Genomic DNA, 71,075 nt, shown 5'->3' on the forward strand with positions numbered 1-71,075 from the left:
TTTCATATTTTTCTTTTAAAATTAATTCATTTCATCACACTTGCTATGTATTTGCTTGTTTCTTGTCTGTTGTCTGTTTTGTGTGTGTGTGTGTGTGTGTGTGTGTGTATGTGTGTGTGTGTGTGTGTGTATACATTTTCAGATTTCCTAAACCTAGCACTGTTTGCAGGTGATCTTTATGCTTTTGATTCATGAGTTGCCGCCCCAGTCCTTTAGTTTAACTCTTTTTTTTTTCCTTTGGTGAAGTAAATTGGATATATTTTTTTATTCCTTAGTTAATGGAAAAGATTTGACAACAATATTGCTGTCAATGATAGGTTGGTCAGCCATGCTGGTGTAAACCAATCCTTTAGAATTAGAGAACGCTCTCTAGTAAGGTACTTATTTTCCTACGGTCAATGACCAGAAACAGAAACTGTGTCAGTCGTACATCGCTCAGATGCTGCTTCTCAGTTTGACCACAGACAAAGAATAATGATGACATGTTACACCATAGTAAGCTCTCAAGGACTGGCCAGCGAAGAACAATAAAATAGGGGTTGTGAAGACGATATCACAGAGATGATCGCGGGAGGGGGGGGGGGGGGGGGGGGGGGGGGGAGGGGGTTGCGGCGGCGGCATGGTCAGTAAATTGGATCAAGAAACCCGCAAAATACTTCAGACACAAACTGTTTATCATTTACCTGCAAACCCTAACACATTCTTACAACAACAACAACAACATAACAATGTGCAATAAATCACGTTGTCAAACAAACAAGATCGAAAAGAGAAAGAAGCAAAACCCACCTCGTCGAGTCAAGAATCTTAGAATGTCGTCTGCTTCAATTCGATCATGTTGGTTCATTTCGGAGTGTTGTTACTTCCTTCTACTGTTCGCTGCTGCTGGTTCATCTTTCTCTGATATTTCTTGCCACTATGCCGAACATTTCCAATGTTAGGGTTGTTCTCCGCAGCTCAAAACTTTGAAAAATGCTGCTGAATCGGTGAAAAAGTCATGGATTTGTTGACACCGGGGGACTGATAAGTTGTCTACTGCGCTTGCGCCAAATGCCTTTGACCTACATATATTTGCATATATTAATTCCGGGGTTTCGGTTGGAACGGATTCTCTCTCTTTGTGCCTATGTCAACGGAAATTCCCCAACGGTGATGACGTCATCTTGAAGAACGGAAATTTCCACACAGTTTGAACAGCGAAGGGTCATGTCATGTGCGCACATTTACCAGCACGGAGTATCCAAAGTAGACCATTTTTTCGATTTTTTTGATAAAACACAGACAAAAACAACAAAACATCGGTTTGAAAATGGTTTTATTTACATGAATACATGTCTAAAATGACAAAAGCAGATTATTGAATGCATTCCAGGATGTTCAAAGGTGTGAAAAATGCAACAACCCCAAAAAGGTGTATGAGACCAAAAATAACTCATTTTGCCTGCCCGGTCTCGCCTTAATCAAATATTTTAGTAATAAATTTTCATTTGATTAATATACTTACCCAACTCACATCGTTTATTCCCTCCCGCCTCCCCGCTGTGGGGGGTATGGGGGTCTAAAAAAGTAGTGAGTTGGGCTTCGTGTAGAATGACAAGATGGCGGCATATGCGCGCGCATATGGAAGGCAGCCTCCCTTACGGGCTGGCCTGGATACCCTTACGGGTCTCGGTCACTCTTTTTTAGAGGCGTCTTCCTTGTTGCTAAGGGGACGCGTACAGCGGTATCAGCACTGAACTAGGGTTAATTGCTATATGTGAGTTGGGTAAGTATTAATCAAATGAAAATTTATTACTAAAATTTTTAATTTAATGGCAAACTTGGAGCTCAGATGACACCAGATTGCACCATCTGGGTTCTTTGGAGAAAATTTTTTTCCGGGGGAGCATGCCCCCGGACCCCCCTAGTAAGACTAGGCGCTTCGCGCCGTCGACTTTGATATTACTTACAAGTTTTCAGCCTTTTTTATATTTTTCAATTCCCATGCCTGATTGTAAATAGCTGTCAGCTATTGCAAGAACGGGTAAATTATGGTACATTATTAGGCAAAAAAAAAAAATAGGTGTGGTTACGGTAACATAGCCAAAAAAAATAGGGTAGGAAGGTAGGCAATCACTTTTTCTTTTTTTTTACTTTTTTTTCTAATGTGTACAAATTAAACTTACTTGACAGGGAAATAAATGTGCGACTCGGGCGATTTTGCTTTCATTGCGTTTTCTGCACTCGTTTTTTTTTTTTTTTTTTTGACAAATGTAATAAAAAGTTATAGGGTCGGCCCCTAAAAATAGGGTAGGTCGGGTTACCGTAACCACACCTATTTTTTTTTTAGGCCTTATCATTGTTTTTTTTTTGTGGTTTTTTTTGTATTTGCCAAGCACATCATTGTGGGGCTTTTAATCAGTAACATGCATCCGTCAACAATGTATCATCATTCATCCTTCAACATGTATCATAAATGGTAAGTATAAATATGTATACAACATTAAGACATAACAGACAGACGAGAGAGAGAGAGAGAGAGGGAGAGAGAGGGAGAGAGAGAGAGAGAGAGAGAGAGAGAGAGAGAGAGAGAGAGAGAGAGAGGCGGGGGGGTGGGGGTGGGTAATGATGGTGGTGGTATCCTTTATAATGTATACTTAATATCAAACGTTCCATGAACAAACTTCACCTCGTCTCGACTTATACAGTACTCACAATCTTCTAATGTACATTTCATTTTCCAATATACTATTCAAATCGTATCTATCACCATACTTATATTTACTAATACACATTTTTGCAATCAAAATAATGTGATTAATTACCTTATTATGTTGGCATATTTTATTAGGTTGATAACCAAACAAGACATCGTGTTCTGAGAGGTGCACATTTAATCCTGTATTTCTAAAAATATAATGGACAACATTTTCCCAAAAGCACGTCAACTTCTCACACTGCCAAAAAAAATGTTCAACATAATCAATGTGTTTACAAAATGTACATAATTTTGTTTCTCTAATTTTCATTTTATTTAATAATATATTCGTGGGATAAATATTATGTAAAATTTTCCATTGTAACAATCTCAATCTTTCTTCTTTTGTACATTCGCTTGCTAACAACCAATAATTGTGATCTAGTTTAACCTGATATTTATGTAACCAAAATGTAACAGCGCAAGGCTCGCTCGCTTTAGACTGGACTATCAGCATGCGAAATTTTCTCGCGGAAGGGTTAGTGATCACAGGGTTCCGCGTGTCAAGGTCATTATTGTGTTCGCCTGCTCGCGGGCTGGCTGTGTTTTTGCGAAGGGCAAGCGCTCGCACAGCGGTCTTCATTGCACCGTACTCAAAAAATCTGGAAGGACTGTATCCTATCTTTGTGCACAGCTGGTTAAAAGGAATCATATCTCCGTTATCCCAAATATCTTTCACCGTATCTAAGTGTGCTTCTATCCATTTTTTAAAATATAAGCTTTTATTTTTATACATCACATTTATATTGTTCCATAAACATTGATCACCAAAGCGATCTTCTCTCTCATAAATCAATGCTTTATTATGGATCCATTTTAAGAGAACTTCTTTCCAAAAGTTTGATCGAATGCATTCAATACCTTGAAACTGTTTCAGTGGTGTTGTGGCTTTAAAACAAAGTAAATTTCTTCCCAATACCTGATAAAGACTTTTAAATGGAATCGTTGTCCACGGTTCATATTTTCGTTGTTGAAGTTTTGCTGCCCATGTGAGTAAAAAAGAAGTCTGCATATCGTGGACGTTTATCATGTTAATACCACCTTCTTCCACCACATTACACAATACATTTCGTTTAACTTTTTCAAAGGCTTTTGTATTTGAGTACTTCCTTTTCCATAGAAATCTGAACAAAATAGTATTCAACTTATCGAGAACTTTAACAGGGGCAAGAAGCGCCTGCATAGCGTAAACAAATTGTGAGACTAAGAAGGACTTAATAATACACAATTTGCCGCTTATACTTAAATTCCTTCTTGACCATCTGTGAAAAATATATCGAAGAAGGTGAAAAGAATACAAAATATTTTTTAAATATGGAAAAAGTGAAAGCTAATTTAACATTTATGGACAGATTAATTGATGAAAATGGCTCTCAGATAACGACGCAAAAAGGTATTTTACAGGAACAAGTGAGATTTTACAATAACGTGTTTCATAAAAATGGGAATTTTGTTGAGGAGGATGCTGAAAGTAAAGTTCTTAATTTAAATATTCCTCAGTTAAATGACGAACAAAAATATGTTTTGGAACCTTATTTTACCGTGTTAGAAATCGGCAGGGTGCTGTATTTATTTTAAAAAAATGGTTCGTCACCAGGTTTAGACGGATTGACTACAAGTTTCATGAAATTTGTTTGGCCTAAAGTAAAAAGTATGGTGGTTAATTCCCTTCAAAATGTATTTAGAGTCGGTGAATTGTCAGATACTCAGAAAAGAGCAGTTATCACGTTGATTCAAAAGGGTAAAGATTTGCCGAGAGGTAGCCTTAAGAATTGGAGACCTATATCTGTAACCAATACAGATTATAAAATGCTGGCAAAATGTTTATCGCAGCGCTTATCTGGTGTTATTTCTGACCTCGTGTCAGAAGATCAGACAGGATTTATTAAGGGAAGAAAGGCAAGTAACTTGATTAGATTAATCGATGATGTCATTAATTACGCAAATGAAAGAAATCAACCCGGTATATTACTTGCCCTTGACTACGCCCGAGCCTACGATTCCATCTCAAAAGACTATGTGGTCTGGTCCTTTAAAAAATTATTATCATTGTTATTATTATTATTATTCAGGAGACTGGTGAGGGAGAGGACGAGGGTGTGACGGAGGAAAGCAGGGAGGGAACTCTGGCCGACCAGGTGTTTGAGAGTGTGTGCACCAAGCTGAGAGAGCTGTACCCCACACAGTGCATGGACCACCAGTGGTTACAGGTTGGTGTACCAACAATCAAAGGTGTTTGGTTATGCTCACAGAGGATGTGAGCAAGTGTTTCTGGTTGTGATGAATCAGGTGTTATAATAGGTAGGAAGGTCTTTCTTTCTTTATTTGGTGTTTAACGTCGTTTTTCAACCGTTCAAGGTAGGAAGGTCTTCAAATTGAGGACATTTTACTGACAGTTTGAACAGAAAACCTGAAAAAGCAAGGACTTGGGGGGGGGGGGGGGGTGAATGTGTCCTGTCCACTGTATTTGCAATGTCGGCTCCCAAAAATGCAGACTTTCTTTTGTTCCCTTGGCCTGTGAGATTGACTAGAATATCGCTGTCATGATAAAGTAGGGACACTGTTCACAGGTGTCGAGGGTGTCCTTTCATGTAGAGGTTATTCAATAGGTTAGTGTGGGGGAGGGAAGGGGGGGGGGGGAGGTTTTGCAATGTGGGTTTGAGCAAGAGTGTGGGTATTCAATCTTGAGACAAGTTCATTTGACTTGTGAGTACACAAACAAACTGAACGATATTTTAATGTTTTTGTGGGTGTTTTTTCTCTCTCTTGTGTGACTTGCACAGAGGACAGCGGAGGAACAGACCAGGCTGTGCCTGAAGCAGTTAAACGTGCCAGCAGAGCAGGGCACCACCCCCAGTCAAGGCACACCTGTCAGCCCTCCACAGGCTGGCACCACCCCCACCTCCCTCTCCCTGTCCCCACAACAGAGCCGACGTCTGCAGCAGACACTAGAGGGAGCAGCCACTGGCCAGGTGAGTTCTGCTCAGCTCTGTACTCCTTGCAACGCTGGATGTGTTTCTGCTTCACCTTCTTTGTAAGGCCAACGACAAGAAAGTTTTGTTTCCCCCTCCCGGCCCTGTGTGTCCTCCCTGACCCTGGAACTTGTTTTTTACTCTTCAAAATGACAACTTTCGATTCTGCAGACTTTATAAGGATTGTTACTCTTATACGACACCCAGGGGACAGAGTTCACACAATGTTTGGGCAATAAAAGGATATGTACTTACTTACCGCCTTTCACGCCTGGTGGCGTGTAGGGCAGCGACAAAAAAAGGATATGTGCACCTGTGTAAATAAAAAATAAACTTCAATCAAAACAAGGAAACAAAGTGAGGGTTCTACTTTTTGTGACGGCCTTGTTTTAGGAAACGTACATTTATTTTAATTTTTTGTACCTTGCCAGTTTAAGGGCAGAAAATGGCCGTTGAAACAGTTGATGATTCCAGCTTGAAGTTGGTCTCACCACCTTTTGTATTGTCGTGAACCAAAATATTATGCAGTGTAAATGGTACACTGTATTTCACAATGTTGCCTCTTGTCACAAGTTGCCTTTTGTTTCAGTCTCGGCCTGCTGACGGTCCTGCCTCCCTAGGGTCTATCAAGGACTCGAAGAGCGACACAGACCAGCAACAAGATTTGCTGACCGAGAGAGATGAAGTGTTAGCCCACCACAATGCGGCTAGATGTGACACAGACCAGACACAGAACTTGCAGACCAGGATGCACGAAGTGTTAGCTCAGCACAAGGCGACCATTGAGCGCCAGGACGCAACGTTGCGGCGAGCGGGAGACGTGCAGCGAACACTGGTGGCCCTCAACCAGCGCAGTCTGCAGGACCCCGCTGACCACCGGCTGGCCGCAGACATCGACAGCAGGCTGAGGGAGTACCAGGCGCTGCTTGACCGGGCAGACACCCTGCAGCAAGAGGTGTCACGCCTCGCACAGCTTCATGCATCGCTCGCCATGTCGCAGCCACATCAACCGCTTGCAGGTAAGAAAACAGAGGAGATTCCTGTTTAATGTTATGTTTTACATTCCCTCTTTTTGTAAAATGTTCCTCTTACAAAATCGGATACTTTGTGTGCAGCATCTAGGCTGGGGGAAGCTGAGAAAAATGTATATTTGCGCACTATAAAGAACCCTTGGCTTTTGCAGGGCAAAATTGTAAGATGTTAAAACAAAATGTCAAGCCTAAAATGAATGTGCTAAAAGGTAGCTCTTTCTCACTGTAAAGAGAAAGTTGATGGTCAGCAAGGGACGGCATAGTGACATCCCCTTAGTTACACAGGAAAAATTGTGCGAATCGCCGCTCACACACCCACACTCCCTTTTTCCTCTCGAGTTTAGTAGTCATCTGTTTTCATACCTGCTCCTCATGCTTCTTTGCCAGGGGCCACCACAGCGCCGCACAATCTTCTTCAGCCTGGTATCAAGCCCGCATTGCCCGTGCCAGGATTTGCACAGAGAGCCCAACCTTCACAGCTGTCGTCTGGCTTGGGATCAGCCTTTGTCTCGGTGCAGTCATCGTTCCCAGCTTTAACCAACATGAGACCCACCCTGGTCGCACCCTTCCAGTTTCCCTCAGGTTTGAACCAGCCAGGCTTTCAGTTCCAGGGCCCTGCGTTCTCTGCTTTCAGTGCTCCGTTGTCTGCCTTTAGCTGTCTGCCCACTACCTCTCTGGCTTCCGCTGGTGCAGGGAGCATGGCTCCGTTGTCCGCAAACTTCATGGTTCCCGGCTGTGTCAGACCTTTTGGCGGTCTGCCAACAACCTCTGTGCCGTCCAGTGCTTTGGGAACTGGGAACAGCTTTCCTGCAGCTACTCCGCCGCACAGATATTTCTCTCCCAGGTCTTCTTGTCCAAATTCTGCGGGATCTTTGGCCAACTTAACAACAACGTCTGTGGCTTCAGGTGCCGGAGGATCTCCGTTGGGAAGATCCGTTACCAGCAATGCAAGCATTTCACTGCGACAGGAGCTGAAGAGTTTGGTGAACCAAACCGTCCAGACCGCTGCAACACCAGTAAGGCAGCGCGACGAGGATGAGAGAAAACAGCTACAGAGTAACTGCGCCCCAGGGTTGTCGGAAGCTTGGGCTTTTGACACGAGCGACAAGGAGCCTGCCCTGCTCAGTTCCACATTGTCATCGCAGAAAGCCAGGCCTGGCGGTGGCACCACCTGTACCAGCGCCGGTGCCAAAGAGTGTTTGCAGGGAGGTGTCGGTGTAGCCGTCCGCAAGGCAAAGGGAGGTAAGTGTACACACTCATATTATTCATAGTTAATATTTAGAGCGCTGAGAGCACAGATCCCTGTGGGTTGCATTCTATAAGCTGTCATTATTATTATATGATATTATACCAGGGGGGACTCCATCGTTATTATATCGGCTTTACTGGGAAAGGGTAGTGGCATCACATGTCCATAATCAGGAGTGTACATATTCATTTTGTTAGAAGGCTGATTGGGTAAAAAGGAATCCATGTTTTGGGAAGACGAAGATGCGGTATGAAGAGGTATGAAGTATTACTATGGTTACAAATGTGAGGTATGAAGCATCACTATGGTTACAAATGTGAGGTATGAAGCATCACTATGGTTACAAATGTGAGGTATGAAGCATCACTATGGTTACAAATGTGAGGTATTAAGCATCACTCTAGTTGCAATGATGAGGTATCAAGCATCACTATAGTTACAAGATGAGGTATCAAGCATCACTATGGTTACAAGATGAGGGATTAAGCATCACTATGGTTACAAGATGAGGTATTAAGCATCACTATGGTTACAAGATGAGGTATTAAACATCGCTATGGTTACAAGATGAGGTATTAAGCATCAATATGGTTACAAAATGAGGTATTAAGCATCACTATGGTTACAAGATGAGGTATCAAGCATCACTATGGTTACAAGATGAGGTATCAAGCATCACTATGGTTACAAGATGAGGTATCAAGCATCACTATGCAGGGCTTCATTTACTAGTGCGCCATTGCACATTAAATCTGAAAATGTCCCGTCACAATTCCCTTCAGTGCGTCAAAGGGCGCATTGAGATTACGTACCACTGCGCCACCAAACGTACACTTTACATCGGATTACACACACTCACATGCACACACATACACACACACACACACACACACACGCACATATATATATATACACACACACACACACACGCACATATATACACACACACACACACACGCACATATATATATATACACACACACACGCACACACACACACACACTCACACTGATAACACGATATAGCGGTTAATTCTCAGATGGCACCATATTGCACCATTTTGCATCTTTGGTCAAAACGCGTACACTACAGGCCTCTTTGGCGCTTCTTGGCTTCGACTATGTCCCAACGGAATTTGGTTGAGGGGGACAAATGTCCCATTGCCTTTTTTTCCCAGGTTAAACCCTGACTATGGTTACAATGATGAGGTATCAAGCATCACTATGGTTACAAAGATGCGGTATCAAGCATTACTATGGTCACGACGATGAGGTATGAAGCATTGCAATGGTTACAATGATAAGGTATGAAACATTACTATGGTCACGACGATGAGGTATGAAGCATCGCTATGGTTACAGATACAGCCACTGCACCACGCATCCCACGGGGCTTTGTCTTCACTGCAACACAGCCGTCATCCACAAAGGAGAGTAAGAACACCGCCCCCATCACCACCACCACCCCCATCACCACCACCGCCCCCATCACCACCCCCACCACCAACAACAGCAACCAGAAGCGCCAGAGACCTGTGTCTCCCCCTCCCCCTGCCGTCCCGTCCAGCCCCACAAAACTAGCAGCTCCGGCCAAGACATCCCCTCAGGCATTCAAGGCACTGCTGCCGCTCAAACCCATCAAGGTTTGTATACAGTGGAACCCCCTTTGAAGACCCCCCAATATAAGACTCCCTCCAAGGGAGATAACTAGCCTTTTCTGTTCGGCAACACACAACTTAACGTTGGGCTTTTCTCGGAAACTATAAAAGTGACCGGGCTCAAATTTTATGTGAACGTGACTCATTGTGTTGTGAATAGCAATTTCTTCCTGTCCATCTGATGCCTCATATAATATTCAGAACTGCGAAAGTGACTCGATCGAGCGTTTGCTCTTCTTGTTACATGTGTTTTTATGTTTGTCTTGGAGTTGTAAAATGCGTCGAGCTGTTATTTTGACTTGTGGTATAGAAAAGTGAATTATTATCATTATCATCATCATTATTATCATTATCATCATTATTATTATTATTATTATTATTATTATTATTCAGGTGTCCACCAACCGGTACGCGGCGCTAGCCTCACTGGGGGCAGGCAAGCCTGACACAGACATCCAGGAAACTGCTCACCCTGTGTGCAAGTTGCTGTCAGCGTCTTTCTCTGCGTCCTCAGACAAGGTCAGGAATGAGAACATTTCTACTATTGGAGAATCACTCCTTGTGAAGTTCACTTGGTGTTTTTTATATGGAAAATGGACAGACTTTGCTGACTGTGGTGCTGATAGCAACACACGTGAATTCTTCCCTTTGAACCTCTCTAGGTGTTCATGTCTTCTCGTACATCAGGGTAAAGAAAACTGAAACATTTGTCTACATTTTGGGCTATAGAAGATTTGGCAAACCTTATTTCCTCTTTGACAATGTTTTATTTTCGTGTCTGATGCGTGCAGGCAGAAGAGGGAGAACAGACCAACCGTGGCCGCAAGACGGCAGCGAGCGACACTGAGGGGCAGGGCCTGAGCACCAAGAAAAGAAGCCTGGGGGCTGGGGACACAGGCCTTGAGCTTGGGTCGGACCCAGCAGAGGGAGACGCTGACGACTGGCAGGTGAGCGGTTCCAGACGGCACCGCAAAAGGGAGGGCAGGAGGAAGTCTACCCGCCAGCCTCAGCGCAAGCAAGGGTCCACCCCGCCCATGACCTCTGTCTCACGCAGCAGTCGCAGCAGTTCTTCCTCGTCAGAGACCAGAGGTTTCACCCCTGTGGGCGGCACTGGTTGGACCAGGTCAAGAAGCACAACGCCCACAGGTGTAACAGATAGCGGGGCAAGGTGCACAACGCCCACAGGTGTCACAGGTAGGAGCGGGGAAAAGTGCACAACGCCCACAGGTGTGTCAGCCTCAGTGTCCAGCTCACGTCGCACCCCACCTGTGGCGTCGTCTCGCGCCTCTCCTCTCCCCGTGCCTGAGAACTGGGAGGACGAGATTGACCCTTACCCTGTGAGGCGCGGCATGATCTCCTCTCACCCCACCCGCCTGGCCTGTTCCAGCTGGACCGACCCCCCATCCCCTTCCCGCCCCCTCCTCCCCGGGCCCCCCGCCCCCCTCAAGCCGGTCAGGACCAGGTGCGGGATAACCAAGCGACCCCCGTGCCTCATGTCCATGGTGGTGAAGCCGGCTAACCCAGAACTGTGCCGCATAGAAAACCTGGCGTCTGGCGCCGTTTGTAAAGATGGCCAGTCTGCCAGTATTGTTTCTCAAGTCAGCAACCCCTCAGCTAGTGCCGTGTCCAAAGACAGCACTTCTCCTCAAGTCAACAAATCCTCAGCTAATGCCGTGTCCAAAGACAGCACTTCTCCTCAATTCAACATCTCGGCCAGTGCCAGTGTTGTTCCCCAAGCAGACAACCCCTCGACCAGTGCCTTGCCTCAGCTCGATAGTTTCTCCTTCTCCAAGAAGCTGCCAGCGGCGTGCGATGCTGGGTCGGCTTCAGGTCGGCCGCGGCTCAACGTCAACAAGGGCTTCCTGGGACAGCTAATAAGCAACAACGAGCAGTCCAACTGGGGCCGCCAAAGCCCCACCAACAACAGGTCAAGGAGGAGCTCGCTCACACCAGGTACGTACTGACAAAGCCCCACCAACAACAGGTCAAGGAGGAGCTCGCTCACACCAGGTACGTACTGACAAAGTCCCACCAACAACAGGTCAAGGAGGAGCTCGCTCACAACAGGTACGTACTGACAGATGTCAGGCACCAGGAGGAACTCGCTCACACCAGGTACGTACTGACAGATGTCAGGCACCTGGAGGAACTCGCTCACACCAGGTACGTACTGACAGATGTCAGGCACCAGGAGGAGCTCGCTCACACCAGGTACGTACTGACAGATGTAAGGCACCAGGAGGAACTCGCTCACACCAGGTACGTACTGACAGATGTCAGGCACCAGGAGGAGCTCGCTCACAACAGGTACGTACTGACAGATGTCAGGCACCAGGAGGAACTCGCTCACACCAGGTACGTACTGACAGATGTCAGGCACCAGGAGGAGCTCGCTCACAACAGGTACGTACTGACAGATGTCAGGCACCAGGAGGAACTCGCTCACACCAGGTACGTACTGACAGATGTCAGTCACCAGGAGGAGCTCGCTCACACCAGGTACGTACTGACAAAGCCCCACCAACAACAGGTCAAGGAGGAGCTCGCTCACACCAGGTACGTACTGACAGATGTCAGGCACCAGGAGGAACTCGCTCACAACAGGTACGTACTGACAGATGTCAGGCACCTGGAGGAACTCGCTCACACCAGGTACGTACTGACAGATGTCAGGCACCAGGAGGAGCTCGCTCACAACAGGTACATACTGACAGATGTCAGGCACCAGGAGGAACTCGCTCACACCAGGTACGTACTGACAGATGTCAGGCACCAGGAGGAGCTCGCTCACAACAGGTACGTACTGACAGATGTCAGGCACCAGGAGGAACTCGCTCATACCAGGTACGTACTGACAGATGTCAGTCACCAGGAGGAGCTCGCTCACACCAGGTACGTACTGACAGATGTCAGGCACCAGGAGGAACTCGCTCACACCAGGTACGTACTGACAGATGTCAGGCACCAGGAGGAACTCGCTCACACCAGGTACGTACTGACAGATGTCAGGCACCAGGAGGAACTCGCTCACAACAGGTACGTACTGACAGATGTCAGGCACCTGGAGGAACTCGCTCACACCAGGTACGTACTGACAGATGTCAGGCACCAGGAGGAGCTCGCTCACAACAGGTACGTACTGACAGATGTCAGGCACCAGGAGGAACTCGCTCACAACAGGTACGTACTGACAGATGTCAGGCACCAGGAGGAGCTCGCTCACAACAGGTACGTACTGACAGATGTCAGGCACCAGGAGGAACTCGCTCACACCAGGTACGTACTGACAGATGTCAGTCACCAGGAGGAGCTCGCTCACACCAGGTACGTACTGACAGATGTCAGGCACCAGGAGGAACTCGCGCACACCAGGTACGTACTGACAGATGTCAGGCACCAGGAGGAGCTCGCTCACAACAGGTACGTACTGACAGATGTCAGGCACCAGGAGGAACTCGCTCACAACAGGTACGTACTGACAGATGTCAGGCACCATGGAGGAACTCGCTCACAACAGGTACGTACTGACAGATGTCAGGCACCAGGAGGAACTCGCTCACAACAGGTACGTACTGACAGATGTCAGGCACCAGGAGGAACTCGCTCACAACAGGTACGTACTGACAGATGTCAGGCACCAGGAGGAACTCGCTCACAACAGGTACGTACTGACAGATGTCAGGCACCAGGAGGAACTCGCTCACACCAGGTACGTACTGACAGATGTCAGTCACCAGGAGGAGCTCGCTCACACCAGGTACGTACTGACAGATGTCAGGCACCAGGAGGAACTCGCTCACACCAGGTACGTACTGACAGATGGCAGGCACCAGGAGGAACTCGCTCACAACAGGTACGTACTGACAGATGTCAGGCACCAGGAGGAACTCACTCACAACAGGTACGTACTGACAGATGTCAGGCACCAGGAGGAACTCGCTCACAACAGGTACGTACTGACAGATGTCAGGCACCAGGAGGAACTCGCTCACACCAGGTACGTACTGACAGATGTCAGGCACCAGGAGGAACTCGCTCACACCAGGTACGTACTGACAGATGTCAGGCACCAGGAGGAGCTCGCTCACAACAGGTACGTACTGACAGATGTCAGTCACCAGGAGGAGCTCGCTCACAACAGGTACGTACTGACAGATGTCAGTCACCAGGAGGAGCTCGCTCACAACAGGTACGTACTGACAGATGTCGGGCACCAGGAGGAGCTCGCTCACAACAGGTACGTACTGACAGATGTCAGTCACCAGGAGGAGCTCGCTCACACCAGGTACGTACTGACAGATGTCGGTCACCAGGAGGAGCTCGCTCACACCAGGTACGTACTGACAGATGGCAGGCACCAGGAGGAACTCGCTCACACCAGGTACGTACTGACAGATGTCAGGCACCAGGAGGAACTCGCTCACAACAGGTACGTACTGACAGATGTCAGGCACCAGGAGGAGCTCGCTCACACCAGGTACGTACTGACAGATGTCAGTCACCAGGAGGAGCTCGCTCACAACAGGTACGTACTGACAGATGTCAGGCACCAGGAGGAGCTTGCTCACAACAGGTACGTACTGACAGATGTCAGTCACCAGGAGGAGCTCGCTCACACCAGGTACGTACTGACAGATGTCAGTCACCAGGAGGAGCTCGCTCACACCAGGTACGTACTGACAGATGGCAGGCACCAGGAGGAACTCGCTCACACCAGGTACGTACTGACAGATGTCAGGCACCAGGAGGAGCTCGCTCACAACAGGTACGTACTGACAGATATCAGGCACCAGGAGGAACTCGCTCACACCAGGTACGTACTGACAGATGTCAGTCACCAGGAGGAGCTCGCTCACACCAGGTACGTACTGACAGATGTCAGGCACCAGGAGGAACTCGCTCACACCAGGTACGTACTGACAGATGTCAGGCACCAGGAGGAACTCGCTCACACCAGGTACGTACTGACAGATGTCAGGCACCAGGAGGAGCTCGCTCACACCAGGTACGTACTGACAGATGTCAGTCACCAGGAGGAGCTCGCTCACAACAGGTACGTACTGACAGATGTCAGGCACCAGGAGGAACTCGTTCACAACAGGTACGTACTGACAGATGTCAGGCACCAGGAGGAACTCGCTCACACCAGGTACGTACTGACAGATGTCAGGCACCAGGAGGAACTCGCTCACACTAGGTACGTACTGACAGATGTCAGGCACCAGGAGGAACTCGCTCACACCAGGTACGTACTGACAGATGTCAGGCACCAGGAGGAGCTCGCTCACAACAGGTACGTACTGACAGATATCAGGCACCAGGAGGAACTCGCTCACACCAGGTACGTACTGACAGACTGATGTCGGGCACCAGGAGGAGCTCGCTCACAACAGGTACGTACTGACAGATATCAGGCACCAGGAGGAACTCGCTCACACCAGGTACGTACTGACAGACTGATGTCGGGCACCAGGAGGAGCTCGCTCACACCAGGTACGTACTGACAGATGTCAGGCACCAGGAGGAATTCGCACTTAAACTTTGCCGTCATCTCATTAGAATAGACGTTTAATGGACAAAACCCTTGTCGGGCTTTAAAGCAGCGTGGCAGAGTAAGAACCCCTTTTACTGATGCAAGCTTTTCAGAACTAGGCTTTAGCCTAGCGTTGAGACGAACAACTACGTGATGTGTATGTTATGCAGCGTGCGCCTATTGTAATTCCCTTTTCTTTCAAAAATATATCCATCGGAGCCACGCTTGACCGCAGATTGCTTAACGATCACTGACATTGTTTGCTAAGCTTGTTTGTTTTCTTAAACTTGCGTTACCTCAAGCAAAACCCAAATGACCTCGGTCAAAACATGTCAGCGATCACTGCGGGCAAGCCATCATTGTCACAACGAATCGTGAACTCCTATGAGTATAATTTTGAAAGAAAAGGGTATCATATTAAGCTTTTAAGCTTTAAAAATTGTGGGTGATTTTTGTATTGTTGTGGCCGTGTGTGCAGGTGGGAAGTCGGACACAAAAGGCGACGAGAGCCAGGCAGAGAGGCCTGTGGAGGATGCATGGCAGAAGGTAACTAAGCAGGCAGGGTGTAGCACATTGCAACTCCATTTTAAGACCTCCACAAATCTGACAAAATCAGGTCTTAAGTCATTGTCGTCCAGGTACGGATATATCCGTACCCACTCATATGGCTCTATCTGACCAGGTACGGATATATCCGATCAGACTGTTGGCTTCAGTTGCTTACTGTAACGTCGATCTAACGCCTGCATTCCAGTGTGTTGATACACAGTTTTTACACAGTTTTACAATTCTGAGTGATCTGCTGCAGCACAGCTGTTCTCGGCTAAAAAAAAATGTGTCAACATAGGTGGGGTAGAAAGTGTTAAGTGAGGAGTTTTCAGACCTGGGAACCCATACGATTTCGCCATATTTTGTACACCTGATTGTCTAAAATACGATCAGTACGGTGGGTGAAAAAAAAAATAGGACGAGAAAAATTCCTTGACTACTTTTCTTCACAAGCGCATCCCTGTCATTCCTGTCATTCCTGTATATTTACTGGGGCACTGTATATTTACTGGGGCACTGATTGATTATATTTACTGGGGCACTGATTGATTATATTTACTGGGGCACTGTATATTTACTGGGGCACTGTATATTTACTGGGGCACTGTATATTTACTGGGGCACTGTATATTTACTGGGGCACTGTATATTTACTGGGGCACTGTATATTTACTGGGGCACTGTATATTTACTGGGGCACTGTATATTTTTAGTGGGGCACTGTATATTTACTGGGGCACTGTATATTTACTGGGGCACTGTATATTTACTGGGGTACTGTATATTTACTGGAGCACTGTATATTTACTGGGGCACTGTATATTTACTGGGGCACTGTCTATTTACTGGGGCACTGTCTATTTACTGGGGCACTGTATATTTACTGGGGCACTGTATATTTACTGGGGCACTGATTATATTTACTGGGGCACTGTATATTTACTGGGGCACTGATTATATTTACTGGGGCACTGATTATATTTACTGGGGCACTGATTATATTTACTGGGGCACTGTATATTTACTGGGGCACTGTATATTTACTGGGGCACTGTATATTTACTGGGGCACTGTATATTTACTGGGGCACTGATTATATTAATGATAAGAAATATAGCTGGATAAGTCTGCATTTGATCAATGATTACAGCTTTTGTCATTAAACATTGAAAGATGCAGGTGTTTTAAATGTATTGGTAAACTTAACTAACGGTGCAACGGACGCGTGCAAAATGTTCAAATGTGTGGAGTACACTTGATTTTCTGAAAATACGCCAAGTTTGTTTGAGAATACTCCAAGTGCAAAACACCGGTTCCCAGGTCTGAGTTTTACAATTGAGGTAAAGTAACCGAGGTTATGAACAGAACATCTGACAAAGCAAAGGGGGGGTCTTACAGGGGGGGTCTTAAAAGGGGGGTCTTACAGGGGGGTCTTACAGGGGGGTCTTAAAAGGGGGGTCATAAAGTGGGGGTCTTACAGTGGGGGTCTTACAGGGGGGTCTTACAGTGGGGGTCTTACAGTGGGGGTCTTACAGTGGGGGTCTTACAGTGGGGGTCTTAAAGGGGGGGGGGGGTCTTAAAGGGGGGGTTCCACTGTATGTGGGAAAGAGAAATGCTTATGTGCATTAAGAGTAAATGTGTGATGAAAGTTGTCGCCATCACCACCAGATGACAACACAGATCTTCCTTGTGCTGAAAACGTTCTCCTTGTCATTTCTCAGACACAGACGACAATAGGTCAGTTGGACATGGATTCAGAATATATATGTCGGTCAAAATGTCCTTGCAGCAAAAGTGCCAAAACCTCATAATTGTAATTATCAAGGGAAAATTACTAATTTTCCCTTGATAATTACCATTTTCACGTGTTTATTACTAATTTTCCCGGGAAAAGTACTAATTTTCCCGTAATATTTACCAACTTTCACCTGTTAATTACTAATTTTTTGTTTTGGCTCACTTCCTGACGGATTGTTAGTGCCAAAACTAAAAATTAGTAATTTTCCCGTGAAAATGAGTAACTAACAGGTGAAAACAGTAACTGCCAGCGTTAATTAGTAATTATCACGTGATAATGGGTAACCCCAGGTTTTGGCACTAGTAAGCCGTCATAGGGCTTGCCAAAACCTCATAATTGTAATTATCAAGGGAAAATTACTTGATAATTACCATTTTCACGTGTTAATTACTAATTTTCCGTGAAAATTACTAACTTTCACCTGTTAATTACTAATTTTTAGTTTTGGCTCACTTCCTGACGGATTGCTAGTGCCAAAACTAAAAATTAGCCATTTTCCCGTGAAAATTACTAATTATCCCGTGAAAATGAATAACTAACGAGTGAAAACAGTAACTGACAGCGTTAATTAGTAATTATCACGTGATAATGGGTAACCCCAGGTTTTGGCACTAGTAAGCCGTCATACGGAGACCAAGGGATTAACACTGGTGATGTAAAGAAGGCTTTGTGTCGATACATAAATGACCGGAGACCAAGGGATTAACACTGGTGATGTAAAGAAGGCTTTGTGTCGATACATAAATGACCTGAGACCACGGGATGAACACTGGTGATGTAAAGAAGGCTTTGTGTCGATACATAACTGACCGGAGGCCACGGGATGAACACTGGTGATGAAAAGAAGGCTTTGTGTCGATACATAAATGACCGGAGACCAAGGGATTAACACTGGTGATGTAAAGAAGGCTTTGTGTCGATACATAAATGACCGGAGACCAAGCGATGAACACTGGTGATGTAAAGAAGGCTTTGTGTCGATACATAAATGACCGGAGACCACGGGATTAACACTGGTGATGTAAAGAAGGCTTTGTGTCGATACATAAATGACCGGAGACCACGGGATGAACACTGGTGATGTAAAGAAGGCTTTGTGGCAGGCCTGAAAGTGGCGAGTGTTAGAAACATGTAACTGGCAAGTAACAATGATCATCTTTTCGCCAAATGCGAGTAAAGTTGCTGAAACAAATTGTTGGTTTGGCTAGTAAATTTTGGTCTCTGGCTAGTACATTTTCAGAATCAGTAGCCAAAGGCGAGTGCACCATTTTTTGGACTTTGCGGGCTGTGTGGTTGTGATTAAGGAGTGTTTTTTGTGCACACCAGATTGGCAAGAAGGGGAAGACGGAGGGAGCCCGACCCAAGGAACCAGAACAGAAGGTGACGCAGACCGCTTCGCACGCAGCACCGGCCCCCAAACTGACCGCCTACAGGAAGCTGTGTCTGACCATTGAAAAGGACTTTCCTCACTTGAAAACGTAAGTCAAGGGAACGCACTGTACGCTTAGTTTTGTTGTAAGAATAACTATTTCTTCTTCTTCTTTTTCTACTTCTTCTACTTCGTCATTTGCTGAGAGAAGAAAAAACAAGTCGCGTAAGGCGAAAATACAATATTTAGTCAAGTAGCTGTCGAACTCACAGAATGAAACTGAACGCAACGCAACGCAGCAAGACCGTATACTCGTAGCATCGTCACTCCACCGCCCGTGGCAAAGGCAGTGCACGTGGAATTGACAAGAAGAGCGGGGTATTCGTTGCGCTAAGAAGGATAGCACGCTTTTCTGTACCTCTCTTCGTTTTAACTTTCTGAGCGTGTTTTTAATCCAAACATATCATATCTATATATTTTTGGAATCAGGAACCGACAAGGAATAAGATGAAAGTGTTTTTGAATTGATTTCGAAAAAAAAATTTTGATAATAATTTTTATATATTTAATTTTCAGAGCTTGTTTTTAATCCGAATATAACATATTTATATGTTTTTGGAATCAGCAAATGATGGAGAATAAGATAAACGTAAATTTGGATCGTTTTATAAATTTTTATTTTTTTTTACAATTTTCCGATTTTTAATGACCAAAGTCATTAATTAATTTTTAAGCCACCAAGCTGAAATGCAATACCGAACCCCGGGCTTCGTCGAAGATTACTTGACCAAAATTTCAACCAATTTGGTTGAAAAATGAGGGCGTGACAGTGCCGCCTCAACTTTCACGAAAAGCCGGATATGACGTCATCAAAGACATTTATCAAAAAAATGAAAAAAACGTTCGGGGATTTCATACCCAGGAACTCTCATGTCAAATTTCATAAAGATCGGTCCAGTAGTTTAGTCTGAATCGCTCTACACACACACACACACACACACAGACAGACAGACGCACATACACCACGACCCTCGTTTCGATTCCCCCTCGATGTTAAAATATTTAGTCAAAACTTGACTAAATATAAAAATGGTGTGGGGCTAGGGAGGCAAGGTAGTTCTGTTGTTAAAGGATGGAGCCTGTATCTGATGCACTTCCTGAGGCTTGGATTCCAACCCTGTACGGGCGCAGTGGCGTGGTGGTAAGACGTCGGCCTCCTAATCGGGAGGTCGTGAGTTCGAATCCCGGTCGCTGCCGCCTGGTAGGTTAAGAGTGGAGATTTTTCCGATCTCCCAGGTCAACTTATGTGCAGACCTGCCAGTGACTTAACCCCCTTCGTGTGTACACGCAAGCACAAGACAAAGTGCGCACGGAAAAGATCCTGTAATCCATGTCGGAGTTCGGTGGGTTATGGAAACACGAAAATACCTAGCATGCCTTCCCAATCTTCTTCTTTTTCTACTTCGTCATTTGCTCAGGGAAGAATAACAAAATAGTCTGGGGCAAAGGAGGCAAGGGAATTCTGTTGTTAAAGGATGGAGCCTTCATCTGATGCAGTTCCTGAGGCTTGGATTCGAACTCTGTACGATGTCTCAGATTGATTTATTATGTCACACTATGTCCTTCCAAGCTGTGTGTGTGTGTGTGTTTCACTGAGTGAAGTATCTCACTGTGGGTTGTGGATCATTGTGTGTTTGTGACAGGGATGACGTGAACAGTGTGATAGACGAGGTGAAGAGATCGTACGGGGGTCATTTCCACGGCAAGCTGTTCAGCGACATCATGAGGGACATCCGTAACGTCGTCCTACTCAGCTTCCCGGACAGACTGCGCTCGCCTGTAAGCAAGTTTCTCTCTATTCATGTACAAGACCCAGCCCTGTGTATAACATGAAATATGCTTCATAGCAAGTTTCTCTCTATTCATGTACAAGACCCAGCCCTGTGTATAACATGAAATATGCTTCATAGCAAGTTTCTCTCTATTCATGTACAAGACCCAGCCCTGTGTATAACATGAAATATGCTTCATAGCAAGTTTCTCTCTATTCATGTACAAGACCCAGCCCTGTGTATAACATGAAATATGCTTCATAGCAAGTTTCTCTCTATTCATGTACAAGACCCAGCCCTGTGTATAACATGAAATATGCTTCATAGCATGATGAAGTAGACAAAGTGGACAAAATGAAGATATAACAAAAGTGAGAAAATCAGATCTGAAGAAGGAGGTAGTTTTAAAATGGGGGTAAATTGACAGAGGTTATGAACAGAAAGTCTAAGAAAACCGGGTCTGAAAAGAGAAGTCTTAAAATGGGGGTAAATTGACAGAGGTTATGAACAGAAAGTCTAAGAAAACCGGGTCTGAAAAGAGAAGTCTTAAAATGGGGGTAAATTGACAGAGGTTATGAACAGAAAGTCTAAGAAAACCGGGTCTGAAAAGAGAAGTCTTAAAATGGGGGGCCTTGACCGACGGGTTCCACTGTTCTTTGATGCCTCATTCCACTGTTCTTTGATGCCTCATTCTATGACGGCCTACTAGTGCCAAAACCTCAGAATTGTAATTATCAAGGGAAAATTAGTAATTTTCCCTTGATAATTACCATTTTCACGTGTTTATTACTAATTTTCCCGGGAAAATTACTAATTTTCCCGGAATAATTACTAACTTTCACCTGTTAATTACTAATTGACTCACATGCGAAGCAAAAGTGAGTCTATGTACTCACCCGAGTCGTCCGTCCGTCCGTCCGTCCGTCCGGAAAACTTTAACGTTGGATATTTCTTGGACACTATTCAGTCTATCAGTACCAAATTTGGCAAGATGGTGTATGATGACAAGGCGCCAAAAAACATACATAGCATCTTGACCTTGCTTCAAGGTCAAGGTCGCAGGGGCCATAAATGTTGTCTAAAAAACAGCTATTTTTCACATTTTCTCTGAAGTTTTTGAGATTGAATACCTCACCTATATATGATATATAGGGCAAAGTAAGCCCCATCTTTTGATACCAGTTTGGTTTACCTTGCTTCAAGGTCAAGGTCACAGGAGCTCTTCAAAGTTGGATTGTATACATATTTTGAAGTGACCTTGACCCTGAACTATGGAAGATAACTGTTTCAAACTTAAAAATTATGTGGGGCACATGTTATGCTTTCATCATGAGACACATTTGGTCACATATGGTCAAGGTCACTTTGACCCTTATGAAATGTGACCAAAATAAGGTAGTGAACCACTAAAAGTGACCATATCTCATGGTAGAAAGAGCCAATAAGCACCATTGTACTTCCTATGTCTTGAATTAACAGCTTTGTGTTGCATGACCTTGGATGACCTTGACCTTGGGTCAAGGTCACATGTATTTTGGTAGGAAAAATGTGTAAAGCAGTTCTTAGTGTATGATGTCATTGCTAGGTTTAGTAGCATGTGAGTCGTATGGGCTTTGCCCTTCTTGTTTTTAGTTTTGGCTCACTTCCTGACGGATTGCTAGTGCCAAAACTAAAAATTAGTAATTTTCCCGTGAAAATGAGTAACTAACAGGTGAAAACAATAACTGCCAGCGTTAATTAGCAATTATCACGTGATAATGGGTAACCCTAGGTTTTGGCACTAGTAAGCCATCATAGGGCTTACTAGTGCCAAAACCTCAGAATTGTAATTATCAAGGGAAAATTAGTAATTTTCCCTTGATAATTACCATTTTCACGTGTTAATTACTAATTTTCCCGGGAAAATTACTAACTTTCACCTGTTAATTACTAATTTTTAGTTTTGGCTCACTTCCTGACGGATTGCTAGTGCCAAAACTAAAAATTAGTCATTTTCCCGTGAAAATAACTAATTATCCCGTGAAAATGAGTAACTAACGAGTGAAAACAGTAACTGACAGCGTTAATTAGTAATTATCACGTGATAATGGGTAACCCCAGGTTTTGGCACTAGTAAGCCGTCATATCTTTCCACTGTTCTTTGATGCCTCATTTCTAGGGATCTAGCTTTTGCACGTTTAGTTTTCATGTAGTTTTATTTGAGTTGTGTCTAAAACCTAACAATATTTTATATTGTTTGTGTGTGAACAGCATGAGTTGTGTCTAAAACCTAACACTATTCCATGGGTGCAACTCTTCCGTCTAGGACGGAATTTCCATTTTTCTCAGGAGGCTGCAGACGGAAAATCCGTTTTTTTGAAAATTCTGGAGCAAGGCCATTCACGGTGTTTGGGTGGGGGGTTGCTTGAGAGGTCAGCCACCTTTGACCATGCCTGTGTAAAGATGCCAAGAGGGGGATGTCATGTCATACTGGTGAATGTGGCATCTTAAGTGCTGTGTATTTAGCCTTCCTTATATATACCCCACTTTCAGGGATTCAGAGACCTTCAGTGGTAGAGAAAATTTGCATTCCTGATCTATGAACCAGTGGTATTTTGCTTCAGATACATTGAGTCCTTTAGAAAGTTGGCAACTAAAACAAGCTTGCTTGAAACTTATTTCTCTTTTAATTCAAGCTATGATTCAACAATCATTTGTGAATTTAACTCCTAAAATGAAAAAGCAGCATCAGAAGATTGCATGTGCATGGCAAGGGATATAACTCTGGAGGTTTCTGTTTTTGTCTAAACCTTCTTTTTAACCTGAGCAGTTAGCCCTTTTGAAAGTATTCAATTGAAACAAACTCAGTGACTTGAAAATTGTTTCTCATTTGGTTGAAGCCATGGTTCAACAATTATTTGAGAATTTACCTCCTGCAATGATAAATTCATAAGCTTCAAGTAAAGAAGTTGTAATACAAGGGAGGTGACTGTAATTTCCTGTGTTTGTGAAAACTTTTTGTTAGCATGGTAATTTTCCTTTAATTCAGTAAACATTTTTTAAATCAAAGACAAAACTAGGTGATAAAATCAATCACCTTCAAGTTTACAAGATTTTTAATTTGGGCATCTCCAATTTTAAGCTTGTTAGCAAGGAGAGGCTTCTAAAACCCTTCTTCAAATGTGTTGACCTTGTTTTTTGTAGACCCATGCAACCAAACACTTTCAAGTATAGAAGTTTTTCATGTTGTGCATCCTCCCCCCCCAAATTTTGTTGTTGTTGCTGTTTTCAGTTTTAAAACCAGGAGAGGCTCAAATAGCCCCTCTTAAAATGCTAAAATTCATTTTCGGCTGGGTGGTTACAATAAATACCTTCAGGTTTACAAGATTGTTCATATCATGCATATCCGCAAAGCCTGTTTGTTCTGAAATAGATTTAGTCAAAAGAGGCTATTCAAATTCTCCCTGAAATGCAAAAATTTGTTTTTGTGCCCCCCTGGACCCCCTAGCAAGGGCGCTGCCCCTGCACCCCGGCGGGGCCTTGACGGCCCCTGCCCCTGGACCACGACCTTTTCAGTTTTTTCATTTTCCAGCAGTTGCACCCATGCTATTTTGTTGTTTGTGTGTGAACAGCATCGAGCCATGCCAGTGTTCACCAGCATGGCCATGAGTTGTGACTAAAACCAAACACTATTTTGTTGTTTGTGTGTGAACAGCATCGAGCCATGCCAGTGTTCACCAGCATGGCCATGAGTTGTGTCTAAAACCTAACACTATTTTTTTGTTTGTGTGTGAACAGCATCGAGCCATGCCAGTGTTCACCAGCATGGCCATGAGTTGTGTCTAAAACCTAACACTATTTTTTTGTTTGTGTGTGAACAGCATCGAGCCATGCCAGTGTTCACCAGCATGGCCATGAGTTGTGTCTAAAACCTAACACTATTTTTTTGTTTGTGTGTGAACAGCATCGAGCCATGCCAGTGTTCACCAGCATGGCCATGAGTTGTGTCTAAAACCTAACACTATTTTGTTGTTTGTGTGTGAACAGCATCGAGCCATGCCAGTGTTCACCAGCATGGCCATGCAGGGCAACCTCAAGAAGCCAGTCGCTGACAAGGTAATGTTGTTATGTTGGTTTGCCTTTGCACATCGTCTGTCATTCTGCCCGCCCATCTGCCTGTACATCTGTGTGGGGTTCTTGATGTTAGGGGCGGGGACATTGCTCAGTCTGTAGCGGTTCTGACTTGAAACCAGTGGTCGCTATCGGCGTGTGTTCGATTCCCTTATTCGGCGAGGGATTTATTTTCCAGAGTCAACTCTGTGCAGACTCTCCTCGATGTCCAAACTGAAACGAGCACAGGGAAGACCCCCAGGTTTACAGCAAAAGGCTCATGCAGGGCTTGGACAGATGAAAACACGCATGGAGGAAAAAGACAAAATCATTTGTTGAGCGCTGTACTGTATGGCAGCTCGCTTTCCCCAGGGAGAAAGCAGCCCGAATTTCCATGAGGATAACCTCACAGGACGATATGATACCAATGACGTACATGACGTGATTTGCTGTAGTGGATTTGAGTAGCACTGAGCGGTATGACGCTAGGGTTTTACTGTGGCAGGTTATGAGTATGTTTTGTCACGAGTTAAACAAAATCTTTTGAAAGGAAGATGAATGCTCAGTGGGAATAATGACCTTTGCTTGTGTCTGGCTGTGTGTGAGTGTGTGTGTGTGTGTGTGTGTGTGTGTGTGTGACTTGTTACTGTTTGTGACAGCATCATTTTGCTCGTTTTTTTCTCCTCTAGAAATGTGAAGCGAGCTGGCAATCGTCGACCGAAGGAGGAAACATTTTATTCAAGGTGAATGCAGAGAAATGGAAACAATTTTATTCAGGGATTAGTTTAGGTGTATAAAATATCACATATACTACTTTATTCAGGGCTTAGTTTAGGTGTATAAAATATCACATATACTACTTTATTCAGGGATTATTTTAGGTGTATAAAATATCACATATACTACTTTATTCAGGGCTTAGTTTAGGTGTATAAAATATCACATATACTACTTTATTCAGGGATTATTTTAGGTGTATAAAATATCACATATACTACATTATTCAGGGATTAGTTTAGGTGTATACAATATCACATATACTACTTTATTCAGGGATTAGTTTAGGTGTATAAAATATCACATATACTACTTTATTCAGGGCTTAGTTTAGGTCAAGTACTCCTTCTACCAGTACACGCACAGCCAAAACCCAGCTAACAATCTCGAAGGCTATGCTCAATTTGCGCCTGCTGCGAGCTGTGCTATTTTTAGATCCCCTGGGCTGCTGCTTTGGAGTCTGGCACACACGCAGCGCGCAATAATTTAATGAAGGGCTACTTCTCTCTCTGTGTTGATAGAGACGATCTGTTTTCAAAAGATCCGACACTCAGCATGCATTCGATATAATGTTTATACCATATTAAAGACAATTAAATGATGAATTATCACATATAAACTAATTTAGACGAATAAGAACATGCTGAAAGCCTGCACTATTTTCTTTAACGCACGCACAAAACCGGATACGTACACTGTTCCTTCCTGTTTTCATTCAAAATGGCAACCAACGTGTTCAATTGATGTGTTTACAAAAGTGAATCGCAGTTTCTATTGCCTCGGATACTGTAGTTACTTCATATTCAGTGAAGGAAGTCTTGGATTACGTCTTCAAGTATCGACAGTGTGAATTTTTTGTATCAGTTTCCAGTGCTTGGATGTGATGTATTGTTTTAAATCGCCTGACAACAGTCATCCATTGTGATTGTCTTCAAAGTTTTACAAAGTGATTTGCTGTTTTTGATTCTTTGGATACGGTACACTGTTCCTGATCTGTAAATGGCAGGTTCTTTTTAGTAATGTTTCAAAATGGTGAACAAGTGTGGTGTGGTGAACTGTAAAGGAAACTACAACAAGGCGAACAAGTGTCGTTTGTTCAAACTTCCAGCAGACTCATTAGAAAGGCAGAGCTGGATTGCAGCAATCCCTCCACGCGAACACTTTGTGATCAATCCAGAAACATATCGCATCTGTGAACGCCATTGGAAAGAAGGTTATGCTGCAAAAGGGATTGGAACAAAAGCACGGCCTGTTGATCCCCCAACCGAATTTGATGTTCTCAAATCATGTCTGCCGACCTCAAAACCTCCACCTCGTACAACGAATGCTGAGGACCGTCAGCTAGCCTTCTGGAGGGAAAAGGATACTATCAAAGACTTTTCAAGTTTCAGGCCAGAGTCAGAATTGAGAAAAAAGTACACGAATGTCATCATCAATAGAACAAACGATCGGCTTGTGTGTGTCTTCATGAACGATGATTTTAGCGAATCAGAAGTCTCCATCATTGTGGAAAACAAAGCGACACTCACTTGTGTACTTACTCTCATTGCATTTAAGAGTGGAATAAGAGTGCCCTTAGGGAAAATTCTGCATCCTAATAATGGCATGAATTCAAACAGTCAGTTTCTTGAAACAGTTCATATAGCTGTCAACTTTGAACCCCACTGTGATTCTGTGACCAGAAAAGTTGTAGATATTTTGCGTTCTCATTCGTCCGAGTCTGACTGCTGTAGAGACAATAAGAATGCCCAGAAACTGTCATTTCTTACACATCAGCTGCAGCTTTTGATTGAGAAGCAGTACTCTGTCAATGATTATTGTTTTGCCATCGAGTCGTTCCCCCACTGCAACTATGAACTTCTAAGAGAGTATCTTGTGCTGCCCAGTAAGCGTAAGCTGCAATCTGTAGTTTCATCAGTTGACACTGACTCTGTGTTGAAAGGAACGTTTGAAAAAGTTAAGATCGACCAGCAAAAGAATGTGTTCTTGTTGGTCGACGAAGTGAAAATTAGGCCGACTGTTGCTTTTGCTGGTGGTGTTTTGAGTGGTATGGCAAAAAATGATGAGAACAGCAAAGCAACGTCCATGCTCTGTGTAATGATGAAGGCGCTACACAGGGGACCTAGCGTCATGATTTCTGTGACACCCGTGCACAGGCTGACAGCGGACTACCAGTATGGCGTTGTGATGGAGGCAGCAGGTCGTGTAGAGAAAGCAGGTGGTCATGTTTTAGGGTCCATAACAGACAACCACAAGGTCAATCAACACTTTTGCAAACTGTTCGACAGACAATCAGAGACAACTGCCATAGCCAAGCATCCACTGAGTGAAGAGCGTACCTGGTTCCTCTTATTTGATACAGTTCATCTCCTCAAGTGCATTCGCAACAATTGGATTACTGAAAAGACCAAAGAAATAACGCTTGGTGATGATGCAACTGCATCTTTTGAAGACGTTGTGCAGCTGTACAAAGAAGAGAGAGACAACATCCTCAAGACAAGCCCACTCACTCACTCTGCTGTTTGTCCTTCAAAGCTTCAACTTCAAAATGTGAAACATGTTTTGCGAGTTTTCAATGACAAAGTGGTTGCCGCACTGAGGTTGAGAGGATGCAGTCAGACGGCTAGCTTCATTGAAACAGTCCTCAACTGGTGGAAAACTGTCAATGTATCTGGAAAAGGACAAGATCAGCGTCTGAATGACCCACATCGTGCTGTCCAAGAGAAAGCTTCAACTTCCCTGGATACTTTCTTGATGATTTTCAAGCAGGCAGAGTCAGGGCAGGGAGCATCACGGATAAAATGCCTTACTCATGACACCAGGAAGGCTTTGGTTCAAACCATGGAAGGTCTGAAAGCTGTTTGCCACTATCTGCTCACTTCTGCCGGATTTGACTATGTTGTTCTGAGAGAAATTCAAAGTGACAGACTCGAAGGTGAATTTGGAGTCTATCGACAGACAACCGGGGCAAACTGCTTCATGACATCTAGAGATGTATTTTCTGCCAGCCAAAAACGACTCGCCAAACATGCAGCTTCTTTCCTGGAGTCTATCGAGGTTGAGTCTGCGCCAAAAGAGCACACCTGCCTAGGTATTAGTGTTGACTTTGAGGATGCAGCCTCCATGGAGATCTGTACAGCAGACGTGACACTGACAGCAAGTGAGGAGAGCAGTGCAGCTTATGTTGCAGGCTGGCTGGAAAGCAAGTGTGAAGAGGAGCTTGGGTTCACGGACGAAGAGCCCTTTGTCACCAGTGAGGCCAAGGATTTCATCCACCAAGTGTCTAGAGGCAAGTTGAAGACACCACATGCCTGCACATTTGAGCTTGTGAGGATTGGACTTTCTTTTGTGAAAAAGGCTCGTCATCGGGCATGCTGCCGCAAGAGACTTACTGGCATCTTGTGCACATTGGCCAGTTTCAATGACATAGACATTACTTGCGATAGGCTCTTCAGGCATCTCTCCAATGTGCTGCTTCATGGACTTCAGAATCTGGAACGGGACCACGAGAAGGATGCAGTTCTCCTCCAGACTTCAGTGAAAAGAGCTAGAATGATCTGATCCCAGCGAAAGGGTAGGCCTAAGCTTTTTTGACCCCGCCCCCCTCCCACTAAAAAAGGAAAGATAAACACACAAAAATCCCCCATGCTGGTAATGTAAGGTAACATCCCAAGCCTAAGGCTTGGTTATCTGGGTTCAAGTCCCGGCCAGTGTATCTTGATTTTTTTGCGTGTGTAAAATAGTGCAGGCTTTCAAAGTATTTTCACTAAAGTTGATGCAAATTATTTGAATATTCTTTCATGTATTCGTCAACATATCTTTCACAATTACAACTAAAATTAACATTGTAATGCTTTTCAGAGGACACATTTATAAGTTAGTGAACTCTACAATTATATTGATGTTCATAACGTTTTTGCGTCTCTTGAAGTTGAATAGTAGCCTTTTTACTGCTCACCCCCCCCCCCTCCCCCCATATTTCTTTCTCTCTTTTTCATTTTCTTACTTATGAATATGATATCCATTGGTGTTTCATTTATTTCTTTAAGTCCTTTACTTGAATGATGATTTTAAAACAAACTGTTAAGTGTTGCAAGCTAAAATTATTAATTGATTGATTTTAAGACTAATAATTATTGTTTTGTTTTGATTGAGAGAGACTCTCCGCTCTGGTAATGCTCATGCTACCTCACAATTTCTGCAAAAACTTAACTCACTCTAGAAGCAATGGGATTAATCAAAACAAACACACAGTACTTACTATCCTTAAAGATAATAATAACAACACATAAAAAGGGCCAAGTAGTCTTACCTCTTCTTGTTCTAAACTCTCACTCTCAGCAAAAAAATTCATCTCAAAACCCATAAAATAGCATTTTTATGTTCACTTTATATCTTCTTTCACAGAATTATGGACAAAAACAACAAAATACAACATATTTTGGCAGTAGGAAGTCATACAATTGAACAAAGCAATGGCCTCTGAGATCAGAGGCCTGAATTTTGGTCTGCATGTCCTGAGAGAAGTAGTCCTTGGTTTAGGTGTATAAAATATCACATATATACTACTTTATTCAGGGATTATTTTAGGTGTATAAAATATCACATATACTACTTTATTCAGGGATTATTTTAGGTGTATAAAATATCACATATACTACTTTATTCAGGGCTTAGTTTAGGTGTATAAAATATCACATATACTACTTTATTCAGGGATTATTTTAGGTGTATACAATATCACATATACTACTTTATTCAGGGATTAGTTTAGGTGTATAAAATATCACATATACTACTTTATTCAGGGATTAGTTGAGGTGTATAAAATATCACATATACTACTTTATTCAGGATTAGTTTAGGTGTATAAAATATCACATATACTACTTTATTCAGGGCTTAGTTTAGGTGTATAAAATATCACATATATACTACTTTATTCAGGGATTATTTTAGGTGTATAAAATATCACATATACTACTTTATTCAGGGATTATTTTAGGTGTATAAAATATCACATATACTACTTTATTCAGGGCTTAGTTTAGGTGTATAAAATATCACATATACTACTTTATTCAGGGATTATTTTAGGTGTATAAAATATCACATATACTACATTATTCAGGGATTAGTTTAGGTGTATACAATATCACATATACTACTTTATTCAGGGATTAGTTTAGGTGTATAAAATATCACATATACTACTTTATTCAGGGATTATTTTAGGTGTATAAAATATCACATATACTACTTTATTCAGGATTAGTTTAGGTGTATAAAATATCACATATACTACTTTATTCAGGGATTAGTTTAGGTGTATAAAATATCACATATACTACATTATTCAGGGATTAGTTTAGGTGTATAAAATATCACATATACTACTTTCAGGCATCCGCTGGATTGTAAATGCACGTACCTTTAAAAATGGCTTCATCAAATGACTTGAAGTAGGATGTTTGCAGGACCAAACACAGACGTACATACAAAATAGAATGTTTGAGTGACAAAGTCTGGGTTTGTATGGATTGTGAAAAAGTGAATCCTCTTGCTTTTTGTGAGGCAAGCTTTCCACACGTGCTCCTTGTCCACATGTTTCAGACACACCCCTCACTAGTGCCCAGCCTATAATGTCACGTGTTTCAGACATCCCTCGCTAGTGACCGGCCTATAATGTCACGTGTTTCAGACACATCCCTCACTAGTGACCGGCCTATAATGTCACGTGTTTCAGACACACCCCTCACTACAGGGATCGCGTTTACGCACGAGTTTTGCGTATTTGACGCATTTTAAAAGTCGCTGACGCGTTTTTTTCGCCACGCCGCGTAAGCCATATGCAAAAATATTTTAACTTTTTCTTGTCTTCACGCAGCGCTTTTGCTCTGACTTAATAATTACCCGATCCTGAAACTGACTATAGGGCTCGAGAAGTGACGACACACATGAAATCTGCGCGTCAAAACTAAAGTCCGTTTCTTTTTGCATCGAAGTATCGCAAACGAACGTAACGAGGGTATTACCAGATAATGTCTTGTCGGATAATGAAACAGACATTAGCTGCTCTCCCATCTCGCGCTTCCAAAAGGCGGAAAAAGTGTCTAGTCATATTAGAGCGGGAAACAAACTCGCAAGGCCCGAAGGTTGGAGACAGCAGGGGTGTTATTCGACAGGCGTGCGCGGAGTTCGACAGGAAAACTCGCCGTATTTAGGTAAGGAGTGTCTTTAAGTCTTTCGTGCGTGTTTTGTTTGTGTCTACGTGTTTTCGTAGTACGCAAAAATATTGGTCCGTGACGCGTTTTTTTCGTTTCGTTGTGTATGACTTACGCGTTTTTTAAAAAGCTAGCGCGATCCCTGTCGCTAGGGACCGTCCTATAATGTCACGTGTTTTAGACACATTCCTCTCTAGTGACTGGCCTATAATGTCACGTGTTTCAGACACATCCCTCACTAGTGACTGGCCTATAATGTCACGTGTTTCAGACACATCCCTCACTAGTGACCGGCCTTTAATGTCATGTGTTTCAGACACATCCCTCACTAGGGACCGGCCTATAATGTCACGTGTTTCAGACACACCCCTCACTAGTGACCGGCCTATAATGTCACGATTTTCAGACACATGCCTCACTAGTGTCCGGCCTATAATGTCACGTGTTTCAGACACATCCCTCACTAGGGACCGGCCTATAATGTCACGTGTTTCAGACACATCCCTCACTAGTGACCGGCCTATAATGTCACGTGTTTCAGACACATCCCTCACTAGGGACCGGCCTATAATGTCACATGTTTCAGACACATCCCTCACTAGGGACCGGCCTATAATGTCAGTTGGGAATGTTTGACTCGATGAGAGCAAGAGTATTCTGTCTTTCACAGCCTACACAACCTATATTTCTTAACATTGTCTGTGATGAAGTAGACCCAGATTGTCAGGAAATTGAGTTCTGTTTTGGTTGGCACTTTTAATTAGTTCACTTTTTGAGTCACTTGAGAAAAAGTGACTCTATGTAATCGGTCAGTGTTAGTCTGTCCGGCCGGCCGGCCAGCCGGCCGTCCGGCCGGCCGTCCGTAGACACCACCTTAACGTTGGACTTTTCTCGGAAACTATCAAAGCGATCGGGCTCATATTTTGTTTAGTCGTGACCTCCAATGACCTCTACACTTTAACGATGGTTTCGTTGACCTTTGACCTTTTTCAAGGTCACAGGTCAGCGTCAAAGGAAAAATTAGACATTTTATATCTTTTCTCGGAAACTATCAAAGCGATCGGGCTCATATTTTGTTTAGTCGTGACCTCCAATGACCTCTACACTTTAACGATGGTTTCGTTGACCTTTGACCTTTTTCAAGGTCACAGGTCAGCGTCAAAGGAAAAATTAGACATTTTATATCTTTGACAAAGTTCATCGGATGTGATTGAAACTTTGTAGGATTATTCTTTACATCAAAGTATTTACATCTGTAGCCTTTTACGAACGTTATCAGAAAAACAAGGGAGATAACTAGCCTTTTCTGTTCGGCAACACACAACTTAACGTTGGGCTTTTCTCGGAAACTATAAAAGTGACCGGGCTCAAATTTTATGTGAACGTGACTCATTGTGTTGTGAATAGCAATTTCTTCCTGTCCATCTGATGCCTCATATAATATTCAGAACTGCGAAAGTGACTCGATCGAGCGTTTGCTCTTCTTGTTATATTTGTTTTAAGGCTTTGTGCTATCACTCGATGTGACCAGTGAATGAGCTGGATGTGTTGTATGTGTGCAGGCTATAGAAGAAGAGTGTTGTATCTGTCTGGTGGAGTTCACTAAAGCCTGTCGCTACCCCCTGGAGTGTGGACACACCTTTCACAAACAGGTGAGCATCGTGTTCTGTACACAGGCAGGTGTTGCAGTGTACTTGGAAGTCCCATTGCAACGTGAAGAGTCTCACAAACTGGCACGCTCGCATACACGCACTGTGCACATACATCTACACACACTCTTGTACACAGATACTGCGCCCACACACACACACACACACACACACACACACACACACACACACACACACACACACACACACACACATCTCTGTGATCGCGGCTGACAACGTCTGTTTGTGTGTGTGTGCAGTGTATTGACAAGTGGGTGAAGGAGCAGGGGGAACGTACGTGTCCCATCTGTCGCAACATTGTCCTCATGGTGGAAGACTACCCTCGTCTCGCCAAGAAGGACCCCTCGCCCTTCGATAAGGACTTCCCCAAGCTGGGCTCCCACCTGCCCAAACGTGGGTGTTGACATTGGGACCCAGACGTCTCGAAGTTGAATTCTGATTTGCCTAAATGTGGGCCTTGACACTGGTACACGCTAACATATGGCTGATAAAGACATCTCCCATCTGAGTTTTTGATTTGCCAAACATGGACGTTGATATTAGTACCCTGTAACATCGTGCTGATAAGAACTTCCCCAACTTGGGTTCTGATTTGCCTGAATGTGGGTGTTGACATTATTGCCTGCTAATATTGTGCTGATAAAGACGCTCTGACTTGCCAAGAAACATGGGTGTTGAACTTGGTATGCAGTATCATTTTGCTGACATGTGTTATAGTTCCGATAAAGCCTGCCCACAGCTTGGTTCTGACTTGCCAAGAATCATGGGTGTTGACTCTAGTAACTGCAAAGGAGAGGTTATATTGGACACTTCACCAGAGTGTGTTCTTTCATGAAGGAAGGGCAAATAGCATCTCTATCAGGAAGTGCTGTGCGTTTCTCAATTTGTGTTTTTACAAATGTTGATGCGGTTCTTGTGTTCAAGTTATGACGTGGTTTTACTGCACAGAGGGAGAATGTCCTATTGAATGTGAGGGAGAAAACATGGCTGCCCTGGCTAGAAAGTGGAGAAAGAAATTGGTGTGTTCAACTCTCTCATTGTTTTAATTTTATTTTGAAGATAAGAATTGTTTTCAGTTTGACGAAAAGTGTTCTCGGTCATTTTTTCTATTCAATAAAATTGTTGTTCCTATGAACAGTCCTCAATGTCAGCTCTTATAGAGTTAGGTTGTGACATTTTTCTTTGGTCGAACCATGTCATTTGGTATTCAACAGTTTATTTCAAAAGTTTATGAGCTCTTTTGTAGAAATCATCAATGTCATCTTCAGGGGTGTCGCCTGGCATCAGCTGTTGACAAATCACAGAATATTTTTTTCAAATCACAGAAAAATGTGCCTTCATTTTGTCAGATCTGCCAAACTTTTTGCACAGTGGGGGAAGGTTCACGCCAAAGACAGCCTTCAGAATTTTACCGGAAAATACTTCTTGTTTACAAAAATCGTGTACATTTGTAATTTTGTTTATACTAGTTTGTTACAACTTGAATGCCTGGCCGTGTCGCAGTGGAAGCGTGTGTGCATTGTTGATGTATTTACTTGTGAACACGGTGCAATTATTGCTGTGCCAGCCTCTTTGTTACTGTGGCATCATTATAATTACATGTGTGTGTGGTCATTTTTAGCTTGGTGAAACTATAGCCGTCAGTCTGGTCATTATTCTTTTTTCTTTCTTGCAGCTAATTATGTAATATGTAAAAGAACATTGAAGTGAATTCCATTCGGTGCTAACAGGCATATCAAGGTATGTGTCACTGCCAGTTTCAGACGGAACTTACTTGTCTGTTATGCCGGTTTGTTTGTAGGGCAGCATTTCAGACGGAACACCTTATATGTAAAGTCCTTCTCTTGCTAAATGATTCTTTTCATCATGACAGATCTGTTCAGGCTTTTACCTGGTTTTACCCACATTAGAACATCATTCAACTGAAACGTATGCCTAGATGACAAGATCATTCAAGTTAACGCATGCCATGCCTAGATTACAAGATCATTCAAGTTAACGCATACCATGTCTAGATGACAAGATCATTTAAGTTAACGCATGCCATGCCTAGATACAAGATCATTCAAGTTAACGCATGCCATGCCTAGATTACAAGATCATTCAAGTTAACGCATACCATGTCTAGATGACAAGATCATTTAAGTTAACGCATGCCATGCCTAGATACAAGATAATTCAAGTTAACGCATGCCATGCCTAGATGACAAGATCATTCAAGTTAACGCATGCCATGCCTAGATGACAAGATCATTCAAGTTAACGCATGCCATACCTAGATGACAAGATCATTCAAGTTAACGCATGCCATGCCTAGATGACAAGATCATTCAAGTTAACGCATGCCATGCCTAGATGACAAGATCATTCAAGTTAACGCATTCCATGCCTAGATTACAAGATCATTCAAGTTGACGCATGCCATACCTAGATGACAAGATCATTCAAGTTAACGCATACCATGCCTAGATTACAAGATCATTCAAGTTGACGCATGCCATACCTAGATGACAAGATCATTCAAGTTACCGCATGCCATGCCTAGATGACAAGATCATTCAAGTTGACGCATGCCATGCCTAGATGACAAGATCATTCAAGTTAACGCATGCCATACCTAGATGACAAGATCATTCAAGTTAACGCATGCCATACCTAGATGACAAGATCATTCAAGTTAATGCATGCCATACCTAGATGACAAGATCGTTCAAGTTAACGCATGCCATGCCTAGATGACAAGATCATTCAAGTTAACGCATGCCATACCTAGATGACAAGATCATTCAAGTTAACGCATGCCATGCCTAGATGACAAGATCATTCAAGTTAACGCATGCCATGCCTAGATGACAAGATCATTCAAGTTAACGCATGCCATGCCTAGATGACAAGATCATTCAAGTTAACGCATGCCATGCCTAGATGACAAGATCATTCAAGTTAACGCATGCCATGCCTAGATGACAAGATCATTCAAGTTAACGCATACCATGCCTAGATGACAAGATCATTCAAGTTAATGCATGCCATGCCTAGATTACAAGATCATTCAAGTTAACGCATGCCATGCCTAGATGACAAGATCATTCAAGTTAACGCATGCCAAGGTTCAACGGCCTGGCTGCTTCCTGTGCAGACTATTTATTTCTTGTTTCAAGTAATGTTTTAAGTTATACTGATGTCAAGTCTGCCAAATGAATTGAGCAAAACACATCCACTGTCCAAACAATACAGTCGCCCAATGGACTTGGGTATGTGACCGAGTCAAGGAATGATGTATATTTTAAATGAAAGTTTGAAACTGAAGCAGTATTGGCGTTAACCGGTAATTACCTGTATTTTACTGGTTAAAATGAGAAAATACCGGAAGAAAAATGGCTGCCGCTATGACCTACCGGTCGATATTTGAACTACCGTTTTTTTTCGGGGGTAAAACAACGAAACCAGTACTCTGAGTTGGACTCTTACCGATTCCTATGACGAGCCTACCGTTTGTTTCTGGACTGTTTGCAGCATAAAAGTTTGCGTACCGGTTTGAAAAATATACTAGCGCCATCACTGTGAAAGCCTAAAAAGGTCTTTGATGGTGTACTTCAAGTCACCTAGGAGGGGAGGACGTTAACGTGCCAGAGCTGTCCTTTGTTACATGGCTTCACTCAGTTTACTAGTGAAATCCAGCCACAGTGTGTGCCTTGTGTCTATATGCAGCTAGACAGTGAAATCCAGCCACAGTTTGTGCCTTGTGTCTATATGCAGCTAGACAGTGAAATCCAGCCACAGTTTGTGCCTTGTGTCTATATGCAGCTAGACAGTGAAATCCAGCCACAGTTTGTGCCTTGTGTCTATATGCAGCTAGACAGTGAAATCCAGCCACAGTTTGTGCCTTGTGTCTATATGCAGCTAGACAGTGAAATCCAGCCACAGTTTGTGCCTTGTGTCTATATGCAGCTAGACAGTGAAATCCAGCCACAGTTTGTGCCTTGTGTTTATATACAGCTAGACAGTGAAATCCAGCCACAGTTTGTGCCTTGTGTCTATATGCAGCTAGACAGTGAAATCCAGCCACAGTTTGTGTCTTGTGTCTATATGAGACTGTGCCAAAAGGTCAGGTGTCATGTCTACTGTCCCGAATGACACACGATTGCTGACATTTCACCATTGCCAACAGAATAAACAAATAAGAAATAGGTAGAAAATGAATGTGAAAACTGACTTTAATTGTTGATCAGTATTTTCTATACCACTAACAAATAATCTACTTGCACATAGCTGTTTGGCAAATGTATGTTGCATGGGACACACTGACATGAAAGTGGAAGATGTTTTTCCCTCTAGAGAAACTACATATCAAGTTACACTTTTTGTGCTCTTCCATTCCAGTTGGCAATCAATTGTTAACGCATGTTATTAGAAAAAATAGAACGAAAACAGATTAGATAGAATGAAAAATGTACTGGTGATGTCATTTGGGACATACTGACATGAAAACGTCACCTTTTGGCACAGTCTCATATGCAGCCAGACAGTGAAATCCAGCCACAGTTTGTGTCTTGTGTCTATACACAGCTAGACAGTGAAATCCAGCCACAGTTTGTGCCTTGTGTCTATATGCAGCTAGACAGTGAAATCCAGCCACAGTTTGTGTCTTGTGTCTATATATGCGGCTAGACAGTGAAATCCAGCCACAGTTTGTGTCTTGTGTCTATATGCGGCTAGACAGTGAAATCCAGCCACAGTTTGTGCCTTGTGTCTGTATGCAGCTAGACAGTGAAATCCAGCCACAGTGTGTGCCTTGTGTCTATATGCAGCTAGACAGTGAAATCCAGCCACAGTTTGTGCCTTGTGTCTATATGCAGCTAGACAGTGAAATCCAGCCACAGTGTGTGCCTTGTGTCTATATACAGCTAGACAGTGAAATCCAGCCACAGTTTGTGTCTTGTGTCTATATGTAGCTAGACAGTGAAATCCAGCCACAGTGTGTGCCTTGTGTCTATATACAGCTAGACAGTGAAATCCAGCCACAGTTTGTGTCATGTGTCTATATGTAGCTAGACAGTGAAATCCAGCCACAGTTTGTGTCTTGTGTCTACATGTAGCTAGACAGTGAAATCCAGCCACAGTTTGTGCCTTGTGTCTATATGCAGCTAGACAGTGAAATCCAGCCACAGTTTGTGCCTTGTGTCTATATATATACAGCTAGACAGTGAAATCCAGCCACAGTTTGTGCCTTGTGTCTATATGCAGCTAGACAGTTATTTGATTGGCTGTGACCCTGATAGCATGCTAACGTTAATTTAACGTTAATTTAACGTTTGCATGGTTAGATTTTGGTTTACGGTTAGCATTAAACGTTAAATTAACGTTAAATTAACGTTAGCAGAAAAACGGTTCTAAAGCAAACGTTAAATTAACGTTAAATTAACGTTAGCAAGCAAACCGTTTTCATGGCAAACCTTTTTTAAACGTTAATTTAACGTTTGCCTGAAAACCAATATAAAACGGTTTGCATTGAAACGTTAAAATAACGTTAAATAAACGTTTACACATAACCGTTCAATATCAAACCATTTTTAAACGTTAATTTAACGTTTGCCTGAAAACCAATATAAAACGGTTTGCATTGAAACGTTAAAATAACGTTAAATAAACGTTTACACATAACCGTTCAATATCAAACCATTTTTAAACGTTAATTTAACGTTTGCCTGAAAACCAATATAAAACGGTTTGCATTGAAACGTTAAAATAACGTTAAATTAACGTTGGCACATAACTGTTCAAAATCAAACCAATTTCAAACGTTAATTTAACGTTTGCCCGAAAACACAAAAAAAACGGTTTGCACTGAAACGTTAAAAAAACGTTAAATAAACGTTGACACATAACCGTTCAAAATCAAAGCAAAAGCCAAAAAAAAAAAAAAAAAAAAAAATGTTATTTTTGTTGTGGTAACATTGACATTAACAATAACAAGCAACGACAAAAAAAAATTTGAAAAAAAAAATTTAAAAAAAAAAAAATAATTAAAAAAAACAAATGTTAAAAAAATAAAATTGACATATTATATCAAAAACAAACGTTTCAAAAAATTTATTTGTAAAAAAAAATAATAAAAAAAAATTACCATAATGTAACGTTAAATTAACGTTAGTTTTATGTTTTATGGCTAACGTTTATTTCATGTTTTATGGCTAACCTTAAAATAACGTTAGATTTAGGTTATTTTGCTCATCAAGATAAACGTTAAATTAACGTTAACATTTAACGTTAATTCAACCAAAATAAAACCATAATATAACGTTAAATTAACGTTAATTTAACGTTTACCGCTAATATCAATTTGACCAAAATAAAAGTATAATACAATGGCTGTTTGAACGTATTTTTCACGTTGAGTGCAAACATTAAAAAGAACCCCCCAAAAAACATAATCAAACGAATCATAAGGAAAATAATTTTATTTAATTTTTTATTTTGCTTTTTAAATTTTTTTCTTATTTGAAGATGCATTTCCCATAGTCTTTTCTGTCTGCTGTTGTTGTAGTGTTATATATGTAGCTAAAACCATGTTAAAAAAAGACAAGCAAACACCAACATGTAAAGTCAAATCAAATTTTGAAAAAGGTTTTTGGTGAGAACGGTTAACTTTGCAGCTAACGCTATATATGATCTTGTTGTATTACTTAATCCGGAGAGCATGCAGGCTGTTGATTTTTTTGATTTTTTATCTCTGTCTCATTGCAAGGATGGTACTGGCCAGGTCTCATATTTTGAGCCAAACAGTGTACGTACATGCTAACATAAAACAAAACAAAAGACAAATAAATAAACCCAGTAGAAACATGTTTTGATAATATGTTCTAAACATTTATTCATCATTCCCTGATATTTCCACAATGTAAAAAAAAACCCAATGATACAAAATTAATTTCAAAAGTTGAATCAGTTTTAAAGTTTCTAGAAGTGAGTTTGGATATACCACACTTTTAGGTTCTGTACCTAGAAATTTACCAATTCTATTCCATCTTTTGGGTTTAAAAAAGTCTTTGCAGATATATATTATACATCCGACTTGATGCCAGAAGAGACAAGGAAATATGAGGTTATTTGCAACACCACCAGCAGAGGAAGAAGTCGCTCACTTTGCAGCAGCAGATAAAAAGAATTGTTGAATTTGAAGCAGGAGCAGACACAGAAGTTGTTGAATGTGTAGTATCTGCAGCAGACAAAGAAGTTGTTGAATTTACAGCAGACGATATATTTGTTAAATTTGCAGCAGCACACAAAGAAGTCATTCACTTTGCAGCAGCTCCAGACAACAAGAATTGTTGAGTTTTAAGCAGGAGCAGACACAGAAGTTGTTAAGTTTGCAGCAGGAGCAGCGGCAGACAAAAAAGTTGTTGAATTTGCAGCAGACGATATACTTGTTAAATCTGCAGCAGCAAACAAAGAAGTCATTCACTTTGCAGCAGCTCCAGACAACAAGAATTGTTGAATTTTAAACAGAAGCAGACACAGAAGTTGTTAAGTTTGCAGCACCAACAGACAAAGAAGTTGTTGAATTTGCAGCAGACGATATATTTGTAAAATCTGCAGCAGTAGCCATGGAAAAAGTTGTTGATACAACCAGTGCAGACGATGACATGTCTGCAATAGGCGACTTTGAAGATCTGCTCCACATGCTATGACACCTGCAAAGACAAAGAATGCAACAATCTTAAAACAAAGAATTCAGTGTTATTTCAGAACTTCAGTGTAAACACTATAATTACAGTATGTCTTCTTTGTTGGTGTTCTTTGCTGAACATAGAACTGAAGGTAAATAAGGTTTAAATTGTCTTTGCATTATGCCAATATTGTTGAATTTACTTCTGTGAATTTGCTAACTTTGATAGCATCATTCTGTGTTTGAATGAAATGCTCTATGTCAATGCTGCCTGGCACGGATAACATTAACAGCCCTACCAACCCGTCCACCCACACCCCCACCCCACCCACACACTCACACAGAACACCTTCCAACAAAATTTTCCCCAGACTAAGACAATAGAATGTCAGTTGGACCTTGACTAAAAATATGCACAGGTAAAGATGTCCCAGCTACAACAAATTGTTCTGTCAGAAGACCTCCTACATCCCGAAATGATGTGATGGCCAACCAGCCAAGGATTAGAACAATGCGTCATATAATATCAGCATGTATCAATGACCCTAGGCTGAGGCCTGACAATAATACTGCCTTCTCTCAAATTATATGATTTTCTGTTATAAATATAATAATATGACTGCTGGAACATTCATCTTAGCGTTAAACAAGGATTTTACCTGCAAACACACACACACACACACACACACACACACACAGTGACACACACTTACTTGGCCTCAACAGCCAGAATGTCGGGGTTGTACCTTGTAGTTTACATCCCTGTGAATGCTTTCTGTTCCATCCTCATGGTAATTCCTCCCACCCTGCAATGAAAATTGAAAGCATTGATGTGTGAATTGCATTAATTACAATAGTCTAAACACACTCAAATCTTTACTTGTTAATGAAGACAGAGAGATAGAAAGTGGGAATAAATAAGGGGGGGGGGGGGGAGGGGAGAGAGCAGTTGTCAATCAAACCTTGTTTTAAAAATTTAAGTGTCTTTGAATAGATCATTTTCGAAAATAACTCCCCATGCCTCTCCTGAGATCTCTTCTTTACTGTACAGTTATGCATTTGACCTGAAGCTGTAAGATTGAACAGTAAGTGCCCTGCGTGCACATGTGTGGAAAGTATCAGATTGAGAGAGAAAGTCTCAGATTGAGAGAGAGAGAGAGAGAGAGAGTAACAGACAGACAAAGACAGAGAGAAAGACTGAAACTGAGAAAGAGACAGAAGGCAGGAAAGAAAGAGAGAGAAATCCACCTTTCCAATCGTTATGCATGATATTGCTTTGATATTTGTGACTCGTATGAAAAATAAGTCAACAATCACAATGCCAACGGATCGTGAACTATGAATTTACAACAGTACAGTTCAACATTACCTGAATTTCTTCCTGCTGAAAGTTCCATTTGCCATTCGCCTCAGCGTCACAAGATCTGTATTAGTCCTGATATATGCTGGAGTGTAGCATGTTATCTTATACATGTATCAGCAGTCACACTGGCTTTGAAGTTGCTGGCGTTTTAAAAACTGTTACAGAAACTTTTTTTAATTTCGATTCCACTGTGAAAGGTTGAGACTGAGAGTACTGTCCCTTGGCGATCAAGGGAGGTCACTCAGAATTTTCGTTCCTAGTTATCGAACTTGGACGTAACGGCAAGTTGTCAACAAATGCGTTGGGAAGATGGAAAAACTGGCAGTTGCTAGAGCACTATGTGATACACCAACAGAAACGAACCAGACTGGACAGTCCAATACTAAGACCGAAGGCGCAAGACATAATTACTGGACTGGTTTCAAGAGTTTTACAAACTTTGAGTGAGTATCTTGCCTTAGTGAACTTGGAAGATATAGATTTGCTAATACACCACTAAACAGTTCCGCGGCCATTGCGACAGTGCGCATGCGTAGCAATTTTTTCGAGTAAACAACGCGTCGTGCTAGCTTCTCAGCAACTTGAAACATGTGCGATTTGAGCGAGATTTCCATCCAGAAGGTGCGACTGTGGAGCACTGAAGCATCGAAAACCTTGTCGTGTGTACGGAAAACGAGTGTGGAAGGTGCACACGAGGAACTTGTAGCTAGGTAAGTTTTATTTCTTTCGTTATTTACTCTTTGCAATGATGCGATGTGTTGTTCATTCACAAGACCGGTTTTCCGCCCTGTAAGTTGTAACACTAACAGTAACTTAGTAAGTGCTCTCTCTTCAGATACGCTTAACTTTTCAGTTGATTAAAGTCAAAAACTTGAATAAGTGCCGTTGATCTGTCCACGGAATCTAACTTACTATGAAGCATAACTATATATTCCGATTCGTGATGCATAGGCTACATGTTGCGATAGTGTATGCAAAAGTTTTCCATTTTCAATCTGTCGTGTGGGTAAGATAAGAAACAACAAACATGCATACTAAGTTGCCACTGCCAGTTTGTAGCTCTGCTAAACTTACCTCAGGCTGAGTCAGTGAATATTTTGTACATTTACATACAAAATGGTGATGAGGGGGAAAAAGATTGCCTTCCACAGGTGCGAAAAACTGTGATTTGATCTCAAGGCCTTTTTGTTTTAGAGCTTTTCCTGCTTTGGAACTTGGGAGATGGGATTCCTGTCGACCGTGAAGCAGAAAATGCAGAGAGGGTGCTTCTTCGGGAGTACAAGCAGAAGTTGTATGTGAAAGGGGTGCTTTATCCTGATCCATTCATCATCACAACTGGATTGAAAGGCAGCAACTGAGCAAGATGGGCGATTCCTGTGGCCAAGCGTCTTCATCGCCGGCTGCCTGTGAGTGTGAGCTCGACCTCATGCATCGCCTCGTCAACGAGTTTTAAGGAGGAAAGGCTTACAGGTAGGAAACCTCTCTACTTTTTTAAATAAGTCATATTTGCACTTTACTTTTGAAAAATAGAATGGTTCAAGTTGAATTGCAAGATGGCAGTGCAGCCTAACAACATTTTGGTTTCAGTGAACAGGGAATGTGTCAAAATCTGAAAAAACAGCATACTAGTATTGATACACACTAAAATTATGCCTGTCGTTGTCATATATACATATAATTTTTGAAAAGTGCAGTGATACTGATAGTGATACAGTTAATCAGCAATGACTGAACCGACTTTCTAACTTCAGGGATGATCAAATCATCTGACTAATGGCCAGGGGCGAGTACAAAAAATCCGCTGTGCTAGTTAAAACCGCTTGGCAACTCGCCTGGTTGGCTAGTGAAAATTCTCGTCAAATGCAACACTTCTGGTTGTATACTCTAGTTTCAAAACGTTATATAAACAATGCAGTTATAGCAACTGTGGTTTGTACCCGGCAAGCAATTCTTTTTGGTGGACTGGACTTTCTTGAAATGACTCACCTGTCTGGCAAGTTAAGATTTTGAGATCTGGCCATCCCTGCAACTGTCTTAATTTTGCAATGCTCTTCATGCAAGTTGCACTCAAATTTGTGAGCAATTTGTTATGTACAACTTGGTAAATTGTCCTAAATGATGCTTTAGTAAAAGTTGTTGTCTCCTTTCTCTTTCTCATATTGATTATTTTCTTTTTTTCTCCCTTTTGGCAGTGTTTTGACCATATGCAACAGGCTGCAAGTCATTTTGGAGGAGGAAGCCCCTGATTGCATCTTTGTCAAAACTAGAAAGAGACTTCTACCTGTCTCCAAGAGTCAGCCATCACAACCACCTGTTACCCAGAGCCAGCCATCACAACCTCCTGTTCCCAAAGCAATCCAATCCTGTTGCCCGTTTTGATACAGGCAGCAACAGGATGCACTTAGGAGGAGGAACTAGTTAAGTAGAAGTAGGGAAAGCGGTATTAACAAAACACCTTTTTCCTCTTAACTATGAAACCACACAGATAAACAAGGAGAGCAACCCTTCCACAAAGTAAACAATCCTGACGACTCTAATAGTAATAATTTCAACAATTTGTCAACTCATGTAAAAGCTTTGCCAGATCCAGGCATTAAGCTCTACTCGTTACACATGTAATGGGCAGAGCAACATTGTTGAACAGCTGCTTCGTTTCTGTAAGTTTTCAGCCTGAAAGGTAGTAGGGTGGGTCGCATCTAAAATATAAATGTTTGTTTTGTCAAAACCTATGTAAATTTTCCTACATTTTAAGACTCCCTCTTTTTCTGTAGTGGATTTTTTTTTTATCAGATTATTGTTTGGAGTTCTGAAAAGGAAGGCTCCTGTGTACACCATTATAGATATGACTTTTACTGTACTACATGTGTGTTTTTGGTATATATATATATATATAAATATATAAAACTAGATATCTTTCTTCCCAATATGTTCATTGCCAAGTGGATGAAGTCATCAGATTTGATCTGCTGCTAGTGATAACGTTTATCAACATAAGTAAAGTTTTTTGAGCTGACTGTATTGTGTGCATTTTGTTTGCAAGTGCTGATATGTTTGACTTTGTGCTGTAATGCTTTGTCTTGTCTCTCATTCTCCCTTTCAAAGTACGAGAACTCAGATTTTGTTCTGACACACTCATTGCATCATACAAACATCAATAAAGACACACAGAAAGTGAGCCAAACAAACATTTTTCCTCAGAACATGTTATGGTATGCACAGGGGACATGAAAATTATGGAGAGAAGACTGTGCGCAGGAAGAAGAGAGAAACATTCAAACAAATGAAAACAAACCAGTAAATTGTTTAAGGTTGCTCTTGGCCACTCTAGTGACATGTACTTTATTCTACCTATATTAGCGAAACCGATAGGCTAGATCCTGAAGGTCTAATCCTCGTCTCTGTTGCATAAACAACATCTCATCTATACTATAACGTTTAGGGTCAATACTCATTGGTTGATCTCTAAAAATTCTTGTCTTTTTAGAATTTTTGACTTTTTCCTGCCATCTTCTTGTTGCAAAGGGTGACACTAAAACCATGAATTAATTGTAAGAGACTGGTCGTGGCTATACCAGTGCAATATGATATGTTCTGCGAGAAATCAGATTTCTGAATAACCATGGATTTTTCCTGTCTGCGTTCTTTTTCTTAGCCATGTTTGCAATCTGTAGTTTGAACATCAGTCTATTGTTCTCCTTAGTCAGCTTAATCATTGCAATAAGATTGCGCATAACAGGTGTGCATTAAGTTGGCATCTGCTTATTCAAAAAAAACTATCAACAAATAAGCAAAAACAAGAGCACCCAGAAATGTTTCTGTTGTGAATGGGTCTTGTTCAGGGCTAGAGTCACACTTTTCTGGCAATCAACTAGCTGCACCATTCCTCTCCCTTGATGATCCTTGGGCCTGGCACGTCTCAAACTGGAATTCCAGATCTCGCATTGCAGTGCTCTGGTCGGGGTATGTCTATCAGCACTCTTGCTGTCTGAAACATTGCCAAACAGGGTTCATTCTGTCAGTATTTATGGTAGTATTACATCTTCATGCAGAGTTCTCCACATATGTTCCCGCAGTGGGGCACTGCGGTTATGAAATTAAAAGCCCCTCCTGTTTTTGGAACCGCAGGAGCTTTCTAGTTTGCTGTTAGGTAGATTTTTGGTTCCTCTTTCCTGTCATGCTCTCTTTTTCTTCATGAATTCTTTTCTTTTTTCTGCCTTCTTGCTCATTCACCTGTATTTTTTCCAAAAATCTCTTCTCTTGCCGCTTGTCTCGCGATTCATGTATAGTTTAATCTGTTAGTGTTCTGATGTAAGTCCAGCAGTAGATAGGTTAAGCCTATTTTAACATACTGGAAACTGGTAATCTTCCAGTAGGTATTAAGTAATGGGTTAGTGCATTTGTAAACAGGAATCGCTTGACAAGTGGCCCCCTTCATCCCCCCCTTCCTCGTCCTGATATGGCTCTGCGTAGTCGGCTGGACGTTAAGCAACAAATAAACAAACAAACAAAATCGACATATGTTGTCCGTTTGGGTTCAACTTCAACTTATAAAGGTGGTCATTTGGACCCACTGTAGTCATTTTCAGTGCAATACAGATCGAACTCCCCCTGTGAATTCCCCGGTACACTTGTTTTTGTTCCTTTGGCTTCTATGGAGAGCTCTCCTAATGTTGATCAAATCGCACTCTGGAAACAAACCACCCACATAAAACTTAGCTTGGCTTCCCACATTCATAAGCCTCATATATTGATATTGATTGATATTCATTCTTGTTCCGATTTCAAAACACACGAACAGACGAAAAGTCAATTAAATCACTCAAGCTGTAAGGCACAGACACATCATAGTGATACTAGGAACAGCATGTGTGAACAAATACATTCAACACCTTCCCATCTTCTTTACTGCGTACACACACAAAATATAACAAGAAAGTTATTTAAAAAAAAACAAACTTACTCTGTGTTGAAATCCAGGGTATCCCAAGTTTTGTGTTGGGAAAGAGTTCTCTGCAGTTGGTGTGCCATCAAGAAAGTGTCGAGAACAAACCCTTGCATTCTTGTGTGTTGGATGCGGATGCAAGCTGTTGAAAACAGACAGATGCATATCAGATTTAACAATTTATGGCTCTACAAAGCAATTTTTATTGCTTTTTAATCACAGCCATGCTCTAACAACATGAAGTAAAAAAAACACACCAAGAAACGGAAACACACTGACACAGAAAGTGAGCCACATTTTTTGATCTCATGCACGGCAGATTCAAACAAGTATTTCATGCAGTGCCGGTGTGCAGTTTTTGTAACGTTCAAAGCTGTATAAATGCAGGTCTAGCTAAACGGTTTTGTAATCATGCTATGGAATTTGCAGAAAAAAACAATAAATCGCATGAATGTCAGGCAATAAAATAAGTTGATCAAGAACTGTTACAGTGTTGCGCTTACCTGAACGGTGGTTGGCATGAACAGCACAGACTCGTGTGGAACCTGGTGAATTTTGCAAAGTTTAGCTTTCCATTTTGAAGACGGTAGCTTCCGTTGTCACAATCAATCATCGGGCAGTGACATGCCATTGTTAAAATCGATAATCGCTGAATTTACATCGACAAAACAACAAAATAAACACAAGTGTCTGACTCGTCAGTCGCAGAACATACGCAAAGCTGTGTTGCAGACGATTTGTTTCCTCGAAAAAATGACGCAGCCAATGAGAGGCGCCTGTGCGGTCACGTGATTTTCCTTCTTTGTTCCATGTAAACGTCGGAACTGTTTAGTGGTGTATTCAGTAATTGAGACTTCAAGATGTATTTTTTCTCTCTTGGAATACATGAGACTAAAAAGTGTGTTTGTTTCTTATGTGTGTGTGTGTGTGTGTGTGTGTGTGTGTGTGTGTGTGTCACTGTGTGTGTGTCACCGTGTGTGTGTGTGTGTTTAGGTGTTTGCTGTTTTTCTTTATTGTTGTTGTTGCCTGAAATGGTGATTTTATAACTGAGAATCCTTTTATGATTCTGTTGTGCATAATAAATAGCTTTTATTCTTTCAGATTTATACCACAAAAAAAACTGTCTGCATTTGGTGGGGAGGTGCCTTAACTGGTCAAAAGAAAAGTGAGCCGATTGATGGCATGGCCGTTCATCGCATTTGGATGGTAAAAAGCAAAACCAGTTTCCATTCTTCAACAAGCTGAAGGTTTGCATTGGAAAACAGTAAGTGGTTTTTTTAAATGAGTTTTCAATGTAACTGACAGAACAATTTGTTGTATAATTATTATAATCAGTTGTGTAATGCTTGCAAAACATACACACATGTACACACGCATCCCCCACCCCACCCCACACTTTCCACATATATACACACACACACATGTACACACGCATCCCCCACCCCACCCCACCCCTTTCCACATATACACACACACACACACACAAACTCCAATTTGAACTGTTCCTGTTTCAGTGGTGGACCTTTCTGGTGACCTGTAATTACTCAACTGTCAGTTGGAACATATTAGGGAAAATAATCTATCATTGTGCTTTTGTAAATTTGTTGGTTAAATCAGAATTACTTACAATTCTGTTTCCAGTCCTTTGTGCAAATTCGTATTAACTGGACATTATTTCTTTCAGATGAAAAAATCCTGTCTACAATCGGAGATGGGGGTGGCAATGGGAGGGGGCCACAGTCTGAAGGATGGCTGTACCAAAGCATGCAGTTGGAAGGGGACAACCCATCAAGGTTTACAATTATCAGCTTTGAAAACAGTGAGTACAATTTGGTACATGTATAATTATTGTTGTCAGTTGTTTATTGCTTGCAACAGACCCCACACACACACACACACTCATAAATTCAATATCAACCGTTTCTGTTTCAGTGATGGACTGGTATGATGAACTTTTCTGTTTTTAAATTTAATAACATTCAGGAAAACATGTTGTCATTCTGTGCTTGTTTGTTTGTTTCTGTGATAACTGAGAATCCTTGTTCTCATTCCTGTGCACATGTATTTATATTGATTTTTATTCGCTCAGATAACAAACAAGTCTGCAATTGGTGGGGAGGTGTCTGGACTGGTGGGAAGAATGATGAGTTCATTGATGACAGATGATTGTACCAAAGTTATTCAATCGGAAGAGGGAAAAAACATCGAAGTTTCCATTGTCTGTGCTGAAAGTTCACACTGTTGACCAGTAAGTGAATTGTTTAAATCAGTGTCGTCTTTTTTTTCTGTGGTGCTTAATTTAAATATCAGTTGTGTAATGCTTGCAACACACACACACACACACACACACACACACACACACACACACACACACACACACACACACACTCTCTCTCTCTCTGTTTCTTTCTCTGTTGTTACAAATTGGGCTGAGACTTTTGATTTTGCATATGTGGACTTGCGCCTGTGTGTGTGTGTGTGTGTGTGTGTGTGTGTGCGCGTGTGTGTCTGTGTGTGTGTGTGCCTGTGTGTGTGTGTGTATACATTGGTGTGTTTCTTAGTACATGTATTGTATGTGTTTGTTACTGCTAATGTGTGTGTATGTGTGTTTGTTGTACTACGTTGCAAGCCCCTGGAGCAATTTTTTGATTAGTGCTTTTGTGAACAAGAAACAATTGACAAGTGGCTCTATCCCATCTCCCCCCCTTTCCCCGTCGTGATATAACCTCCGTGGTTGAAAACGATGTTAAACACCAAATAAAGAAAGAAAGAAAGATGTGTGTTTGTAAGTGTATATTTGTGTTAGTGTATGTGTCTGTTAGTGTGTGTTAGTGTTAGTGTGTTTGTGTGTGTGTGTGTGATTTAGTTTGTAATCCCAGCCATTGACTAAGGACCGTGTGTGATTTAGTTTGTAATCCCAGCCATTGACTAAGAACCGTTTTTCCTTCTCTATCCCAGGTTGGTATCCTGCATAAGATTATGACCACTTCAAAGTCAGGGAGCTGGGCCTGGCCACATAGTTCAAGCAGAAGTTGAACTACTCCCTCACCATTACCGTCATCATATTCTGTGAGGTGGACTTCACCTACGACCAGAAGTTTGACCAGCGTCAAAGAGCGAGTGCAGGCAGCTGCTAGTGCTACAGGACATCATTGCGCGCCATCTCACTAACAAGATTCAACACCTTTGCTGACCCACAGCTTCTGAATGCTGTGTTTGCAAAGCAGCCCGGCATCAAGCCTCATTTACATGGGTGCCATCATTCAGGACTAACACCAACAGTTCATAAACAAATATTCACTGTGCACACACACGTTTGGCAAAGTGGAGCAGAAAACTTGTAGTCTTGCTGCTTGTTAATTTTTATTCATCGATGATTGTTTTTCATCTAGCTACTCCACAAAATATGTTAATATCTTTTGTGATAGCAAGAATCTTAATGAAATGAAGCAGAGCGCTATTTTAAGATCTGAGAAACAAAGGGACGTAATTGCTCTGCTATATGACATGTGCAACAAGAGTAAGTGAGATTATGTGGAAGCAATTTTCTTGGCACCTGTGAGAATAACACGCTTTTGAATGAACAAAAGACTTTACATGCTTGTCGCACGTGTATGCATTAATAGCGCTTACATCCCTTTGTTTCTCATATTTTGTGCTACTGACTTGCTTGTATTACTAGAGACATCCAGATTTGCCTTCGTCAAAAGTTCGTGAGTTCCGATCTTAGCGAGTTTGTTGAAGTGGTGACGTCACATCCCGTCACGGTCACCACTTTCCAATTTCGGTCCAGATCTACGTGAAGTTCTTCGTGCGCGTTGTCTGTTTTTCGAAACAGTGATGACGTGACGAGTAGTGTTATATATGACGAGTCTTTTTTATCGGAATATTCCAGACATCTGAATATGCTGGGTACACACGCAACACTGACAATTTTTTTCGAATTTTAGATTCATTCCTGTAAAATCTCCCAACTCTAAAACAAAATAGGCCTAGTGGAAACAAGTGTCTTGTGCAAGAGAGATCAAGGGAGATAATTGGCAGGATATGTCGCCCGTTGACTCAAGTTCTGAGTTTTGTGTGGGTATCCGTGTTCATGCACTAGGCCTCCAAAATGAACAGTTTACAGATGCACAGTCCACAGAAGCGTCGTAAAGATATCAAACTTTAACACTGCGCACATAAAACATATTTTTAACATTATGAAAAGGACTAAAAGTACTCGCAAAGATTGCTGATTAAGGTTCGTCAAACACGCCTTTTTCACCACGCAGATCCCGGTCTTCGGCAAGCAGTGGTGGGCGCGAAAACCCGAGCGCATGCGCATTGAGGCACAAAGTTAAAAATAGAGAGGAAATTCCCACCACCAACGAATGTTCGTCTGACGAAGGTTGAATCTGGATGTCCCTAGTGATTGTGCAAATAATTTGTATTGTTTTCATCTCTGATTTTGTCATTAACAATGATCGTTGTCGATAATGAGTTTGCACAGCCCTATGGTATTTACCTTGATGAACCCATACCAGCATTGTGATTGAAATTCTTAATTGCTGATCCTGTTATCGCCTGCTGATGATTTTTTTTTATCAAGTTCAGACTATTATTAGTCAATGTAGCATTGCTTCAATGAGATTAGGTCCACACATAATTTTTGCCTGCCCGATTGATAATACTATGCTGTGGTATTTTACTGAGACTGAAAAATGTGTTGTAATATTTTTTAAGTTCACATTTTCATGTTTTAGCAATTGAAGGAATTAAGTTTGCATTGTTCAACATTTTAAAAGTGTTACTGTTATCAAATTAGTATTCACATATTGAATTGTTAAAGACCCCAACAATTTAAATTTTAAATAAAATTTGTGATCTTGAATTTTCTGTGCATTAATTCAAATTTGTATTTGCAAATGTTATTTTAATGTTTTCAGGAGAACGTAAATTTTACGTTTGCATGTGAACGTTAATTTAACGTTTGCATGTGAACGTTAATTTAACGTTTGCATGAAAACGTTTGATTATGGTTTTGTTTTGGTTAATTTTATGTTTGCATGCTAACGTTAAAAAAACGTTAAATAAACGTTAATAAAACGTTTTATTTTGGTTATTTTTATGTTAGCAAAAAACGTTAAAAAAACGTTAAAATAACGTTAAATAAACGTTAATAAAACGTTTTATTTTGGTTATTTTTATGTTAGCAAAAAACGTTAAAAAAACGTTAAAATAACGTTAATCTAACCGTTATATTATGGTTTGATTTTGGTTTTATTTTGGTTATTTTTATGTTTGCAAAAACGTTAAATTAACGTTAATTTTAACGTTATATTATGGTTAGATTAACGTTAAATTAACGTTAGATTAACGTTAAATGTTAACGTTAATTTAACGTTTTATCACATGAGCAAATTAACGTTAAATTAACGTTAGCGGTAAACGTTAAATTAACGTTTACCGCTAACGTTAATTTAACGTTAATTTAACGTTAGCATGCTAACTGGGGAAAGAGTTGCGGTCCTTGAAACAGTGAGGCAAACACACGCAGCCACTGTCACTGATGAGTGAAGACAAACAATCATAGCGGCAATGAATACTGAACTACAATGAGCTTTTTTGTTTTTGTTTAATCATCGAAATTGACATATTGAGCTGATATGTGGACACTGCATAACATTACGCTGACTTATTGACAGTGATGCAAGGGTTGCTTGTTTCCACTGACCAGCATGTGTTTGCCTCACTATTGACAGTGATGCAAGGGTTGCTTGTTTCCACTGACCAGCATGTGTTTGCCTCACTATTGACAGTGATGCAAGGGTTGCTTGTTTCCACTGACCAGCATGACTGTGTTTGTCTCACTATTGACAGTGATGCAAGGGTTGCTTGTTTCCACTGACCAGCATGTGTTTGTCTCACTATTGACAGTGATGCAAGGGTTGCTTGTTTCCACTGACCAGCATGTGTTTGCCTCACTGTTTCATTGGCCCTTTTCACAGTCAAAACCGTGACAGTTGTTTCCCAACGGGCGCTGTGGCGGGGTGGTAAGACGTCGGCCTCGTCATCGGAAGGTCGTGAGTTTGAATCTTGGCCGCGACCGCCTGGTGGGTTAAGTGTGGACATTTTTCCGATCTCCCAGGTCAACTCATGTGCAGACCTGCTTGTGACTTATCCCCCTTTGTGGGCACACGCAAGCACAAGACTAAGTGTGCACGAAAAAGATCCTGTAATCCATGTCAGAGTCCGGTGGGTTATAGAAACACGAAAATGCCCAGCGTATGGCTGCCTAAATGGCGGGGTAAAAATTGTCATACACGTAAAAATCCACGTGTGCAAAAACACGAGTGTACGGGGGAGTTTCAGCCCACAAGGTCACGACTTGATTTTAAGCTCAACAACACAACAATAAGTATCTTGCATGTTTTTTCCCTTAGCGCTCGGTATTGCACTGTATGTTCTGTACATGAATCCGTGTCAGATTGCTTGTGTAGACACGTGTGTCAGATTGCTTGTTGTGTAGACACGTGTGTCAGATTGCTTGTTGTGTGGACACGTGTGTCAGAGTGCTTGTTGTGTAGACACGTGTGTCAGATTGCTTGTTGTGTAGACACGTGTGTCAGATTGCTTGTTGTGTAGACACGTGTGTCAGATTGCTTGTTGTGTAGACACGTGTGTCAGATTGCATGTTGTGTAGACAAGTGTGTCAGATTGCTTGTTGTGTAGACACGTGTGTCAGATTGCTTGTTGTGTAGACACGTGTGTCAGATTGCTTGTTGTGTAGACACGTGTGTCAGATTGCTTGTTGTGTAGACACGTGTGTCAGATTGCTTGTTGTGTAGACACGTGTGTCAGATTGCTTGTTGTGTAGACACGTGTGTCAGATTGCTTGTTGTGTAGACACGTGTGTCAGATTGCTTGTTGTGCAGACACGTGTGTCAGATTGCTTGTTGTGTAGACACGTGTGTCAGATTGCTTGTTGTGTAGACACGTGTGTCAGATTGCTTGTTGTGTAGACACGTGTGTCAGATTGCTTGTTGTGTAGACACGTGTGTCAGATTGCTTGTTGTGCAGACACGTGTGTCAGATTGCTTGTTGTGTAGACACGTGTGTCAGATTGCTTGTTGTGTAGACACGTGTGTCAGATTGCTTGTTGTGTAGACACGTGTGTCAGATTGCTTGTTGTGTAGACACGTGTGTCAGATTGCTTGTTGTGTAGACACGTGTGTCAGATTGCATGTTGTGTAGACACGTGTGTCAGATTGCTTGTTGTGTAGACACGTGTGTCAGATTGCTTGTTGTGTAGACACGTGTGTCAGATTGCTTGTTGTGTAGACACGTGTGTCAGATTGCTTGTTGTGTAGACACGTGTGTCAGATTGCATGTTGTGTAGACACGTGTGTCAGATTGCTTGTTGTGTAGACACGTGTGTCAGATTGCTTGTTGTGTAGACACGTGTGTCAGATTGCTTGTTGTGTAGACACGTGTGTCAGATTGCTTGTTGTGTAGACACGTGTGTCAGATTGCTTGTTGTGTAGACACGTGTGTCAGATTGCATGTTGTGTAGACACGTGTGTCAGATTGCTTGTTGTGTAGACACGTGTGTCAGATTGCTTGTTGTGTAGACACGTGTGTCAGATTGCTTGTTGTGTAGACACGTGTGTCAGATTGCTTGTTGTGTAGACACGTGTGTCAGATTGCTTGTTGTGTAGACACGTGTGTCAGATTGCTTGTTGTGTAGACACGTGTGTCAGATTGCATGTTGTGTAGACACGTGTGTCAGATTGCTTGTTGTGTAGACACGTGTGTCAGATTGCATGTTGTGTAGACACGTGTGTCAGGAACACTTGTTGCTCCTGTTAAAACCTTATTACGCCGCCTTTATATAATACAACTGTACAGCGGCGTATAGATTTCACTCTGTCTCTTTGTCTACGAATTAGACTTGTATCTCTGGTACTCTGGGGTCAACTGAGCTAGACTTGTATCTCTGGTACTCTGGGGTCAATTGAGCTAGACTTGTATCTCTGGTACTCTGGGGTCAATTGAGCTAGACTTGTATCTCTGGTACTCTGGGGTCAATTGAGCTAGACTTGTATCTCTGGTACTCTGGGGTCAATTGAGCTAGACTTGTATCTCTGATACTCTGGGGTCAATTGAGCTAGACTTGTATCTCTGGTACTCTGGGGTCAATTGAGCTCAAATTTGGTGAGTAGCTTGGAAATAGGTTCCTAGCAGTAGTAAAATGGAAGATGTGAGCTTTGAACGCCTTTATTCGGCCAGCCACGGGAAACAAACAAATTAAAGGTTTCACATGAGGATGCGCGTCTCAACCTAACACTTGACGTCAGAGAAATGTGCAGAATCAATTTAGAATCCATTAACAGCTAGTGCGACATTTATTCATGGGTGTTTTCACGAAGCATGGGTGTGTAAACTAGTAAACTATATATTTTTCAATCCGTTTGAGCTGTTTTCAGAGACGTTTTCAATTGAAGGTGCACGCGTACTTCTTGGTTTGAAACTTCTCAATCACTCTCGCACACCATCTAAAAGTATTAATGGATCCATTATTTTTAGATCAGATCATAACAGGAATTCCCGAAACAGTTCCGCGGCCATATTAGCTTGTGAGAAATCGCACGTGTGTGTGTGTGTGTGTGTAATTTGAAACAGTTTTGCATGACGTAAAGGACTTAAATCGAATCCTCGACGTACCTAGGATGGACAAGGGACAACTGCATGTGCAGACCCAGAGACGGTACCCATGTCCCACCCCCATGTCACCACGTTTAAACAACTCGGTCAATCTGCCACAAGTGCAGCTGGCTGGTTGCACCTAAACACACATGTTTTATCTAAAGGCATTCTTTTGCTCTTAGCTTCCCCTCTCTGTCGATGACTACTCTCTCTCTCTCTAAACAATTTTGTGTGACTTAAAGTCGCAGATTGGAATCCGGCCCGGGACAGACCAACTGTTTGAGCAGACCCAGAGACGGTATCCATGTCCCACCCCCTGGCGGCGTGTTGACACGTTATGGTCAACACTTGTTAAATCTGGTATCAGCATTATAATAAGCAGGCATGGGAATTCTCCAAGGATCCGAGGATTTCCAAGAAAATAAAATCCTCTTGTGAGTAACAAAATTTGAAAAAGACAATCTGCCTGGTAAAAACCATTATCCTTCATGAAACTGTCCCTTCTTTTAATGAGATTCCGCCCACCTGAGTCACTTGTAATGAGATGCCGCCCGCCTGAGTCACTTGTAATGAGATGCCGCCCGCCTGAGTCACTTGTAATGAGATGCCGCCCGCCTGAGTCACTTGTAATGAGATGCCGCCCGCCTGAGTCACTTGTAATGAGATTCCGCCCGCCTGAGTCACTTGTAATGAGATGCCGCCCGCCTGAGTCACTTTTGCAAACAAAGAATAAGTGTGTTCAAATTATATTAATTCAGTTAACGGATTAAAATGATCGTTTGTTATTGACAATACAAAACATGTATTACATTTGGTCCGGTTTTTTTCTGTGTAAAGTTCATAAAACAAGCCAGATCGCACCGATTGTAAGCTGTGTAAAGTTGATGAAACAAGCCAGATTGCACCGATTGTAAGCTGTGTAAAGTTGATGAAACAAGCCAGATGGCACCGATTGTAAGCTGTGTAAAGTTGATGAAACAAGCCAGATGGCACCGATTGTAAGCTGTGTAAAGTTGATGAAACAAGCCAGATAGCACCGATTGTAAGCTGTGTAAAGTTTATGAAACAAGCCAGATCGCACCGATTGTAAGCGATGTAAAGTTTATGAAACAAGCCAGATAGCACCGATTGTAAGCTGTGTAAAGTTGATGAAACAAGCCAGATCGCACCGATTGTAAGCTGTGTAAAGTTTATGAAACAAGCCAGATAGCACCGATTGTAAGCTGTGTAAAGTTTATGAAACAAGCCAGATCGCACCGATTGTAAGCTGTGTAAAGTTGATGAAACAAGCCAGATCGCACCGATTGTAAGCTGTGTAAAGTTGATGAAACAAGCCAGATCGCACCGATTGTAAGCTGTGTAAAGTTGATGAAACAAGCCAGATCGCACCGATTGTAAGCTGTGTAAAGTTTATGAAACGAGCCAGATCGCACCGATTGTAAGCTGTGTAAAGTTTATGAAACAAGCCAGATCGCACCGATTGTAAGCTGTGTAAAGTTGATGAAACAAGCCAGATCGCACCGATTGTAAGCTGTGTAAAGTTGATGAAACAAGCCAGATCGCACCGATTGTAAGCTGTGTTAAGTTGATGAAACAAGCCAGATGGCACCGATTGTAAGCTGTGTAAAGTTGATGAAACAAGCCAGATGGCACCGATTGTAAGCTGTGTAAAGTTGATGAAACAAGCCAGATGGCACCGATTGTAAGCTGTGTAAAGTTGATGAAACAAGCCAGATGGCACCGATTGTAAGCTGTGTAAAGTTGATGAAACAAGCCAGATCGCACCGATTGTAAGCTGTGTAAAGTTGATGAAACAAGCCAGATCGCACCGATTGTAAGCTAAATTTCAGACACATTCCAGGGGACCCGCCTTGTTCACCAAGATTTCTCTTTCAATCAATTCCCATGCCGGTTTAAGGATGTGGACATGCCGCTTCAGTTTGTCAGGAATTTAGCTTGTTTGACTGCATAACGGCAGCAAGAGATGGTCCACTCCATGCGCACGACTGACATTGTGTATGCCTGTGTTGTCTCTTTCGCTTTTTTCTCACATGAAGCGGTCTTGAAACATTGCTGTATAGTGTAATTATGTTTAACATTGTTTTTGTGGTTGATGAAATCTGCCAAAATAGATTTCCTTTGTGGGCGTGTCTGTGTGTGCAACAATAATGATCTGTACATTGCTCTTTTGCGAGTGTAATATTTTGAACGCATTTCTCAATTTTAAAACATTTTGTTGTTTTCTTTTTCTGTTGACAGTTTCGGCACGACAAAATAAAGGAAACGTGCAAACATTTGGTCTACAACAGTCCTTTTTCTGCCGTGTGTAAATGTGTGTGTGAGAGTGTGAGAGAGAAGGAGAGTGTGTATGAGAAAGAGTGATTGTGTGTGTGAGACAGAATGTGTGTGTGAGAGAGAAGGAGAGAGTGTATGAGAAAGAGTGATTGTGTGTGTGAGACAGAGGGTGTGTGTGTGAGAGAGGAGAGAGTGTAACTATGAGAAAGAGTGATTGTGTATGTGAGACAGAGAATGTGTGTGTGAGAGAGAAGGAGAGAGTGTAACAATGAGAACGAGTGAGAGTGTATGTGAGACAGAGAGTGTGTGTGAGACAGAGAGTGTATGTGAGACAGAGAGTGTGTGTGAGACAGAGAGAGTGTGTGAGACAGAGAGTGTGTGAGAGACAGAGAGAGTGTGTGAGACAGAGAGTGTGTGAGACAGAGAGTGTGTGTGAGACAGAGAGTGTGTGAGAGACAGAGAGAGTGTGTGAGACAGAGAGTGTGAGAGACAGAGAGTGTGTGAGACAGAGTGTGTGTGAGACAGAGAGTGTGTGTGAGACAGAGAGTGTGTGTGTGAGACAGAGAGTGTGTGAGAGACAGAGAGTGTGTGTGAGACAGAGAGAGTGTGTGAGACAGAGAGTGTGTGAGACAGAGTGTGTGTGTGAGACAGAGTGTGTGAGACAGAGTGTGTGTGTGAGACAGAGAGTGTGTGAGACAGAGAGTGTGTGTGAGACAGAGAGTGTGTGTGAGACAGAGAGTGTGTGTTAGACAGAGAGTGTGTGAGACAGAGTGTGTGTGTGAGACAGAGTGTGTGTGTGAGACAGAGTGTGTGTGTGAGACAGAGTGTGTGAGAGTGAGAGAGTGTGTGTGAGACAGAGTGTGTGTGTGAGACAGAGAGTGTGTGAGACAGAGTGTGTGTGTGTGAGACAGAGCGTGTGTGAGACAGAGTGTGTGTGTATGAGACAGAGAGTGTGTGTGAGACAGAGAGTGTGTGTGAGACAGAGTGTGTGAGACAGAGAGTGTGTGTGAGACAGAGTGTGTGTGAGACAGAGTGTGTGTGTGAGACAGAGAGTGTGTGTGAGACAGAGAGTGTGTGAGACAGAGTGTGTGTGTGAGACAGAGAGTGTGTGAGACAGAGTGTGTGTGTGAAACAGAGAGTGTGTGTGAGACAGAGTTTGTGTGAGACAGAGAGTGTGTGTGAGACAGAGAGTGTGTGTGAGACAGAGAATGTGTGTGTGAGACAGAGTGTGTGTGTGAGACAGAGAGTGTGTGTGAGACAGTGTGTGTGAGAGACAGAGAGTGTGTGTGAGAGACAGAGTGTGTGTGAGACAGAGAGTGTGTGAGACAGAGAGTGTGTGTGTGAGACAGAGAGTGTGTGAGAGACAGAGAGTGTGTGTTAGACAGAGAGTGTGTGAGACAGAGTGTGTGTGTGAGACAGAGTGTGTGAGAGAGTGTGTGTGTGAGACAGAGAGTGTGTGAGACAGAGAGTGTGTGTGAGACAGAGTGTGTGTGAGAGACAGAGAGAGTGTGTGAGACAGAGTGTGTGTGAGACAGAGAGTGTGTGTGAGACAGAGAGTGTGTGTGAGACAGAGAGTGTGTGAGACAGAGAGTGTGTGTGAGACAGAGAGTGTGTGTGAGACAGAGAGTGTGTGATAGACAGAGAGTGTGTGTGAGACAGAGAGAGTGTGTGAGACAGAGAGTGTGTGTGAGACAGAGAGTGTGTGTGAGACAGAGAGTGTGTGTGAGACAGAGAGTGTGTGAGACAGAGAGTGTGTGAGACAGAGAGTGTGTGTGAGACAGAGAGTGTGTGTGAGACAGAGAGTGTGTGTGAGACAGAGTGTGTGTGTGAGACAGAGAGTGTGTGTGAGACAGAGAATGTGTGTGAGACAGAGTGTGTGAGAGACAGAGAGTGTGTGTGAGAGACAGAGTGTGTGTGAGACAGAGAGTGTGTGAGACAGAGAGTGTGTGTGAGACAGAGAGTGTGTGAGACAGAGAGTGTGTGTGAGACAGAGAGTGTGTGAGACAGAGAGTGTGTGTGTGAGACAGAGAGTGTGTGAGAGACAGAGAGAGTGTGTGAGACAGAGAGTGTGTGAGACAGAGAGTGTGTGTGAGACAGAGAGTGTGTGAGAGACAGAGAGAGTGTGTGAGACAGAGAGTGTGTGAGACAGAGAATGTGTCTGAGACAGAGAGTGTGTGTGAGACAGAGAGTGTGTGAGACAGAGTGTGTGTGAGACAGAGAGTGTGTGTGAGACAGAGAGTGTGTGTGAGACAGAGAGTGTGTGAGAGACAGAGAGTGTGTGTGAGACAGAGAGTGTGTGTTAGACAGAGAGTGTGTGAGACAGAGAGTGATTGTGTGAGACAGAGTGTGTGAGACAGAGAGTGTGTGTGAGACAGAGTGTGTGTGAGACAGAGAGTGTGTGTGAGACAGAGAGTGTGTGAGAGACAGAGAGAGTGTGTGAGACAGAGTGTGTGTGAGACAGAGAGTGTGTGTGAGACAGAGAGTGTGTGAGAGACAGAGAGAGTGTGTGAGACAGAGAGTGTGTGAGACAGAGGGTGTGTGTGTGACAGAGAATGTGTGTGCCCTTGTCTTTATTCATCGACTATTAAAAGCCAGTGTCACTGTTTCTGTTATACGAACAACGATCACAAGTGTTGCAATCCATGGCGGTGGACTGGGATAATCACGGCAATGTCCATAACATCTCTGTCAGAAGAAGCACGGGAACAGTATCAGTCCAAGGGAAGTAACAGTGTAAACATGAGTGCGATCAGGAAGAAACACGAAGTTACTTCCCCTGTTAAGTTTCCCCCTTGCTGTCTGAAACAGAGCAATGTCAAGGGGATGGTGTTACTTTCCCTGTTAAGTTTCCCCCTTGCTGTCTGAAGCAGAGCAATGTCAAGGGGGCGGTGTTACTTCCCCTGTTAAGTTTCCCCCTTGCTGTCTCAAGCAGAGCAATGTCAAGGGGATGGTGTTACTTCCCCTGTTAAGTTTCCCCCTTGCTGTCCGAAGCAGAGCAATGTCAAGGGGATGGTGTTACTTCCCCTGTTAAGTTTCCACCTTGCTGTCTGAAGCAGAGCAATGTCAAGGGGGTGGTGTTACTTCCCCTGTTAAGTTTCCCCCTTGCAGTCTGAAACAGAGCAATGTCAAGGGGATGGTGTTACTTCCCCTGTTAAGTTTCCCCCTTGCTGTCTGAAGCAGAGCAATGTCAAGGGGATGGTGTTACTTCCCCTGTTAAGTTTCCCCCTTGCTGTCTGAAGCAGAGCAATGTCAAGGGGATGGTGTTACTTCCCCTGTTAAGTTTCCCCCTTGCTGTCTGAAGCAGAGCAATGTCAAGGGGATGGTGCTACTTCCCCTGTTAAGTTTCCCCCTTGCTGTCTGAAGCAGAGCAATGTCAAGGGGATGGTGTTACTTCCCCTGTTAAGTTTCCCCCTTGCTGTCTGAAGCAGAGCAATGTCAAGGGGATGGTGCTACTTCCCCTGTTAAGTTTCCCCCTTGCTGTCTGAAGCAGGGCAATGTCAAGGGGATGGTGTTACTTCCCCTGTTAAGTTTTCCCCTTGCTGTCTGAAGCAGAGCAATGTCAAGGGGATGCCAGAACAAAAGACACACAAAAACAGTGCGGCTCACCATCTAAGATCTGGTCAGGCTTATAATTATGGGAATATAATAATTTCATGTGTTTTGCATAACGATGTGACAAGTTGGTTGTTGAGAGGTGGAGTGCCCCCCCCCCCCCCCCCCCCCCCCCCCCCGCGGGTTAGGGGGAAGAATTTACCCGATGCTCCCCAGCATGTCATGTCGTAAGAGGCGACTAACGGATTCTGTTTCTCCTTTTACCCTTGTTAAGTGTGCCTTGTATAAAATATAGTCAATGTTTGTAAAGATTTTAGTCAAGCAGTATGTAAGAAATGTTAAGTCCTTTGTACTGGAAACTTGCATTCTCCCAGTAAGGTCATATATTGTACTACGTTGCAAGCCCCTGGAGCAAATTTTTGATTAGTGCTTTTGTGAACAAGAAACAATTAACAAGTGGCTCTATCCCATCACCCCCCCCCCCCCCCCCCCCCCTTCCCCCGTCGCGATATAACCTTCGTGGTTGAAAACGACGTTAAACACCAAATAAAGAAAGAAAGGTGGAGTGCATCTGTAAACATGACTGTGCCAGCAATGCGAGTCTGACAGTATCTCTTGTCTGACAGTATCTCTTGTCTGACAGTATCTCTCTCTTGTCTGACAGTATCTCTTGTCTGACAGTATCTCTTGTCTGACAGTATCTTTTGTCTGGCAGTATCTCTTGTCTGACAGTATCTCTTGTCTGACAGTATCTCTTGTCTGACAGTATCTCTTGTCTGGCAGTATCTCTTGTCTGACAGTATCTCTTGTCTGACAGTATCTCTTGTCTGACAGTATCTCTTGTCTGACAGTATCTCTTGTCTGACAGTATCTCTTGTGAAACTGTGAAAAGAATCTTTTCTGACCGCATAATTTTTTCACTTTCTTGTAAAAACAGGATGAACATTTTTGTGCGGGTTTTTTTTCTCCATTTTTGAAAACCAAATTGTAAACATTGTGTGCAGCTCCTCAAGTAATGATATCTCATGAAAGTTATGTCCATCAGCACATTGAAATTGTATGTGTTGTGGAACTATTTATCTGTGTTAGTTTGTTCATTACATTTTAAATACTTCTAAACCTCCTCACTGTAACTGCTTTTGCCCTCTGAGCGCTATAGTTCCATAGTGTAGCTAATAGCCATGTGGTTTATGCGTGTGTGTGTGTGTGTGTGTGTGTGTGTATGCGTGTGTGTGATGCGTGTATGTGACGTGTGTATGGGTGTGTGTGTGATGTGTGTATGTGTGTGTGTGTGTGTGTGTGTGTGTGTGTCATGTGTGTATGTGTGTGTGTGTGTGTGTGTGGTGTGTGTGTGTGTGTTTATGCGTGTGTGTGATGCGTGTGTGTGACGTGTGTATGGGTGTGTGTGTGATGTGCGTGCGTGTGTGTGTGTGTGTGTGTGATGTGTGTGTGTGTGTGAGTGTGTGTGTGTGTGTATGTGTGTGTGAGTGTGATGTGTGTGTGTGTGTGTAAGTGATGTGTGACTGTGTGTGTGATGTGTGTGTGTGTGTGTGATGTGTGTGTGTGTGTGTGTGTGTGTGTGTGTGTGTTGTGTGTGTGTGCGTTGACAAAACAAGGCAAGTGAGTGACATGTTTTATCAAAAATTAAACATTCCAATAACAAACATTTCTTGTTTTTTGTATCCTCAATGTTGGAACGTTAGCAGTCTATCTGTGTTGGGTTATCACAAAGATCAACCTGCCAGCTGTGCGCCTTTCTTTTTTGTTTGTTAGTGTGTGTTTGGTTTAAGATTTGTTATTTTAAGGTTGTCTTTTTTTACACGTTAGATTAAATTGCAGTTATCTCCCTTCTGGATGGAGGGAAAATCAAGATGGTGACTTACTGTATATATCTTTGCTTGAACAGGTTTTCTTAACTTCATTTAGTAGAATTGTTTAGAATTAATGCACCGTTTGTGTATTTTATTTTTGTGAAAGCGGAGACTTAGAAATTTAAGGGAGGTCACCAAACTTTGTGGACAACAGTGATCATAAAACACTGAGTGAGTCAGGTTTGAGTTGTCTTCGAATAAAAATGTGTAACGCAGCCAGACACACATGCGCGCGCGCACACACTCATCCACACTTACTCTCACACACACACACACACACACATACACACACACACACACACATACACACACACACACACACACACCACTCACACACACACACACATCACACACACACACACACACACATCACACACACACACATCACACACATGACACACACACACACACACACACATGACACACACACACACACACACACACACACACACACACACACACACACACACACACACACACACACACACACACACACACACAGAGTAATTAAGACAGGTAGAAGAGCAAAAACATTTTTATTAACAACAAATTGTGTGTGTGTTTGTTTGTGCTTTTTGAGAAATGTCATTTGTTAGGCTTTTCAAACAGGCAGTAAACATTTGTAAACGACATATTTAGACTAAAAAGGTTCATAAGCGGTACCTGTCATTCATGTTGTAACAGTTGACCAGTGATAAAGGTGAAACAAATGTCATGTGAAACATCAAAGAAAGCCGTGCATCTCACAGGTGAAGCGCAGTCATCATGTCAAGATCTGAATGACGTAAAACACAAGCACGATGACGTCAATTCTTATTTTGCGTCATAGAACCTGGAAATCTTGCACAATCTATCTCTAAATTGTACACTGCCAAACAATCGGCGATACCAACCAGGAATAACCTGATGTGTTTTGGGCAAAACTAATGTTGTTGTTGTTGTTGTTGTTGTTGTTGTTGTTGTTGTTGTTGTTGTTGTTGTTGTTGGTGGTGGTGTTGTGATGGTGGTGGCGGTTCTTGTTGTTGTCGTGGTGGTGGTTGTTGTTGCTGCTGTGGTGGTGGTGGTGGTGGTGGTGGTGGAGGTGGTGGTGACGACAGTGGTGAAGCTCACGGTAGAGGTGGTGACGATGGTGTTGATGCGGGGCATGTCACGACAAGACACACTTCCTGCCTCTCCTCCTCTTGGCGGTGGTGGTGGTCGTCGTTGCTGGTGGTGTCGGTGGTCGTGGTGGTGACGGCGGAGGTAGTGGTTATTGTATTAGGTTGTGGCGTGGGGTGGTTGTGGTGGCGGGGGTAGTGGTTGTTGTAAGGGATGGCGGGGTGGTGGTGACAGGAGGCGTGCGGACCGTGATGAGCTGTGTGGTGCAGCGTGATACTGCACTCAGCCTGTCAATAAGATCAATCTCCTCATCAGTCCTCCCTACATCATCATCATCCTGATGTCTGTCCTGTAACACGGCCACCACGCGCCGCTCCAGGCCTGTCACACAGCCATACATCGCTACTGTCACTGTGTCCGTTGCCGCCACCGCCACGTCCTGCACAGCTCGCTCCCACCTCGCCCTGTTGTGTAGGAAGTCTTGATCCCCCAACACACTCACCGGTACACCTGCATCCTTCAGTCCCTGCACCACGCCGCTAGCTGGTGACGTCACCCGCCCTGCCTCGTCCGTGACGTCATCATGTAAATCGCGGCTTCTGGTCAGGACGAACACGTCGCGGTAGCTCAGCCGGGAGGGACTGTTGGCGACGCTCCTCCCTGCAGGGAAAAGACCGTTGGAACAGTTAAATATTCATGTATGTAAGCAAACATTCGTTACATCTTTAGACACACCCTATCCGTGTATTCATTTGTTTTTTCAAACACACACACACACCACCCACCCCCAACCCCCCTCCCACACACACACGCAAGCCTGCATACACACCTGAGTTATAAAATCTTCACAAAGTGTGTACATTTTCGACACAGACAGCAAAACTTCGACGTCATGACGTAATTTTGCATTTTACGTCAATACAAATGACGTCATTGTCTTCTCCCTGCAGACTGACCAGACTTTAGATTTGATTGAAAATAATTATATTCTTGGGGGGAGGGAGGGGGGGTTAAAACACCATTAGGCAGCGGGAAGGTTTACCCTTCACTCAAACCTACCACAATCATCATCCTCATCCTCGTCATCATCATCATCACCACCACCACCACCACCACCACCACCACCAACACCACCACCACCACCATCATCATCATCATCATCATCATCATCAGTTACACAACTTACCCACACCGAGACGGCGCAGCTCGACAGCAATATCCTGACCACACTGTGCGCAGTCCACTGGCCACCGACCTGTGTGAGCGTTGCCATGGTGACTCAGCCGTATCACGCTCAGTCCGTCCCCAGGCGCAGGCACGCCGCTGTCGCTGTAGTCGTGGACAGCAAACTTGTGAATCACGGGTTGTATTTCACGGAGGACGGCGGGCGCCGAGCGGAGGGGGACAGTGAACACCTGTGTCTGCAGTGCTGGGGGTATCTCGGTTTTGTGAACACCGGCACACCACAGGAACAGGTGTGGTACTTGCTGCGCTAGGCGTGTTACAAGGCGTGTGTGACGGGGACCATGATTCAGCCTGTTACACAGAATGGAGACATGGTGGTAGAGATGTGTGTCACACTCACATTAGACATGTTGTCAGAGATGTGTATCACACTCACATGAGACATGTTGTCAGAGATGCGTGTCACACTCACATGAGACATGGAAAGCTGATAATAGTAATGCGTTATCCACAACTTTATCAAAGATGTCACTTGATATTTTACCAATGATGACATAATTAGGATTGTACGCACATTGTTGTCATAACAACATGCAATTCCACGCATACAGTAACACGGTGGTGCGAGTTACATGAATCAGACAGTTACAACTCTCTCTCTCTCTCTCTCTCTCTCTCTCTCTCTCTCTCTCTCTCTCTCTCTCTCTCTCTCTCTCTCTCTCTCTCGCTCTCTCTCTCATGAATCAGACAGTTACAAATCTCTCTCTCTCTCCCTTTCTCTCACGCACACACACACATATATAATGTATACACACATAACACACACACACACACACAAACACGCACACACACACACACACACACACACTCACACACACTCACACACGTGAGCAAACAAACCTGCTGTCAAAGGACACCTCGTCGATCAAGACGTGCAGCTGGCCGTTTTTCACACATGCCACGAGGTCGGTGACTGCCTGATCAACATCTCCCTCCCTGTTGAAGATATCGTATAGGTGGTACGACACGCTGCCTGGTGTCAGGGAAGGCGTCGGGCCCGCGCTCAGCGACATCTCCAGCTGTTGTTTGATGGATGTGCTGACGGCCCGGGTGTCGTACAGTGTTGAGATGACGTGCACATCGTGCCCCTGTCGCAGCCACCTCACCCCCTGCAGCACTAGCACCACCGTCTTACCTGTTGGAACACAAACAATATTAAGGTTAATATATTGCAGGACAATGTGAAAACAAGGCAGTGTTAGACGTAGAGACGACTTGCACATCGTGACCCTGGTGTTAGGGAAGATGTAGGCCCACGATCAGCCACCTCAACCCCTGCCTTACCAAACTGTCTTACCTGTTCACAAACAAAACCATACAAATATACTACGAAACAGTGTGGAAGCAAGCTTTTCTACATCAAGTCCGTTTCACCTGTTGCACGCGAAACACAGCATCAGGAAAATAGAAATAAGCACACAAAAATGATATAACTGCCAAGAACATTCCTATTTTAGAAAAGTACATTACATGGAGACTAAATGAACATGTCAGTTTCAAACTGTTCTCCGTGTCAGCATGACCCAGTTAGCATGCTAACGTTAAATTAACGTTAAATTAACGTTAGCGGTAAACGTTAATTTAACGTTTACCGCTAACGTTAATTTAACGTTAATTTGCTCATGTGATAAAACGTTAAATTAACGTTAACATTTAACGTTAATCTAACGTTAATTTAACGTTAATCTAACCATAATATAACGTTAAAATTAACGTTAATTTAACGTTTTTGCAAACATAAAAATAACCAAAATAAAACCATAATATAACGGTTAGATTAACGTTATTTTAACGTTTTTTAAACGTTTATTGCTAACGTAAAAATAACCAAAATAAAACCAAAAAGAAACGTTTTATTAACGTTTATTTAACGTTTTTTTAACGTTTTTTGCTAACATAAAAATAACCAAAATAAAACGTTTTATTAACGTTTATTTAACGTTTTTTTAACGTTTGCATGCAAACATAAAATTAACCAAAACAAAACCATAATCAAACGTTCTCATGCAAACGTTAAATTAACGTTCACATGCAAACGTTAAATTAACGTTCACATGCAAACGTTAAATTAACGTTCACATGCAAACGTTAAATTAACGTTAACATGCAAACATTAAATTTACGTTCTCCTGAAAACATTAAAATAACATTTGCAAATACAAATTTGAATTAATGCACAGAAAATTCAAGATCACAAATTTTATTTAAAATTTAAATTGTTGAGGTCTTTACCAATTCAATAAGTGAATACTAATTTGATAACAGTAACACTTTTAAAATGTTGAACAATGCATACTAAATTCCTTCAATTGCTAAAACATGAAAATGTGAACTAAAAAAATATTACAACACATTTTTCAGTCTCAGTAAAATACCACAGCATAGTATTATCAATCGGGCAGACAAAAATTATGTGTGGACTTAATCTCATTGAAGCAACGCTACATTGACTAGTTTGAACTTGATAAAAAAAATCATCAGAAGGCGATAACAGGATCAGCAATTAAGAATTTCAATCACAATGCGTTGGTATGGGTTCATCAAGGTAAATACCATAGGGCTGTGCAAACTCATTATCGACAGCGATCACTGTTAATGACAAAATCAGAGATGAAAACAATACAAAGTATTTGCACAATCAGTAATACAAGCAAGTCAGTAGCACAAAATATGAGAAACAAAGGGATGTAAGCGCTATTAATGCATACACGTGTGACAAGGATGTAAAGTCTCTTGTTCATTCCAAAGCGTGTTATTCTCACAGGTGCCAAGAAAATTGCTTCCACATAATCTCACTTACTCTTGTTGCACATGTCATATAGCAGAGCAATTACGTCCCTTTGTTTCTCAGATCTTAAAATAGCGCTCTGCTTCATTTCATTAAGATTCTTGCTATCACAAAAGATATTAACATATTTTGTGGAGTAGCTAGATGAAAAACAATCATCGATGAATAAAAATTAACAAGCAGCAAGACTGCATGTTTTCTGCACCACTTTGCCAAACATGTGTGTGCACAGTGAATATTTGTTTATGAACTGTTGGTGTTAGTCCTGAATGATGGCACCCATGTAAATAAGGCTTGATGCCGGGCTGCTTTGCAAACACAGCATTCAGAAGCTGTGGGTCAGCAAAGGTGTTGAATCTTGTTAGTGAGATGGCGCGCAATGATGTCCTGTAGCACTAGCAGCTGCCTGCACTCGCTCTTTGACGCTGGTCAAACTTCTGGTCGTAGGTGAAGTCCACCTCACAGAATATGATGATGGTAATGGTGAGGGAGTTCAACTTCTGTTTGAACTATGTGGCCAGGCCCAGCTCCCTGACTTTGAAGTGGTCATAATCTTATGCAGGATACCAACCTGGGATAGAGAAGGAAAAATGGTTCTTAGTCAATGGCTGGGATTACAAACTAAATCACACACACACACACACACACACACACACACACACACACACACAACAGACACATACACTAACAAAAACATACACTTACAAACACACATACACACACATTAGCAGTAACAAACACATACAATACATGTACTAAGAAACACACCCATGTATACACACATACACACAGACACACACACACACAGACACACAGGCGCGCATACACACACACACACAGGCGCAAGTCCACATATATGCAAAATCAAAAGTCTCAGCCCAATTTGTAACAAGAGAGAAAGAGAGAGAGAGAGTGTGTGTGTGTGTGTGTGTATGTTGCAAGCATTACACAACTGATATTGAAATTAAGCACCACAGGAAAAAACAAGTCGCGTAAGGCGAAAATACATTTAGTCAAGTAGCTGTCGAACTCACAGAATGAAACTGAACGCAACGCAACGCAGCAAGACCGTATACTCGTAGCATCGTCAGTCCACCGCTCACGGCAAAGGCAGTGAAATTGACAAGAAGAGCGGTTTAGTAGTTGCGCTGAGGAGGATAGCACGCTTTTCTTTACCTCTCTTCGTTTTAACTTTCTGAGCGTGTTTTTAATCCAAACATATCATATCTATATGTTTTTGGAATCAGGAACCGACAAGGAATAAGATGAAAGTGTTTTTAAATTGATTTCGAAAATTTAATTTTCATATTAATTGTTATATATATTTAATTTTCAGAGCTTGTTTTTAATCCAAATATAACATATTTATATGTTTTTGGAATCAGCAAATGTTGGAGAATAAGATGAACGTAAATTTGGATCGTTTTATAAAAAAATTTCTTTTTTTACAATTTTCAGTTTTTTAATGACCAAAGTCATTAATTAATTTTTAAGCCACCAAGCTGAAATGCAATATCGAAGTCCGGGCTTCGTCGAAGATTACTTGACCAAAATTTCAACCAATTTGGTTGAAAAATGAGGGCGTGACAGTGCCGCCTCAACTTTCACGAAAAGCCGGATATGACGTCATCAAAGACATTTATCAAAAAAATGAAAAAAACGTATGGGGATATCATTCCCAGGAACTCTCATGTCAAATTTCATAAAGATCGGTCCAGTAGTTTAGTCTGAATCGCTCTACACACACACACACACAGACAGACACACACACACGCACATACACCACGACCCTCGTCTCGATTCCCCCCTCTACGTTAAAACATTTTGTCAAAACTTGACTAAATGTAAAAAACACGACACTGAGTTAAACAATTCACTTACTGGTCAACAGTGTGAACTTTCAGCACAGACAATGGAAACTTCGATGTTTTTCCCCCTTCTGATTGAATGACTTTGGACTTTGGTACAATCATCTGTCATCAATGAACTCATCATTCTTCCCACCAGTCCAGACACCTTCCCACCAATTGCAGACTTGTTTGTTATCTGAGCGAATAAAAGTCAATATAAATACATG

At 42.4% G+C, this 71,075-nt stretch overlaps 4 protein-coding genes and 5 long non-coding RNA genes across 9 annotated transcripts in view; 5 read left to right on the plus strand and 4 right to left on the minus strand.

Moving 5' to 3' along the window:
• The window catches only part of LOC138970530 (uncharacterized), a 3,450-nt gene extending 1,996 nt beyond the window's left edge, over window positions 1–1,454 (minus strand). The window contains exon 1 of the long non-coding RNA XR_011456982.1: window positions 790–1,454. This is a non-coding gene — a long non-coding RNA (uncharacterized lncRNA). The remainder of the gene's footprint in view (window positions 1–789) is intronic.
• Window positions 1,455–6,262: 4,808 nt separating this feature from the next.
• Window positions 6,263–11,610, plus strand: LOC138972042 (uncharacterized). The gene is made up of 5 exons (XM_070344882.1): window positions 6,263–6,728; window positions 7,128–7,982; window positions 9,351–9,631; window positions 10,040–10,165; window positions 10,438–11,610. The coding sequence occupies exons 1-5, from the start codon at window positions 6,263–6,265 to the stop codon at window positions 11,608–11,610; spliced, it is 2,901 nt and encodes a 966-aa protein (XP_070200983.1).
• Window positions 11,611–15,332: 3,722 nt separating this feature from the next.
• LOC138972043 (E3 ubiquitin-protein ligase DZIP3-like) lies at window positions 15,333–35,398 on the plus strand. Its single transcript, XM_070344883.1, has 8 exons — window positions 15,333–15,336; window positions 15,658–15,725; window positions 18,853–19,004; window positions 20,599–20,734; window positions 24,754–24,822; window positions 25,506–25,559; window positions 33,380–33,469; window positions 33,727–35,398. Exons 1-8 carry the CDS (start codon window positions 15,333–15,335, stop codon window positions 33,889–33,891), a joined length of 738 nt encoding a protein of 245 aa, XP_070200984.1. The 3' UTR covers window positions 33,892–35,398.
• On the plus strand, window positions 27,238–30,139 carry LOC138970531 (uncharacterized). Its single transcript, XM_070342991.1, has one exon. The coding sequence runs from the start codon at window positions 27,643–27,645 to the stop codon at window positions 29,152–29,154; it is 1,512 nt and encodes a 503-aa protein (XP_070199092.1). The 5' UTR covers window positions 27,238–27,642; the 3' UTR covers window positions 29,155–30,139.
• Window positions 35,399–39,024: 3,626 nt separating the features above from the next.
• On the minus strand, window positions 39,025–42,666 carry LOC138970542 (uncharacterized). Its single transcript, XR_011456985.1, has 3 exons — window positions 42,526–42,666; window positions 41,870–41,962; window positions 39,025–41,181 (listed from the first exon to the last, which is right to left on the minus strand). It is a non-coding gene; the product is annotated as an uncharacterized lncRNA (long non-coding RNA).
• A 57-nt stretch (window positions 42,667–42,723) lies between these two features.
• LOC138970543 (uncharacterized) lies at window positions 42,724–52,334 on the plus strand. The gene is made up of 5 exons (XR_011456986.1): window positions 42,724–42,962; window positions 48,563–48,725; window positions 49,146–49,280; window positions 49,551–49,709; window positions 50,420–52,334. It is a non-coding gene; the product is annotated as an uncharacterized lncRNA (long non-coding RNA).
• LOC138970544 (uncharacterized) lies at window positions 43,070–44,850 on the plus strand. Its single transcript, XR_011456987.1, has 3 exons — window positions 43,070–43,229; window positions 43,714–43,989; window positions 44,712–44,850. It is a non-coding gene; the product is annotated as an uncharacterized lncRNA (long non-coding RNA).
• Window positions 52,335–64,386: 12,052 nt separating the features above from the next.
• Window positions 64,387–67,685, minus strand: LOC138970532 (uncharacterized). The gene is made up of 3 exons (XM_070342993.1): window positions 67,051–67,685; window positions 66,152–66,501; window positions 64,387–65,625 (listed from the first exon to the last, which is right to left on the minus strand). Exons 1-3 carry the CDS (start codon window positions 67,431–67,433, stop codon window positions 65,117–65,119), a joined length of 1,242 nt encoding a protein of 413 aa, XP_070199094.1. The 5' UTR covers window positions 67,434–67,685; the 3' UTR covers window positions 64,387–65,116.
• Window positions 67,686–68,394: 709 nt separating this feature from the next.
• The window catches only part of LOC138970533 (uncharacterized), a 5,153-nt gene continuing 2,472 nt past the window's right edge, over window positions 68,395–71,075 (minus strand). Inside the window, exons 4-5 of the long non-coding RNA XR_011456983.1 lie at window positions 70,880–71,044; window positions 68,395–69,569 (exon numbers count right to left, since the gene is read on the minus strand). This is a non-coding gene — a long non-coding RNA (uncharacterized lncRNA). The remainder of the gene's footprint in view (window positions 69,570–70,879; window positions 71,045–71,075) is intronic.

The sequence above is a fragment of the Littorina saxatilis genome, linkage group LG7, assembly GCF_037325665.1.
Source record: "Littorina saxatilis isolate snail1 linkage group LG7, US_GU_Lsax_2.0, whole genome shotgun sequence".
NCBI lineage: Eukaryota > Metazoa > Mollusca > Gastropoda > Littorinimorpha > Littorinidae > Littorina > Littorina saxatilis.

What these genes read in the sequence shown, in the direction of transcription:
- LOC138972043 (XM_070344883.1), top strand. An exon ending in CGGACAGACTGCGCTCGCCT is followed by an intron (nt 20,735 to 24,753) that starts GTAAGCAAGTTT and finishes GTGTGTGAACAG; the next exon opens with CATCGAGCCATGCCAGTGTT. An exon ending in AGAAGCCAGTCGCTGACAAG is followed by an intron (nt 24,823 to 25,505) that starts GTAATGTTGTTA and finishes TTTCTCCTCTAG; the next exon opens with AAATGTGAAGCGAGCTGGCA.
- LOC138970532 (XM_070342993.1), bottom strand. Translation starts at nt 67,433, where the DNA reads ATGTGCAAGTCGTCTCTACGTCTAACACTGCCTTGTTTTCACATTGTC. An exon ending in GAGGTGTCCTTTGACAGCAG is followed by an intron (nt 66,502 to 67,050) that starts GTTTGTTTGCTC and finishes TCTGTGTAACAG; the next exon opens with GCTGAATCATGGTCCCCGTC. An exon ending in GCTGCGCCGTCTCGGTGTGG is followed by an intron (nt 65,626 to 66,151) that starts GTAAGTTGTGTA and finishes TTTTCCCTGCAG; the next exon opens with GGAGGAGCGTCGCCAACAGT.
- LOC138972042 (XM_070344882.1), top strand. Translation starts at nt 6,263, where the DNA reads ATGTTGCCTCTTGTCACAAGTTGCCTTTTGTTTCAGTCTCGGCCTGCT. An exon ending in GCCACATCAACCGCTTGCAG is followed by an intron (nt 6,729 to 7,127) that starts GTAAGAAAACAG and finishes CTTCTTTGCCAG; the next exon opens with GGGCCACCACAGCGCCGCAC. An exon ending in TCTCTGCGTCCTCAGACAAG is followed by an intron (nt 10,166 to 10,437) that starts GTCAGGAATGAG and finishes TGATGCGTGCAG; the next exon opens with GCAGAAGAGGGAGAACAGAC.
- LOC138970531 (XM_070342991.1), top strand. Translation starts at nt 27,643, where the DNA reads ATGGCAAAAAATGATGAGAACAGCAAAGCAACGTCCATGCTCTGTGTA.